Genomic DNA, 72089 nt, shown 5'->3' on the forward strand with positions numbered 1-72089 from the left:
TATTATATATTAAATACTATTATATAACTAAAGACTTTGTGAGTTCATAATGACAGAAGTAAACTGTTGTTGGCAACATCCCAACATTAACATTTGTCTCTCCTCACACAACTGAAGGAAGCAATTTCAGTCTATTTTTTCAGGGAAAAAATGAGGAAAAGAAAATGTCACTCTGATACTCAAAGGTATTTAAGAAAGCACAAGTGACATAACTTTAATTCCATTTTTTTTTCTTTTCTATGAAATCCAAGTATATTCATATCTCTAATGGACTCACAACGTGATCAAGGGTATAAGAAAAGTCTCTGGAATGGATTATTCGGTACAAAAGGGCATGGAATAGCTGGAAGGAGTGCAGCAAAGGAGTGCAAGCTGGAAGGAGTGCAAGCATCTCATATAAGGTGAATCTGTGACAGTTGCTTAGGCTAGAACAGAGAAGACTTGTGGCAGAGGGGAATCTTTTATCTGATGAAGGGGATGTGAAGAAAATCAGGTAATCCTCAGTGGCAACCAGTATGGGATGAGAAGTAATAGAAAAAAAAAATCATTTACAGGATATAAGTAGATGTTTAAATATAAGTACATGAGGCCTTCTAGTGACAGCTAGAAGCAGCCTCATGCTCACAGGCCTTTTCCTTGTGAGTGGCTTTAACCACCTCAATATCTGCTTGAGGACAACATACTATTACCTCAGTTTGAAAAAGAAAATTCATCTTCATTGGAGACAGAAGGTCAATATAGATGACAGCTGATATCCTAGCTTGCATGTATTTCTTAATGTATTGTAGACTCTTCAATGTTTTTAATTTAAAAAAAAATTAGCTTGGTAAGAGATATTGCTTCAAATAAATCATTTGAATAAAAGTTCAATAAGCAATCTGCATTTATTGTAGAAGAGACTAAAAAACTGTGAACTGTTTTTATATTTCCTGAAGTTCTATCACCGCTGTGGATAAGATTGTGCCATAATTTTATTTCATGATAGATTTTATTCACCAAAGATTTAGAGATGCAATACTGAGGAGTGTCATCTTCACAATATTTCTCAATGGATCTTTTACCTCTCTTATATTGAAATTCATACATATTACACATATATATTGCATATAATCTCTATCTCTTTATATATATTTATGTATAGGTATGTATGTATATACATACAACATGTTTGTAACAGACACAAAGTCCTTCTCTTCTGGTATGAGTTTAAGCTCTTCCAGCATTAGGTTTAATGCTATGTCTTTTCTTCAATACTCAGAGTGTGGGAAGTCAAAACAGTAAAAAAAAAAAAAAAAGTTCTTATGAGATTTGTTCTTTTAGGACTATTAATAACTAGTCAAATATTATGAAGTTTATTTCACAGGACGTAATTATTTCTGGGAATTGTGTAGGCAGGGAGCTGCCAGATTTCCAGTGCTGTTCCAGAAGAGTTCTCTCCTGCAACTAGGGAAAAAATAAAACCCTATACATTAAAGTTCCACAGATTTCCTGTTACTGTGAGTGCGAGGGAACACTGAAAGTGCTTTAGAGATGCTGGCTCTGGTTACGACGGGTTTCCTTAGGTAGCAACACTTATGGACGGTTTACCAAATGTTCTGTCAATACTGGAGACTTTCACTTACTCCTCGGTGAGTTTGAACTCTTTAATAGGATTTTGTTTTGTGCCACATTATTAATTCTTGTAATTCAGCTGGTTGCCCTCTTAGCAACATACACTGCCAAGCAAATCTGCTTCGCAGGGTCAAACGGAACACAGATTGTTGTGTACCAGTCAGAAATGACAAAAAAATAAAAAGTACTAATTCCAGTTCCTATGCATCTAAGAAAAAATAAATCACTGTACATAAATATTACCTCTCCATTAATGCAAAGTGTATTAGCTGCAATATATTTTCAAGTTAAAGAAAAAAAGGCATCTGCCTTTTTGCTTGGAATGTTAAATGCCTTGCTTTCTCCTGCTCCATTGGGATGAACACTGCATTGGAGGTAAGCCCTAGTGTTGCTTTATGACAAGACACACAACTTTTATTAGGAATCTCTTGACTGTCACATATGATCACAACAAATAGGAATTTGATTTTCTCTAATACGTGTGGGTGTTTGATAAGCTGTTGCCAGCACCCACCAGTTTACTAACAGGTGCCTGTTTTGCATCCTGTAACACTGAGTGCAAAATCATGAAATTATTATTAGTGTGGGAGAGAGACAAGGGGTAGGAAAACATTTCTATTTTAGAAAGACTATTAATTTCAATGTTAAAAAAAATCACTGCTTGCATTAATCACTCTGTATACCAAAGATTATTTTTACTGTTATTCTGCAATGTCTGTCTGTGCACGGATAGTTTTAAATTTAAATTTAAATTTAAATAGGAAAGTTTTCTCAGCATTTTCATGACTATTCTTTTTGCAGCATTCAAGATTTCAGACTTTATCAATTTCTTCTTTCTCTATTTCATGCATGAAGTCTACTCATACCTTTAGTCCTGAACACAAGGAATTCATCCCAATACTTGCTAAAGCATAGCATACAACAAATTTTCTCATTTCCAGATAAACTATTTACTTTTTTTTCTGTAAATAAAGTAACCTGAGGAAAAATAATCTCGTGAAAGATAATTTATTATTACACCATAAAATAGAACTGATTTTTTCCAAAGATGTACAATTATCAAAGCAGAAAAAAACAGTTCTCAGAAAGTTGATGACCTAGTTTCATACCCATTATGCAAACACACTTTAAAAATGTGATTCAGTTTTAGGCAAAGAAAAGTAAGATGAGAAACCAAACTTTTATTTGTATTCTATTAAAGTTAAGATTTTGTAACTTTTTTTTAACTTTTCTGGAATTTTAGTAGATAGATATAGACCTTATATTAATAATATTAAGAGACAAAGAATGTATCTTTTGATTTTGATCCTACAAATTATTCTAGAGCTTTCTAAAGCTCTTTAGAGAGATCTTAGCCTGCAGCTCATAGACAATTAGTGACCAATTAAGATTAATATTTAAGATACTTTTCATGAACTAATAAATAAAACACAGGAAAACTACAAGATGTGAGCAAAGACTGGGGATAAAGTTCTGCTCTTCTTGTTTCCTGTTGGGAAACAAATTCTCTTTGCACCTGTCGATGACACTTGAAATATGGCTTTGCAAGATATGGTAAGAAATGCTTATTCTGAAAGGCAGAAGCTGACAGGAAAATGGAGAAGTCTCTGTACTAAAAATGAATTGCTTCAATTTCTATTTTCATTAAAACTTTGAAGTGCCTTACATGCTAATAATTCTTATGTCATAAATATTTCAAAGATCTTTCTTCCTCTATGAGAAGAAAACACATGAAAATGCAATTATATGATCAGTTTTGACCGGCTGATCTCAGGTCTTAAATTACCACTCAGAATCATTCCTAATATGATTTACTTTTTGGAGTGAGAATGTCACTTGTTTGTAGCTGTAAACGACCTGTAGAGTTTGAAAGTTGTTACTGTCCAATAATTATGAAAAGATTATCTGAAATAGCTTATGATCTATGTGGCTATCTATCTTGCATTCTTACAGGACGTAAGAAAGTATTTATACAAAGTAGATATAGGCATTAATTTGTCTAGAACACACATTATTTTTTGTCCAAGATAGGGATCTTCTTTCAGATCTTGGATGTCTAATTGCCACTTTACGCTCACACACATATTAAGAGGTCAGAACAGCAGCTTTGAATTTTCAGGGCTAGTAGATTGTATTTTTTTCCACAAACATTAAATGGGAAACAATCCTGACAAGATAGTGCAGACTTTCCATAAGCTATTTGTATTGCCAGCAACAGCTAGAGTTACCAGAATGAGTCAGCTTTTCATTGTTTTCAGATTAAACAGGCATGATCTTAGTGTAAAGTCATTTAGAAAATGAAGAAAAGCGCACAAAATGGAACACTGCTGATAAAAGAGATGAAATTTAATGTGACTGTGTCTATCATTTATGCGGAATGTTGTTGAGATCAATCATACATTCATAAATAAAACCTGCAGTTCTAGTTTATGCTTTCTTCTATGTTTTAAAAGACTGCATCTCTGATGGACTTTCATGCAGCAAAAAAAAGTTTAACTTAATTGAACTAATCAGTTCAGGAGTGAAAACATCACTCAAAAGCAAAGCTAACTACATATCTGCGCATTTAACAGATTATATTTGTTAAGAAAATAAAAAGTACTTGAAAATGTTAAAGACATTTTGGGCTAAGAGCAGATAGATCACTCTCTCTCTCTCTCTCTCTCTCTCTATATATATATATAAGACAAGAGCTATAGCCAAGAAAAAATCTTGAAGAAAGATTTTTTTCTAGTCTTGTTTCTAGTGTAGCAGATGGCAAAAGTGTTAACTAAGAACCAAAAAGCTCAACAAAAATAGTTGAAAGAACTTGTAAGAAACATACCTTCACCAAGAAATGCAGCATATATCCTAAAAGAACTGCAATTATAAAGATATAATGCAGGAGCAACTAGGCCACTGACCTAAGGTTTTGCTTCCTCACAAACACTTTTAGGCTTCCCAACTCAGCTTTCTCTGGCAATTATTTAAGTTACACTTTCAACCTATCATCATAATAAAGAAGAAATGCATGGCTGAAGCCTTGATAAGGCAAAAGGACTCATCTGGAATATACGTTTTACAGGAGAGAAGAGAAAGTATACATGAGAAGAAATATTAAGACCTTGTGGTTAATTAACATTCATAGTAGCATGGGAAAATGAGGCATTAAAGTTTTGGGTTTTTTTTAATTTAGAGGTCTAATTTTAGATTGTAGGGATCTTAATTTGAAAAGCTAATTGTAATTTTTTAGACTTCTTGAAGTGTGAGTGTGTGGGGAGGAGAGGCCAGAATGCCAATTCAGAAATGTGCTTAACAGCAAACATAAAATTATCTACTCTGCTTCTTTAAATAAAACATGAAAACGATAAATAGTTTCTGTGCTACAGCACGAAAATTTCAGAAAAAGGATTCCTGATTCCTGTGAAGCCTTTTGAGAATGTGAAACAAGCACTTAACATCGGTAGAATGCTTTGACAAAATATTTTCCAARAGATGTTTCAAAAATGTTGACAAATGCAGGAATGTGCTTCGGTTTCTATCTTACTTTGCTATTGTGTGGAATGTGAGACTTAGAGGTCATAATACTTTCTGCAGTCACAGAAAAGGAATTGGATTCAGTAATTCATGGATATTATCTGGAAAAAAAAAAAAAAAAAAAAAAAAAAGACATGAAAGTATAACTTCTCTCTCACCACCTAACCTCTCACTCCTGTAACTGAGATGCAGGAAACAAAACTGTCTTCTCCTCCATCAGTCTAGAAACTGCAGCAGAAGGTATCAGATGGTAGCAATCCCAGTTATAGCAATTTCTAATTAATGCCAGGAATAAAACCAGGCATCACAGTGTTTCATCTTAGATGCTCAAAGAAGTTTCTCAACTTCCTGAAGGAAAAATAAAGTGACATTATTTTAGAACAAATGTTTCTTAAAAATTCATAATGCCAATTAGTTGGGGGCTTAGGGAGGGGACAGATAGCTTTTTACTTATTTATTTTTCTAGCTTACTCAAATTAGCCAACTGTCTTTTTACCCAGACAGTTTCAAAATTCTTTCTGAGCATAAAAACAACAATATTTAGAGCACAACAAACTACTATTCCAAATGTATGTCCCTAGAATGTCCCATCACATTAATTTGTTCACTTGAGTTAGCAAGTGAAGCAAGTTGCTCTGGCGTTCTCACTGTCTTTAAGAAAACAGCAATAGGAGCTTAATATTTGCCAAACCTAAATATCCCATTAAAAAAAATAAGCATAGTAAAGCTATATGAAAAAATACATATTTTTTTCTTAGTCATCTCTTTAAACTTATTAAAATTACAGGTATCCTTAGGAAATTAAGGAATATAAATGAAAAGAAGGGTTAAAGCAACTTTAATGCGTATATCTTACAATGAAATATAATATCATAATTATGACATGACATGACATGACATGAGATACAATATCATTAAAGTATCATTCAAATTTAAATGTCTGTCTATTTCAGAGGCATTTCTATACTTTGAACACTCAATACAATTTCCTATTACAAATACATATTGAACCTACATGTATAACACATGATGTATTATGCATCAGTAAGTTAGAATTCCATCAGGAATTGTTTGCATATATTGTTTCCAGGTTTGTTTTAAGTGAGTTTACTAAAGAGGTGAAGAAAGACAGATACAGCTAGTACATAAAGAAGTGTGGCCTGTTTGATGTGGTGATTAACATAGGAAAACGGCAGCCTTTTAGATCACTTCCTTCTCTTTTATCAAAACAATGGGCACTGACGCAGRAATGGAAAGAAATTCAGAAGGAATAAACAACAAGCAACCTCGTCCACAGACTAAAAGCTTAATTGTTGCAAGGCTTAACAGAATACACAGGTATTTCACACCAGCAATAGTGACTGATCAAAGAAACTGTGAATCAGCAAAAAATCTAGCAGATTCAAAACATCATTAACTGAGCCATTTACATACGCTTGATTGGTTACCAGGAGTGCATTTTTCCTCTCTGTTCTTATATAAATAATACTGGATAAAATAGGCATCATTATCTCAACTCATCCATTTTTTTTCACTTAAAACATCAAGCAGTTAAATATTATTGGAATTATTAATCAGTGAAATAAGATAATTGAGAAGAACTTTTTTCTCTTTTGTGTTACAGAGCAGATGTTGCCAGATTTCTCTCTTTTTTTAAAAAAAGAAAAAATCTTAGATTACATTGAGCAGCCACTAAAAAGATCTTATGATGTCAGAGTTGCTATTTTTTCCCACAGAGAATCATCTGAAAACAAAGACATATGAAGGTCGCCTTTCTGCCTGTAAGAACAACACAGACTGGTTTATTGTTCTTGCAGAAAAAGATTGATAACTGTGATTACTGATATTGACTACTTCTCAGGATTTCCTCTAGGTGGAAGAACTCTGTTGGGAAAGTTGTTCTAGCACAAACTTCTGAATTTATAAACCTATTCTTCTGAAGGAATACTGAATCATCCTTAATCTCAATTCATAATCTATGCAGCATATCTGAGATTTCAAATGGAAAACAAAAAAACACAAACAAAATACTTTTGCAATAAAAAGAGATCCCAGGATACTGGTTTTCTACCTGCTTTCAACTGATTTACAATACTATGAGCAAGGCACTGCACATAAAATCTACACTATATTTCTTTTGTATTAGTATTTCAAAAGTCATTGAAGCATAATGAAACTATGGCTGTGTTTTCAGTAATAAAAGCTGTAAAATAAAACATAAGCTAGAGTAAAACACAGGTTATTGAATATGTACATTTATGCATTCAGAAAGTCCAGACACACCGTTATGTAACGTAACTTACATTATCTGCAATGTAATCAAGACATAATTACCTGCAAGGTATCAAGACATCTTTCTTTTCCCTTAACATGGGATATTCTACTCCCTTAGTGGGACATTCTGCTCTTTTTGCATCAGAGGGAAAAGCTCATCCAAATTTAATTAGTGAGTTGCAGCCTGTTCTCCCAGTCAGGTCAAGACTAGGACACTTCAACAAAATGTTGAAGCAAAGGAACAATGTAGCAGGCTTTAAATAAATCCTGAAGAATATGGAGAAATTATTTTAAGTAAAAAAATAAACATTTTCCTAATTCAAATTTCTTCCTATAGAGATTTAAAATTCAGAGTTTCAGTTAGAGCCTTATTTGGAAGAAAAGAAAAGCCCAATATACTGATTTCTGCTATTAGAGATGAAGTGAAACAAGGATATTAGAGATTAAGAACAACACTGGATGAACTGAAAGCTCACTGACTTCAGCAGACACTAAGAGAAAAGTGTCTCATTGGACACTTGCTAGATAGAAAACAACACATTGCCGTGAACAGGATACATATCTTTACTCCAAAGTAAAGATTTACTCCAACCCTTATTCTTTTTAAGTAGCATTCACATATGCCACAACTTTGTCATGAATGCATGAGTATAATCTTGCATTAGTTAGAAAATTCTCTGTAACTTTTACACCAGGGAAACTCCTTTATGCTAATATATCCTTTTCACAGCCAGAAAAACACCAAGAAGCGTAAGCAAAAGTACCTCCACAAGGCACTTTTTAAGCACGAAGTAACTGACAACAAGAAATCTTAGTAATATCACTTTCCAGAATAATGGCAGACAAAAGAAAAGAAATTCAGTGTACATACAGTTATATTTTAAGCCTGAAGCATCCATTTTCTTCTGGGAACATTTAATATTAGAACACAACTGGAATGTTGGTGTCAATGAGATGGTAGGAATTTAAACCATGAAAATACACAGTATAGTATAGTTAATTAGAGTATTTATTTAGTTTCTTCCACTCAAGTTTCTTCCAATTAGCATGCTTAAAAACATAATCACATTAAAAAAACTCTTTAAGTCAAAGGTTACGACTTAAATAAAGTCTTTATTTAAGACTCCATTCTTTAAATACTTTATTTAAGTCGTAACCTTTGACTTAAAAATAAATAATAAATAAAAATTTAAGACTTATTCATATATTCAGGCAAAAACAGGAAAGACAAGTGATAGAAATTACACACTAAACTGAAATAGCTAAAAATAATTGGTCCTTTTCACATGTTCCATGGAGTGATGGATAATTCTCTGCATTAATTGGCCAAATTTATCTCTAATGAAACTTCTCTAACTTCTGGCAAAGACGAGTTACTGCTTTGGTGCTTCTACCTGTGTTATAGAGATAGTAAAATACTGTTCTTCTTTTTCAAATGAAGAAATTATATCCATTAGAGTGCTCATGGTTTCCTTTAAGTAGAACAGTAAACAAAAGCAGCAGTAAACTGAAATAATGACACTGTTAATTTTTAAACTTACATATCTGTCTTTAATACAGATGATAATAAGAGGAGGACTTGAAACAGAAACTACAGAAAGTCTGAACAGATGGTTGTGCAATTTTTAGCTCAGTGTCAGGCTCATTGTGGAGAAGCAGATTTTCAAATAACAGTATCCCAACAACTTTTTAAGACTGTAGATCAGTTGCTCTGAAATTGACAGCTACAGCAAGTAAAATCTTAGTACCTAAGAACACATACATGTCTAAGGAAAGGAATGTAGCTTAACATAAATGAACACTGAAAATCCAGAATTAATTTTATTTAAGAAGGTGAGGAGAGGTTGTGGTAGTATCCAATACTGTATGTTTACCTCAAACACTATTTTGACGTAAGTCATAATTGCTGATAAAGATAGCAATTTTCTAGAGACATCAACTCAATGAGACGTTTTAAAGATAGGATATGATGGTGTAAAACTGTTCTGTATGTAAGGACATACTGCACAGTCACTTTGACAGAGCTGCTTAAAGGCGTTTCGGAATTAAAAGAGACACTTACAGAATTCAAAATAAGCACAGACTGGAAAAGTATTATTAATTTCTTATTCACCAGAGTATATTATACTGAAATTTAGTTTTTATTCTGTATGGCTTCTTAGGTGAATTATAGATTAAAAGGGATTGTTTTATTGTTCTCTTTTATCTTTTCTCTAAAGATAACTATTCAGAATTTTCACTTCTAGCATTCAGCTCCATGGCACAAGACTGACAGAAAGAAATCCACTAGCTCTTGGGAGTAATATTCTGCTGTCTTTGGCTTTCTAGCATGAGAACAAAAGTAACTACTGGTCCAGTCTTGCAAAGGATAAATGCTGTCCATCAAATACTGCATTCATTTCCTCTTACACATGACACAAAGTTTTCAGAATAGTAAAACATATGAAGGTTAAAATACTTAAACCTGTCTTCCAAACAATTCTGAAAGATACTTGCAGTGGTAATCTCTTTTGAATAATAGAATTACAAACATTTTTTCCTTATCCTCTATGGATATCATCTGAGAATTTCTGGACAGTAGGAAGTTTGAAGGGGGACAGGTAGCAATACACAAGTAACCTAAAGCATAGTTAAAGAGGAAGAATCCTCTCACCATGTCTGAAACACGAATACAAAGTGGTGATGTTAAGGCAAGAGCTGGTATTAAATATGAGAATAAGTCTAAGCTCTGCAGTGAGAATTCTTTTTCCATTTCTAAACCACAAGAAGGAAAATGCATGCAGGGGCATGTAGGTTTTGCCTACATGCCATTGTAGACCTTTCCAAAATTAGTGAAAGAACTGGACACACAGCGGACTGGAGACAAAATGTCCATATCTGTATGCAGTGCAGGTAGGATTTGGGGGATTCAGTGAAAAGACGTGATCTGCTTTGAAAATATAGTTATGGTGATTAAGTTCATGAGGACAGGAGGTGAGTCTGAGTCAGAATAGGTGATACAATTGCCAAAAGCGCAACTGAGTGGACTTACCCTTTAGTTTGGAGAGCTCAGATGGTCCAAGTAAGTTCATATCAGATTAAAAGAAATCTTCTCCTAGAGGAATAAAGACATATTCCTTGTGTTTCTCTAGTGATAAGTTAATATTTTTGATATCTCTGTTCCAGTGACCACAGGGAAGAGAAACTAACCACTTTTTGAGGTGGTAAAAATCTTTCATTATTACTTCCTTCATTTTCATCATTACCATCTCATATACTTGAAAATTCAGTGCAATAGTCAAGCATTATTGATGAGGCACTGGAATAGTCAAAATAAGTTCCTTTAATGAGGAACATAGATTATCCATTTATAAGCAAAATTTATGTATATATATGCACACATGCATATAAAATAGCAGATCAGCTAGGACTAGAGTTGAAGGAAATTTATAGCTCTTGTAATGTATTTCTTTGCTGATATATTTCATATTCTAATAAATCCCTTAGGCCAGAAGGAATGCTTTACATTTTACCATGGCTTAGAAACCAATTTTGTCATCTGTATAAATTTGAAACTGTATCTGTTCAAATACTAATCTGAATCCTTCTTCCAAAAACTATCTAATAGTTTATCTATTATCTAAGATAAAATGACAGCTTGTTAGTGGTGCACTATCAGCTGAAGTATGTGTGTATGATATGCTAGTAGGTTTGGTTCCTCTTCTTGGAACTTAAGAGACTACCATCCATAACTGCTTCTAAATGGTTTTCCTCCAAAGAGGAAAGTGCACTGTGTAAAGTGCACTATTGTTTTTTTTTCTAGGGAAAAAATCAAAATCAAAATCAAAGCTAGGTCTCTAAAATAACAACTAACAAATTTTTTTGAATAAATACGTATTAAGTAAAAGCTTCTACACTTTAAAAATATTTTGAACATCTAGAAGAGTATTTTTAAACTTCAGGCAAATTTTTAGAAAAAAATAAGTCATTTAAATGAAACATATAGATATAGCTATAGATAGATGGGTATATATGGGTATATGGGTATTTATATTTATATCCTGCAGACATTCAGCTCATAATTTTTTTAGCATTTCAGTTTTCAGTTCTTAAAAGAATAAGCATCATTTGAGGGTACTATGAACACATATTGTAAATGAATACCTCTTATAAGTATTTGAAGACTTAGAAAAACGTTTCATGTGCTTGGAATAAAAATACTTTGATTCATGACAAAATTGTATAAGTTACTTCAGTGATAAAAGCTCAGAAAGAACATTTGTGATCTGGTAACATATAAGGAAGCTTTTTAATGAAGATTAACAAAAAAATAGAACATCAGGAATAGAAAATAAAAGCAGATGAGATGTTGCTAAAAATTAGATAAGATGAGGAATGGAAAAACTTTTATCATTTAAAATATTAATACAAACTTACCTGGTTGAGCCTGCTTATAGCTCACACCGAAACACAGTAGTAGGCAGTAGGGGTAGCAATTCATCCACCTCTAAACAAAGAGATAGTCTTCCTCTACTTCACTCTCCTAGACTGTGAATCTGAATAAAAATAAGTAAGGAAATAAATAAAAAGCAATGGAATTCAAATCTTTACATAAAGATCTAATTGATTGATCTAATTGATTCAGAAATATTTCAGATTAAAAATACAGTTAAAGTTATGTGAGAAGAATGTTTCATTCTCGTATTTGTTTGATGGACAGCACAGCACAATTTAGACTGCCCTTAAGCACTCGTTAAAATAAAAAAGTATAATCTTTAAATTATATGTCTCCCTAGTTTTGCTCTGCTTATAAATTTTAGTAGATAATGCTGAAAATTTTAGAATTGTTATAGTCTGAGGCAACCAGAGGTAAACCTGGGTGGGTGTGGATTTCAAGAACAGATGGAGTTTTAGATGTCTATGTTATTTAGTTTGTTTTATTAGTGAAAAGCAAAGCAAAGCAAAAGTCCATTCAAATTGTGAGTTTTCTTTAGGTAAGATGAACCAGACAATATTGGAAAGCCAAATTCAATCAACTAGTGAATGTTGAGTCAGTTAGTAAATACTCTTTCTTGATGTATAATCATCTATAGCATCACTCCTAAAGGCAGCAAAAAAAAAAAAGAAAAGCTAAAGTTTCAGATATATCATATTTTTTACCTGAGTTAGAATTTCTCCCACAAATAATGACTTATTACCAAGATTAAAAAAATAAAAATACTTGACTTGAAGAAGACTTGAAAGATCTTCTAACAGTTTGAATTTTAAAAAGCATTAAGATGAAAAAATCAATTTTATGAAAAATTACTATGTGCAGCTCACAAGTAACTTAAGAATATCTCAGGCAATATTTTCTTTCCTGAAACAGTCAGAAATGCTGCTCATCACATTAACCAAACAGGCTTATATAAATCATGGTTGATTTAATTTACAGATGTGTAGAAAAATTAAGAAGAAAGGCACCCTTGATTTATAAGTCTTCTTCCATAATTCTTAGGAAATCCTACAAGCTGAACCCAACAGAAGTTAGTATAATGTGAATACAAATAGAAGTAACACTACATGTTCACCCAATTAAACCTTTGACCTACAAACCACTAAGCTGAAGACTTGCTAAAATAAATAGGTTTAACTTAGGTGTCACAATACTCAGCTATCTGATGCCAATGATAAAGAACTTTCTGCAGAATCATTCAAAGACACAGAATAACTCTGGGAGAACGGGAATTTGGGAGGTTTGTAGGGGCTTCTCAGTTTTGAATTCATCTTCAATGATTTTTTTTTGTCTTTCTTTTTCTTTCCCTTCACATCATTGCTATTTCAAATGTAATCTGAATTCAAACAAAGAAGAGGAAACATACAGCAGTCTCAATCTTGCAGTGCAATAGAGGTTCCCGTCTATTTTTAGATAGCGCTGCTTTTATACCTGGATATAATGACTCAGTGTAAATTTGATCCGGTCCAATTTATTTGAAGTGAGGAAAAGCTTTTTTTGATAAACATTTTTGAAGCCAGCAAAAGAGCCATTTCATTCATATTATAAGGATTGATATTTATTAGGTCAGTGAATAATCTGATGTTTTATAAAATGAGCTTCTGTTTTAAATAAAAATTACTCAGGAAGTATCAAGCTTGAGAAAACGAATTCTGTATTGTTTCATCACTGTTTCTGGAGAATACTGTATCACTGGCATGAATAAAGGATATTATAAGTAAGTAATCTAAGTCTATTATTTTACAAAAGATGTATTATAATGACTTATGCTGTATGACATATGACACATTACTTTGCATATTCTATTGTTACCTTTTATTATATTTCATACAGCATGCCCCACACTGAGTTTACACAGCGCAGATATAACCTTTTTTTCGGTGCAATTGACAGAGTATGATTGTTTGGAAAAAATGAGAGACATCTTCACATCTATATTCTTGTTGTCAGTAAAGAAGTAGGATGGCATCATTTATTAATTCTGGAAATATACCAGTAAAAGATTAGCAAATTTACCCCACTAAAATATCTGGTGACCCCACCTTAATGGCAGTAACAAATATTCCCTTCAAAGTCATCTCTTTTTAAACAGATACCTTAACAGAAAGAGAACCACTGGGATAAGATGAAAAATGTTTAATAGGGATGGAATGCCTCTAGTCTGACTTGTCACCAAGGATTAGCTCCTTGAGTTTAAAGGAACATAACTAATTTATCTAAGAGGTGCTGAAGTGAAGAGATGGAGTAAGAAAGATAAGAATTTGTGTTATCTCACATTTCTTTTACTGCTTATTTGGAACCATTTTGTAGTTTGATGCTATGTATGTTTTTCAGATATTTCAGATTTTATTTGTAAACTTGGGAATAAATGAAAAAGAGGCCAAGTTKCTCAGTTTTCAGTTCTTCCTTTTGGGATATGCAACCCATTTTCTGAGCAATTCCATTTTTTTCACGCTAAAGTTCTGTGGTGAAATTACATTTTCTGACTTGAAACAAACTGCTAATAAACATCTGGCTACTCTCACTTCATTATCAGCATGTCACTTTGCCAGTAAAGGAGGTAAGCAATTTAAGCAATTTCTGTGGAGGAATTCCTTGACTAGATCTCTCTTTGCTCCATTTTTCTTTTTCAATATACAGAAGCTTTTTTTTTTTTTTTTTTTAATTTTGTAAATAAATACTTTTTCAATTGTCTTCTTGAATCTCAATTCAGATTAAATTAAAGACTTCAGAGGCTTGGGACAGCTCTAGCCAAATCATGACAATGTCCATTCATGCTTCCTCTTTTTGTATCTGGCCCAGTCATTTCTCCATAAATTCTCCTTGTTAACCTCTTGCTAATAGATGGCTCTGTGTACCTATTTTGATTATCCAGCTTCACTGCTCTTTTTAAGAAAGAGAAGAAAGAAAGTGTAGTGAACTTTTCATGTCTTAGAAAGAGTTATATTTGGCTTTGATCCATASTAGTYCACATTTTGCTCATTAGGATGTAACAGTTTTACACAGCAAGTACACAAAATCAGTCTTTTAATGTTGACTRGGTGCATTTGGCCCAAACCGAAAGYACTTTCTCTCTTTTCCTCAGTTGACTGGGCATTCTGATATGCACTTTATTTTAATGAGGGAAATTAATTGTTGTCTGGCTTTTATCTTATGAACACAGTCTAAATAGAAGAATATGATATAYTGAAATGAAAAAGTAATGTGAATCATTCTAGGGAGTATTCATTGGAACTGCTTCTTTGGGGGATTGGTCTGTCTAATAAATAAATAATGCTGAATGAATTTGTGTAACTCAGTTTGAAAAGAAGCCTCTCATGTTTTTACCCATGGTATCATATTTTTAACAGGTGTCTCTGCACTTCCATTTTTTAAAACAACTCACCTTCTAGAAATATGCAATTTCTATGAAATAAATTCAAACCTCAGTTTCCTGAAGTATAACAGCAATCACAGSTTTATGTAATTAATGGCATTAATTAATTTTAGTTCAATAACTCAGCAGGAATTTTCAGCTAAGGAAAATATCTTCTTAATTTACGAATTAGATAATTATATTTAAAAGGTTCAGATGAAGGTGAAAAAAAAAAAGAATTTAATGGCCTTGGAGGCATAACCCATACAAACCCAGACTGGATGAATTCTAATTTTTGTAGCTATTTTTAAGGACTGGAGGGCAAGACAAAAATGACTGTTTTTAAGATAATATTTTTAAGATAAATCCTAGTCATCTTACTCCAGTTTTAAGCTTTCTCTTTATATTTTGAAGGAATTCTGAAGGAATATTTTAAAGGAATTTAGTGATATTAACAAAACTTTTAAACTTTGATATTTTTTCTTATTAAARACACAAATTTTGGCCAGTCCTCTTACCAGAAATTAGTCTCGTGATTATTCACTTGTCTGTTATGTTAAGATCCCTTAATGTCAACGCAATAATGTTCTTGGTAAATATGAGCATACTAGTCCACTCTTTTACAGTTCTAAACAGCTTCAACTTATTGTGTGTTAAATATTAAATAGCCCAAGCAGTATTTTTACTGTAGGTCTCTCTTGCATTAAACCTTTTTGTGTGGTTTGATTTCCAGTTTCATCCTTTTATYATTTACCTTTATTTCCTATAGTAAGTTGGTGTTAATAAAGAAATGTTAAACTCTCAAAGAACATATGAACAAACTAGAGACCAACTAAAAGAGAAACAAGAATGATTTTAGATTTATAAAACATGACATACAGTTAAGGATTTAGACAATTTAGTCTCTTCCATGAAACACTAGATCGTGGTAGGGCATAGCATTCTTGAAATACATAAAAGCTTGGTAGAAAGCTTAGGATAAGAGGAAATGGTGTCAAGTTGCATCAGGATTAGATATTAGGAAATATTTCTATATGGAAAGAGTAGTCAAGCTTTGGAACAGGTTGTCCAGGGAGGTGGTGGAGTCATCATYCCTGGCAGTGTTTAAGGAAGGTGTAGATGAGGCTCCTGGGGACATGGTTTAGCAAGCATGCTGTTGAGGGACTCACATTGGGACTCAATCATCTTGAAGATCTTTTCCAACCATAATGATTCTATGATTCTCTGAAGAGAATAATGATTGCTATCAAGATACAGTAAAATGCATAAGAAATGTTGGTAGCTGTCATCTACACAGATCTAAGAAAACCAATCACTTGGGATCTAGAATGTAGAAGAAAATATTATTCAAAAAGTCCACAGAATTTTAAACAAAACATGAAATGATTAAAAGAAAATCTGGTAAAATAAATGTGTGCCAAGACCGCATTGCTTTAATTCGGTAAGTTTGCACATGATAAACAAAATACTGAAGCTACTATTGCTTTTGTAGTTTATGTTCTGTTCTTTTACCTCCATGATTCTTGAGATCTGCTCTGTTTAGGGTCTTGGATAACCACTTAGTTTGAATTTCTTGAAAGATGATTTACTGTCTCAGTTCAGCAACCTAAAATCTACACATCTAAAGAAAATTCCTGTATCAAAACCAAATCACATTGCTACAAACAAGGCTCAAAAGTTTTGATGATTTGTTGCTCATCCTCTCAGAACGGTGCAGTGACTTTTTAAATTCCTACAAGAAGTAAGTACCAGAAAATCCTAAGGCTCAGGTTCAAGTATAAGGGTTGGCAGACTGGGCTTGGGATTTCAAAATCCCAAAAGTAGTAGTAGTACTTCAAAAAACTAGTGCCTAACTCATATAAGACTAATGAAGGAGAGGCTTTCTGAGTATGGAAGTAGTGCCTGGAAACCTTAGCAGCCTCTAGAAAGGCAAAAGAAACCCAAAATGTTCCACAGGTCCACAGTGCTGATGAACAGTCTTAAGTATGACAAATTATTGCTGACAACTGGCTTTTCTGAAGTCCAAAATGTAGTTTGCATTGGTTAATTAAATAAATAACTCCAGCACTACAAAATCAGATTGTTCTATACAACTCAACCAGGCAACAGAACAGAAAAAAAATCCATAATGCACAAGGACAGCTTTTTGGAGCCATAAAAATGTACATTCAAGAGAGTTGTTTAAAGCGAAACTAGTCATAAGGTAGCATAAGATATTGAGACATGAAAGAAAGACAAAGATGCTTTCCTAATAGGTCCTATGAAGATAACAAAGGSCAATGACAATCAAAAACTCTGACTCAATTATATTGTTTTCAAACATTTAATAGCCTAATATTAGTATTTACCCCCTGAAAAATGCATCAGTAAAAACAAAAAGAATTTTCATWTTATGTTGTAATATATACAAATTTATACTACTATGGTAGGTTGTTACTTCTAGCTAATATTAAAGATATTAGCTAGCAGTATATACTGATAGATATTACCTAGATATTAGCTAGCAGATATTACCCACTCCAAAAATCTGGGCTCATTAAAAATCACAGTGGCTTACTTCTTTGCAGAGTCACCAAAATAGCCAGTTAGTTCAAAGATTCAAAAACATATTACAAAACCACATAATATATGCATATAAATTTTAAATCACATAAAATACTTTAATAAATGTTTTTAACCTTTTTCAGTCTGTGAAGCTGCAGAAATAAATCTTTGTTAAATCAATAAAATAATGTTGCTATATCATAGGAAGGCACAGGAAGGCAGGAAGAAACATAAAAAATGTGACTCACAGATTGTGAGGACATTGGACCCATAAGATTTCAAGTCTAGTGCAGCTTGCTTACAAAATTTAAAATCAGAGGTTTCTGCTAGCTCCCTTCCAGAGCAAAGACACAAATTTCAGAGAAAATACCTACATTTCAGAACTCCTTTCTCATAGTACTTTATAGTGCAGTGTAGATACTTTTGGAATTATTCCCAATTTCCAACTATACACAGGAGGCAGAGAATCTGACTCTTCCASTTCGGTACACTGCACTTGAAATCCTGAAGTCCTTTATGAATCTGCTTTTAATGAGTCCAGATGCATCAAAAGTCTCATGGTAATGCACTCATATGGATAAGTTACTGGCAGGGAAGTTGCCACAGATGTTATTGATACAATGTTGGCAGAGCAGTTGCTGCAGATATTTTAAATTACAGACGTCATAGATTTTTATTTGAATGGTTAAAAATTGGCTTTTCAGTGAAACTTAGTTAAAGACTTTGCATTTCTATCAGTGGAGTACCATATAGTACTTACTCTTAAAAAAGTGCTGTGGCTCACAGATTTACGAAAAACAGTGATATTTTATTTTATTTTATTTTATTTTATTTTATTTTATTTTATTTTATTTTATTTTATTTTATTTTATTTTATTTTATTTTATTTTATTATTTTATTTTATAAGCAGCACTTGAGAATTGCAGCTTTTGCTACAGCATGGCAAAATTTTTTTACACCTAATCTGGCAATTCTTCATTCTCGGGTCCCCCACCGATTGAAATGGATGCTACTAAAATATTTTTTGCTTTGTTTTGTTTTGTTCTATATAAGTTCCCGAATGAATTAATTGCTTGGACTGAAAGCATGTTCATTACTTRAGATAATGTGTGTGCAGGTTGAAATAATACCTGGGAATAGCGAAATATGCTCACCACACTTTTAACATTGAAATGAAAGAATAACAGCATCTTACAAGCTTCTAGACATACAAATGAATCTGCTACAACTTCCTTAAAAAAATCTGCTAGAGATACTCAAAATCCAAAGGGAACTCCTTCATGCACCATTGCTTGTCCATTCTTAAGCTATAGGTATGAAATTAAAACAATGGACAGTAATATACCTCCCATAACAGCACACAGATATCAGGGAAAAAGAAAGAGACACTACTGATTTCCCTGTAAAAAAAANAAAAAAAAAAAAAAAAAGTGTTTTTGCAATGACAGATAATACTTAGTAGTCACTCAGTAGAATATTATGGAGTGAAAATAAAATAGGTACAACAGAAGATACTAAACATCAGCTCTAAATCTAATAGGCTCTTTTTTATGTAATTGCAAAGAATCTATATCTACTGATTTTCTTTAATCAATAAAACTTCCAAAGATTTATTAGTTGGAATGAAAAGAAAAAGAGTAGCAAAGAAATTTAAATATCTTTCAGTATTTCAGTATTTACTGAATTCTTTCTCATTTAGTCCTGTAGAATCAAAATTTGCATGAAAAAAAAAAAAAAAAAAGGAGCATTTCAGTTTGATGATCATCAAAAAGTGAGGACAGGAGGTAAAAGGAGAAAAAGAAAATTTTACCAGTCAGCTTTTAAAAATATTGCAGTAACAGTGTTGATTGGTTTTAGTAGTCTGCCTGTTCTAGATCAGTAGGACCACGATGAGATAACGTCTTGGCCTTAAGCAGGATGTCAGAAAGGATGAGACACACAAACACTAATAACTGAACACACTCAGAGGCAGACCCAAGCAGGTAAGTCAGCCTATCTTGYCAAATGTCAATCTGCAGTATTCCCACAAATATGGAATATTTGCAATTGCACAAATAAAAGTTGCCTTAATATTTTTTATATAAACTTCACTTTGTAAGTCTGATGTTTATGGGCAAGTTTTGAAAAACTCAGAAGAGATGCAAGCTGCATGGCAACTTCTGCATGGCATTTGTGATCATACGTAGTTATTGCCTTTTCGAATAGATTCACCCTTTTTTACCATTTTTGCACAAAATACTGAAAAGTCTTCTATGCCATTCTTCCAATATATACCTATCGCACACTGGTCTGTATTTCAGTATATAATGTGCACAAATATTACAATAGGTTTGCAAAATTTGTCTCTGTATTAGAAGTCCATTCCTTTAGAAATGGAAATTTTCTTCAAATTTTCAACTCCAAATTTTCATGTTGGTAAGTGCAAATTTGCAATCCTTATGACCTCAAATTTAATGATGGGAGAATCACAAAATAACTTACTGGTCACCACTTGAGTTTTCGTAAGGCTCTTTAAAAATCATTTGATCTGAGAATGTTTCTTAAAACAGCAGGAAAGAGATACAATCTAATATGAATAGAAGTATAAGAGGATTTAATATTTGGTAAATAGCTGGAAATAAAACTTAAACCAGTTTTTATTTTTCATTCAGAGTCTGTTCAACCAGAGGAGAAAAAAAAAAGAAAGAAAAAAAMMCCCTAAGATATAAGATATATAGCAATTCCAGAGAGATTCCTCGGAGGATGTTATTGACATTYTTTTCTACTATCATACCATACCAAGATGCAAAGAACAACAAGTAAATTAAATATATTTTTGTTCTTAGATAAGAAYCTGGATGTTACACAGTGTTATGTTACCAAGGATGAGAAAGACAGAATTGACAGAGACTCATTCAGTGACAGAACTATTTTCATACCAACATACCAAAATTTTTTGACAGTAGCCATTACGCATAGCGAAAGCAACGTCTTGAGGTAATAGCAGTCATAAAAGAGAGTACCAAAAAGTCATAAAAGTGTATGTAGTTAATCTCACCATCTGTCTAAATGTCTCATTCCTTAATATCTTAATTTTCTGTCTCCTATATAGACTTTATCTGTCAGACATATTTTTTAATCCTTTATAACAACTACTCATTTTGAACTACTGGCGACAGAAGAGGAATCAACAGGAAATAGATTAATACATTACTTTCACTTTCTTGCCATCTAGATCACTGTACTGCCAAATTGCTCATTCTGACTTGTGCTTTTTTTATGTCAGATACTATAGTATGCTGGTTAAACTACACCTTCTTTTACAAACATTTTATTAAGTCCCTGCCTTTAAGTCCCTTCCTAGGTTTGTCTTTCTCTTTTTGCTTTCTAGTTGTTGTAACTTTGTTATCTCTCGGGTGATGTACAGCTGATATTGTATACAGCTGATGATGTATATTATCAGATATCACAGAATGGTTGAGGTTGGAAGGGACCTCTAGAGATCATCTAGCAGGGACACCCAGAGCACGGGGCACCCAGTCACATCCAGGCGGGTTTGAAGACTTTCAGAGAAGGACCTCCCTGGGCAGCCTGTTCCACGGCTTTGGCACCCTCACAGTAAGCTCTTCCTCACATGGAGATGGAACTGCCTGGGTTTCAGCTTATACCCGTTGCCCCTTTTTGTATCACTGGCCACTGGCCACTGGGAAGAGTTTGGCCCTTTCCTCCCTACATTCACCCTTCAGATATTTATGCATATTGATCAGATCTCTCAACCTTCTCTTCTCCAAGCTAAACAGGTCCAGCTCACTCAGTCTTCCTCACAAGACAGATGCTCCAGTGCCTACATCATCTGTGTTGCTCTGGTCTGGACCCTCTCTAGAAGCTCCACAGCTCCACTGGGGAGCCCAGAACTGCTCACAGTATTCCAGATGATGCATATCGTATAATCTGTACATCGTATAATCTGTACATCGTATAATCTGTGCAGACCTCCCATAGAATGGAAGAAAGGTTCAAGCTCACAATCTCAGACTATACAGCCAGAATATGAACATCTTTTCAGTGCTAGAGCAGTGTTCTACTAGCTGACTTATTGACCTATAGGTAGTTTCTCTCAGTYTTTCATAAAGCAAACACACAATTAAAACACCACTACATTCCTCTATCTTCTATTATAGTAGGAGAGAAGCACTGCTGTGCTCATAGAGGATGGCAGTATTACAGGATTTTCAACTCCCCTACTGAAATTTCAGCACAGCAAACCATTGAGCTACCTGGGGTCATACCACTAACTCTCAACTCTCATATTTTCTTTTAATATTCTTAAAAATGCCATACTATTGTCGATAATGCTTTAAATAGACAATTTTGCTGAATCACTTAAAAAAAAAAAGTTTTACCATCCCTAGGTCACAAGGTCCATTCACCAGTATTATTTATAACAAATACAATATTTTAATTCCTTCAACTCAATTTCAGCTTCTACATAAGAGAATACTTGTAGTTATTTTAAAGAGTGATGCATAAGTTCTCAATTTATTATCAACATATGAAGACAAAAAATCGAGTAGGAGTTTTCTTCAGGTCCTTTATGGCAGATGCTCCACTTTTCTAGTGCCATTCAGTAATGCTCAAGAACAGAGTAATAAAAATATAAAGATATAAGGACAAAAAAAAATGTAGTTGAAAGTACTATTTATGTTTCTAAAGAATAAAATTTTCAAGTAACTCCCAAAGTTAATTGAAGGTGGCTTCACAATTTGCTGTAAGCAAGAAAGATCAAATGCTTATTCAGAAAAACTGAAGAACCTTTATTTATTTATTTATTTATTTACAATGTAGCTAGTATGATATGTCCTAAATATAGACTCTAATTTGAACATGGGCTGCCATGCTGTGACCACAACAGTATCTTGCATCCCTAGTTATAAGAAGCTGAACATTCAGAAAGGAGCAAAACAAAAATGTCAAAATACAGTTACAATTAATTTCACCAAAATGAAGTAAAATTTCAGTCAATAGATTAGTTAATGTAATATTAATTAGTTGAATATCCATTAAAGCTTAGTTAAATCTCTTCATCAGCAATTTAGTGTTACTCAAAATTATTCTGTTTATCTTAACTGTTCTAAAATTTAACTTACATGCTGAATATCTAAACAGATATATATATATATAWAATATAATCTTACTAAAGCACACCAAATAGCACCTGTAACCAGATCTAAAAATTGCATATTTTTAGTTTCATATTTCATAAAATGTAAACTTTATTACAGATAATGAGTTCTCCATTCAATTGGAGGGAAGAAATATTTTGAAGGCAATTGTTTAATTCTCCATGCCTTTATTTCTTCTAGTATTCAAGATGCAAGCAAGTTTAATAGAAGTTGACATGACTTTTCCTTCCAGAATAAGACAAAACTAAGCAAAATGGATGCCAGGAGTTGCCCACTGCATGGATTTTGCATTGTGTTTTGTTGGGCAAAGGAGTTGCCAACTCCTTTGGCATTTTTTTTCTTCCTAAGATTAAAAATAGTCAAAAGAAAACAATGAAAATATGACTTGGACCTTTAAAATTGAATATACTATTTTAGCAAAAGGGGCATGCTATAGCAGAGTCAGGAGCATAACTTCTGGATCAAACTCAGTATACAGAAACAGATCACAACATGCCAACATTGCCCCTGCTACCATATGCTGTCTCAGTATCCTAATATACAAAACTACATTGCTGAAGACCTTTCTGTACACTTCCACAAAGTGCAATGTCTTCCTTCCTAGGTGTGCAAAATACTGATGATGTGATTTAGCGTGACCAAGGAGGTCTCAGTATGTAATTTGAGCAGTGAAAGATTTACATGGATGTCCTGTTCAACAGGATTCACTTTAAAAATGCTATACAATGACTTATGGCATAAAGCACTGCACAATATGGAATCTCTGTTTTTATTTATCTTATTATTTCTAACAGTCTAGTAATTGTTAGGCCATCAAGAACATCCTGATCATCATTCAATTTCTGTAAGATAAAGGATATGTAAACATACTTATCAGTCCAAGGTACAAGCAGGTTATAATTTTCTGGTGGGACCTGAGAACAGTATACTGCAGTGCTCTTTTTACCTCCCCCCAATCTTGGAAAATATAGCCATGATAATTTTGCATACTTGATGGCTAAATATCTGAGGAATCTGAGTTCTTTAAACATAACAGTTTTAATAGCTTAAATATCTCAGTTTTTAAAGATAGTCTTTTTTAAATCCACTCTGAAGGTATAAGAAGAATTAATTACACGGAAGGATAACTCTTCTGCCTCAAAATTGACCTTTGATAGAACTCACAGATCAAATGAATGAAACAGGGCCTCCTGAATGATACAAGGCCAGAGAAAACCATAAGGAAATTCARTGCAGGTATACATATTCCAACAAARCCATTATGATTAGCATCACTAAGCAAAAAATGAGACACTGGCCACTCATCTTTTACGGTTTCACTTTCACAGTTTTTAGTGAAATTGCTTAGCAAACATATTTCCGTATCCAAAAGCAAAGCTGCATGAAAAGTACAGCATTAAGAAGCAGTTTACTTCCAATTAAATACCATAATTTCACCTGTATATTTAGATTTACTCAATTTTTTTAATACTTTTGCAGAAGGAGGTTTTATCGTCCTATGAACTGCACAAAGATGGATCTATAGCTGAGAGATGGATTTCACTCCACATCTTCTAAGGTGAAACACAAAAAATACACTTTTGTGACTTCTTTTTCCTCCCATTGTCTCCTCTCTTCTAACTCAGTATAGCTCAAAGAACCACTGTTCCACTCATATGTACAGGAGAGTCACCAAGTCTCACCTTGGTTGCCTTTTTTTCATCTGCAATCCATACTCAGTGAAATCGCCTTCTCTCTTCTACTGGAAAGGACTATGTGAAGTTGATATGTATATTTTCAAGGAGTTCATTTTATGAACATAGCCCTTAATAGTATTTCAAAAATCATGTATTTCTTAGGCAATTTAGTAAAAAAAAAAAAAAAGTTTTTTTTTGAGAAGATCATATAAACACTCTATTCTGAAACACAGAATTTATTTAAAATTATGTGTTTGCAGTCAAATTCTATTAAGAGAATGAATCTTTCCTTGAGATATTAAATGTAGTTAATAGTCAGCTTTTTGTATATAGGGTAGAATAAATAAATAATGTTTAATCTTTTAGAGCTCATTTTTATTTCTATTTTTCCTGTTAAACTCTTCCATTATTAATAATTTTTTCTTTCCTACCCATTAAAATGACTCCATGAATGAAAAACTCCTCAAATAAACAGGAATCTTCTAAAAGAACTTATTCTATATGTTCACTAGCCTAATATGAAGATATTTGCTTTGGCTAAACCTGACTAACCCCAAATCTGTGTAATAAATCAAATTCAGATTTGGGTAATGATTCACTGTTCCTGCAGCATTACGCTTGGAAGACAATAGGGGTTCCTGTGTATATATTTGCATTACTTTAGTACAAAATACTTCAAATACAGCATTAGCTGAGGACATTTACAACTGAATGAGCTCCCTTGAAACAGAGCTGAGCATCCTGGCAGCTCTCTCTAAATTTCATCATATGAAGCACATTTATTAAGAAGTTATTTACTTACTGCAGTCTTTGGCAGCATTTGCTCAAGAAAAGTTTTCTTTTTTTCTTTTTCTCCTTTATCTTTTCAATGGGTTAAAACAAGAAACACGGAAATGCCCATATCCTATTGAACCTTAAGTTTCTTTAAAAAAATGAAGAAAGTATCATTCAAGCAGAATTTTTACAATGGAACTACAAAGGAATTCTTTTGGCAAAGGAATTAAATGGAGATATTGATACAGAAGATGTTTGTACAACATTCTCTCAAAAATGGCTGTTGATTCACATCCAAATGTATTTTTGCCAGAGAAGGAACAGCTCTGTGCTTGTTAATACTGAATGGAGAATAGCACTCGGAAGGAGATAAATAAGTTTCAAGTGCTTTTGTCATTCAGTGGTAGCCTTTCCTTTGTATGAGAAGAACCAAGGAGAATGACTGTATGTGTGCCTGTTCTGGAAACTCTGGTATGTATACTGGGAAGTTATGAAAATAGATATGTCGTGCTTTCCTGCCTGTTCCTCTACTGAAGAGTTGAGGTCAGATGCAAAAAATAAATAAATAAATATATATATATATATATATATACACACACACACACATATATAAAAAGTGACAAATGACTATACAGACCAGATAAGTGGGTCTTCAGTTTTATGAATAAGCTTTGACACAAGCTGCAACTAGTCCTAAACTAGCCTTGGACTTTAGGTACTCACAGTGTTAGTCCATGATGGTCCTTTGTTGAGATTCACCATTCCTATCAAATACAGGCTGARATTGCTGCAAGGACACTTCTTTAATGGAAACAGAAAGGTGTGTCAAGCCTGTGATGTTGTAAATCATTTCCCGAGCTATCATATGGATAGTTTTGTTACGTCCTACCACTTTCTGACAATCTTTGTGAACACTGACAGACATTTAAAGTTATATGTATAAGACAACAACTTCTAAAATACAGATCAGGAGGGTCACTAGCGGGTTCCTTTTCTTTGTTCCACATGCAATGTTTCTTGAGTGCTTTTTATGGGAAAATATTTGGACCACTCAGTTTGTGATGAAAAGCACTGACTTTAAAGATTTCTTTTTCGTTCAGAATTTCTCTATAACCTCCTCACGCTGAGCAGGTGAGACATTTTCTTGCAGATGATTCCAGTATGTGTTATGGTGTCTAGCAGGACACCAAGGATAGTTTTCCAACTCTCTGCTCCCCACCTTCCAGGACAGCATCTGCACTGTGGGTAAATACAATAGCTGCAGATCCTTAAGGGATGGGTAGGAGGCAGAAAGCAGTAATCATGTCAAGGCACCCAAACAAGGGCAATTCTGTGTCCGTCTGCATTAAAACTAGCTAGCAGGTGTCCTCTGATGATTGTAATTGATTCATTGGTAAAAACCCATGCACCTGTACAGGATAGGGGCTGACCTTCTGGAAAGAAACTCTGTGGAGAAGGATACTGGTGGACAAAGTGCCACCTGGCTTCAGGAAGAGCTAAGAAGGTCCTCCCTACAAAGACTCTGTTACACTGGCCCAGGTTTTCCTCTCAAAGTGCCAGAGATTTGAGGAAAACCATTGCCTTCACAGTCCAGTCTCAAAATTATAAGTGGAACTGCAATTTCTGGCTTCTTTTGGAAGGAAAAACAACAACAACAACAACCATCAATTAAAAAGCTATTCAGTGGCAGTTTTTAGGCACAGAGGGACTGTGATGTATGATGCCACATAGCACAAAAAGGCACCATACTGAGTCACACACACCAGTAGGCCACAGACTTTCACACTGTGAATTGTGTGAGAAATAATAATCCTATACTGAGGACCACCTACCCCTGCTCAGTTTTATGACATCTAATTTCGAATCAACCTCCATGCGATTAGTGGAAAAAAAAAATGAAAAAAAAATGAAAAAAAAAAAAAAGAAATAGTTTGGTACATCTACAGCTTCATCACAATGTATAAATGAAACTTGGCCCCATGCAAGGTTAGGAAAAAAAACTCAATGGGAGGCAGTTCCAGTAGTGTAAGTTGATAATCTTTAGAACTTATCCTAGTCATGTTTATGGGAATAACAGTATGCATGAAACCATCAACAGGTGCAAGACTTTGAATAYCCTTCTACTGAAATAGGCAAAGAAGAAAGCTAATAACAGAAAACTAAGTTGCTGCCAGCCACATTACACATTATCGCTCAAGAGTTTTTTCTTTTTGGCCTTTTGCTCATTAGCAACACTCTAGCCATTTTTTTTTCTTGTACAATAGCAAATAAACTATATATCCTCAGAAAATTTGCCTGCACTGCAGGTCTGTTCTTCCATTTGAAGAGAAAAGTGAAGGTCTCTGAGTATGAGCACATGCTGATAAGAAATAGACGGATAAAGATGTAATTTGGGTATGAAATAAGCTGCATTTAAGTATGGTATTACAGACTGGGGTACTATTGCAATTGAATGTCCATATAAATGAGACAAAGAATGTACAATGAAATTTTGAGTATCAAAGACCTTCTCATCAAATTCCTAAACTAAACTAGCACACAGAGCAGCTCGTCAGTTCACACCCTGCTGCTTATCTATTACAGGCTCTGTGATTTAAAGCAATGCAATTTTATAGTCCTTTTAAGCACTGGATGATGTCTTCCTATTGTGAAATAGCTGCAGTGTTTCCAGCTCAGATGATTTTCTTCTGCTGGTGGGTGTTTAAAGTTTCAGTTGCTTTGTTTTACGTGAGAATCTTAGCCTCTACACAAAGAAAAAAGAATTTTGTCCTCCTGTCCGCAAAGGAAAACTATGTGACCCTTTTGAGCACTGAGTGCACCAGCAAAGTAGTCAGACAAGAATTTTGTCTATGTGCATATGGATTTTTTTTTTTTGAATATTCAGTTCAGAATAGGTTGATATTCATCCTTGTTTAGCCAATCAGTCAGTCCAGGCTTTGCAACTCTGAACAAAGAAAGTAGTTCAGAAATATTCATTTTTAGTGGACCTTCTTTGAAAGAAATGTTATGTTAATGCCTTAAAAATAGCAATACATAATCAGTCACTCAGATGAAAGAGCCTCAAAGGTTATACCAACTGCAAAAGGAACATGAATGAATGAATGAATGAATGAATGAATGAATGAATGAATGAATGAATGAAAGGAGTCTTCTGTAGACTTTTGAGAATTCCTGCTACTTGTGAAAACCCATGTGGATTTATTAGCTGAACATGCTGTTAAATTTGATTATGTTATGTTCAAAAGGTGAGTATTGAATAGAGTGACTAGAATTTTGCACTCTGGCACAACTTGTATAGAAAAACAACCACCCTTCAGCTGCAAAAATTGCCTTCATTTTTATCAAGGTAAACAAAAAGACTGATAACAAAAGTCTTTYGACTTTTTCTCTAAGGTAAGGCATAAAAATAGATTATTTTGAAGTAACTGATTATATTTCTAAATGTGAATGAGTCTGGAACTGACAGCCATATCTGAAACATTAAAATGCTTTGCAAGAGGCACTTTACTTATCTTCACCTCATACGCAACTTACCTTGGGCCCAAAGGATCTCCCTGCCTGTTGTTCAAAAGCTTCTCAGACTGCTCCAAATCCATCATCTGAGCCTTCATGCATAAAAGCAGGCTCAGCCTTAGCCTATTTTGAYCCATCATGGCACACTAGCCACGGGAAAGCTTTCAAGAAAAACCTGACCTGCAGCCCTGACTAAAAGAACCATGCAGCACTTTTTCTCCACCAGTAGTACATTTAGTATGGAAATTACTGACAGGGGACTACTTCTCAGGCTCTGCAAGCATGGGCTCAGCATCCTATAAGCTCAGCACAGTGCCAGGACAGAGAGTTGCTCTGTGGATCCCAGTCTCGATGTGTGGCCTCTCTCACTGTTCTCAAATGCCCCTATAAAATCTCACACTCTTTCCTGCTCTAGGTGAAAGAGGTGGGAATAGTGTCCCCTTCCTAACACTTCCATTATTTTCAAAGCTAGAAAGCATCGTTCTGACCTGTGTCCATTTAACATGGCATTATTTCTTTGAAGAATATCTTCTTGAACATCACATGTAGTCTGAAGGCTACCTTCTTGTCAAGAGAAGTGATAGATATAGAGAGGTAACTGAAACTTCATGAGGTTTCTCACTGCCCTGTTGTCCAGTCTGTCTAGGTCCCTCTGGATGGCGGCGCAGCCCTCTAACATAAATTCCACTGGTCATAATAACTTGGAAATAATATTAAGCCTTGGAAACACTTGCTGACAATACCCATAAATTATCACAGTACGCATAAGAGGACCTAAAACTTTCAATTGAACATATTTATTTCAGATCTTTGTTTTTGACTTCTATTTACTACTGTAAACAGAAACTGGTTGTGCCAATCTCAGTCACTATGTGATTAAAAGAAATTCTATTACTCATGTTTTGCTGTTTGACACAGGAAGGACGGATTGTTATTTTTATTTAATTACCAAATAAAATATTCAAAATTTTGATTGTTTTAATAGCATATATAAAAAGTAATACTTTCCTGAATTAATTTTAATTTTGAATTAAATAAGAGGACTTAATAGGAGGACTTTCATCTGAAAAGCAGGTACATGACTATTCAATAGCTTGCAAGTTCATTGATTGGGTAAATTATTTAGAAAATATGTACTGCTTGTGTTAATCTTCCATCTGTTTTGCTTGTTTGTTTGTTTTGCCAGAAATGTACAGAATGGGGACACTGCATGTCAAATAAGCAAAGTGGCGTATACAGCAAAATGAGAAACAGAAAGGAAAGAAACTCTGGGGCCTGCAGAATGGACCTCTGTGGCTTAGCACAGTGATTCTAGTCTAAGAACCCAGTCTCTCATGACTCTTCTAATCTATACAAGACTCCTTTTCTATTTGGAAGATATTCTAATGGCCTCCTATTTCTCTTTTCTTTCTAATCATGCAAGAGTACATCACTATCCCTCTTAAGGAGATCTCAAATTATTTTTTTTTCCTATTTTGCACTAGGGATGAAAATATAAACGGAGTGGGGTCAGGTTGGGTGTTGTTTTATGTGCTTTTGTATAGCACTGCAGTAGGAAGTCAGTGTTCTTACATAGCTTGGGAATTTAGCAGAGGAACTTAGAAACCTTCTGTTTCAGCCTTTTTGCTACATGCCTACGGTTTTCCAAACAATTCAAAGGAGATTTACACTGATGTAGAATAGGGGGAGATCACGTTTCCTGCTGTTTAACATTTGGTGCGTGCTGCCACAGATGTTAGTTTCTGTATTTTCAGCACAGCATCACAACATATCATTGCTGATGGTAACATCAGTTTTTAAGCATAAAGGAAAGTCAAAGTTTTAAAGGATGAAATTTAGTTTGGTAACCAGCTTTAAAATCACAGATGATTATAGCTCATAAGTTATTCTATGGGGAATCAGTATACACTTTAAAGACATTCTGTGCATCTTTAAAGGTTGATAATGATATTCTGTCATACTATAGTCACTTTCCTTGACACTTGTCATCTTTGTGGCATTTACCAATTTAAAGCTAACAGCGCAACAAATACAGCTAATAGTATTGCAGACGCAAGTATATGTCCAGAAGAATAAATTATAAATGTCACAGCAAACTGAAATTAACAGGAGAGAAGATAAGTGCTTCATAGTAAATAGGTTTAGTTACTTTAGGTGACTATCTATTCCAATACYAGGGCAAATTAACCCTCATCCTGAAGGGTAATTTCTTTCCTGGGAAGATACTATATCATACCCATCTGAATAAATAAATAAAATCTTTTCTGGCCTAAAAGTGGAYGGGTTACATAAGGCTAGCTCAGTTGAATTTCCTAGGTTTAAAATCTTCATGTTGGAATGTTAAAAAAAGATAACAGATTTCTCTTTCATGACTGCAGAGGGGATTAAGATTTTTATCTCTATATAGTTTGCTGAGAAAAGATGTCCTAACCACTTTATATCCTCTGAGTCAGAAAAAATATTCCTTTAACCATACTCCTTTTTCACTTGATCAATTTCTGTTCTACACTCTACTTGAGCTTAAATCCCCTTACAAAAGCAAGTATCCACTCTTAGCCTGTTTCTGACCATGCAAATCTTGTTTTCTCTCTTTTCTGTAAGCAATGTAATCAGTGGTCTGTGTAGTTCYGCTATACGCCCTTTCTTCTTGTGCCAGGAGGATACATCTTACTAATCTCAAGTGAAGTGGATTTCATTTGATAAAGGTGCTCCTGGTTAGTATCCAACCAGCAGAGCTGAGAACACTGCTGCTAATATGAAGTAAAAGAGGAGACTATATGAACTGGAACTTTTTTTTTTTCCTTAGTAAAAGCCTTATGCTTAAGAGTGTGGCCTGAGTGAGTGACTCCAAAGGAACTGGACATTAAAACAACTCCCTCACCTAGCAAGGCTGTCAGAGAAACACCGTGGTGAGCTCATGTCACTATTTCTGCACTCAGCTGAAATGAACGTCCTATACAGTATAAAATTTTCTTTTTCTTATCAATCATCTTGTCTGAAAAATGTCAATGGGCTTATGAGACCAGAGCTAAACATATGGTATCAGTAAGTAGGAATAAAACAGGCACAGAATAATAAAACAATAAAACTGTTAGCCTGAAGTCATGTCCTTGTGAATAATGATTTATTTCTACCCTATAGGAAACCAATGTCAAAGATATTTTTCCTGCTTAATAACCTTGTGTGAGAAAATTCCTCTAGAAAGGGGAAACTACAGGAAAACTAGGGCCTAAGAGAAGTTACAGCATTACAGAGACTTGCTTGAGCTGAGAGACAGCTACTGCTTCCATGGTGGTTGGTATGTATGGAATCTACTTCTCCATGATTCCCTCAGCAACACTGTCTACCTCCCAGCAGACTGTGAAAACAGTACTGCCAAGGTTGGGCCTATAGTTATCACAGTATTTGGTATCCCTGTTAGGAGATGAGTCCAGCTGCCTCCAGACCCTCTAACCTTTGAGGATCAGCTGGAAAGCAGGAGTCTCCTTCTTGGGAGAACTTCAAAGCCTGCCTGGATGTAACCCGGTGCCACATATCCCTCCTTCAGTAGGGGGTTTGGATTAGATGATCTCTAGAGGTCTCTTCCAAGCTCTACTGTTCTGTAATTCTCTGTGTTTCTTACCAAATTTGCCCCCACTTCAAACTCCAACACCTTGTCAGGCATCTCACAACATCAAAAAGCAAGCAGTAAAACAAATACTTGCAGAATATATGTGCATAGCAGAGCTAAATGACAAAACTGCTTAGATTAACTTTTCTGCTCTTCCATTTCTTCCATTTAACATTCTCTTTCCTTTGGTTCCTATTGCCAGGATCTTAACAGTCTAAGAATTCCCCAAAATTTATATATAAGAGAAGAACACAGAGGACAGGACGTTGTCGGCACTCACCAAGTGACATTGGCCTGACAAGATAGAGCATAGACCTCTTTCCAGACACAATAATAAGAGGAAGCCCATTTCAATTTACATATGTGGGGCAGGTGACAATGAACATCTTCCAGAGGCACTTACTTTGTTTCATTTATTTGTCCTCTGTCACTGCCATATTCTTCTCTGACTCACATATTCTTAAAAATCATGTGTGGAGAAAATAATGTAATTGTTTGTAATAAAGAAACAAACAAACGAAAAATAAAAGGAAAAAAGAGAAATGTAATTAACGCTATGTTGGGATAGTGTTTGCAGAGAATGATGAAAAATACAAAAAGAACCTGTAAAGTTTGCTGAATAATCCTAGCAAATTATTCTATATTTTCATAGGGCTGCATAATCTAGCATATTCACTGGTTAGAATACTGTAAGGCAAAACATTTTGATTTTTCATTTTAAAATGGTATTTTTATTTCAAAAGAGATGCACAGTGACTATCTGGACAAAATTTACCAATTTCAAAACAGTAAAATAAAACTGTAAAACAGAAGATGATAACTCAAAAGAAATTTAGATTGATCTCTAAATAATAAATAACACTTAATGTACATCTTAAATATTGTATTGAATATAAATATGAAAATAATACTAGATATAAATAAACAGGATCAACAATCCACCAAGATAAGAGAGCAGATGTCATATTAAAACCTCACTAAAAACTCTGCAAATACTTATGCTTTTTATAGAACGGTTAAACAATTTCACTTYCATTGCAAATAACCATTTTATCATCAGGATAAAATACCTAGCCCATATTATAATTTGACCAAGTTTCACCACATTTTACATTAGTTAGAAAGGTAAATTACAAATGAATAATTAACCATAATTACAGTAATTTAAAATTATGTATGTGCTGTAAAATTTCAAAATCTGTGAGTCTGGATAAACAAGCTTGTAATAAATTAGAACCTTCAGTAATATCTTTGCTTTCCATGCGCCTCCCCCCCCGATTGCTATTCAGTTGAAAAACTTCCATAGGCTTCTAGTTGCAAAATGACAAAATTATAACAGAAGGTGTCTGCATCCTGTAATCTGTAACACACATTCAGTAACAATGTACAACACGTTCCTCCACTCTGTTGGGATTCTACCTGGCCCATCTGGATTTCTGAAAGAAGAGAATAAATAAGGGAAATGCAAACCTTCCATTCTGACTTGACTAGGCTAGTCCGGAAAAAAAGATGGAAAAGAAGAGCTGCACCCATAAAAAAAGTCACAAAGCCCACAAACAATCTATGATGACCAACACTGTATGTATTGTATTGTGTATGACAGACAATCTGTGATGACTTATGATTTCCTCTCTTCCTCAAAAGCAGTGAATCCTGACAAAAACTTTACTGTCACAACTAAGACTGAAGTATCACCCTGTCTGAAGTATAATCGCGCAGGGTAATTTTCAAATTATGTCTACAAAATGATATCTAGATCTGACTGTCAAACCCATGGAGGATTTATCTATTCACTTAGAGGATGCTCTACGTAAAGCAGAATTCCAATTCTATGGTGGGCTAAACAGGAGATGTAGAATAAATTAAGAGATATAAACAAATATAAAATAAACAAAAGATGACCAGTTTGCAGGCAATGAACAATTAGTCTACAGAGCTCTTTTCAAGACTGTTTTGAGAGAAAATATTCAGAATTATTTGTTGTGACCTGTAATATAWCATTTTGTTGTCTAATGGCATAAACATCTCATTTAGGCTAGGAAGGCTAGGAAGAGATTTGTAAAGGGATAATGCTGAATAGCCGTCCCAATAAGAAACTGAAGAAAATATTCAAGCAGTGTTTCTGTGACAAAGGTGGCCYGGAATTTCATGGTCTCCAAGAAATTTAGCTTTCATATTGTTTATTTTCCTGGAATAAAGCCAAAGGTAGACATATTTCCTTCTGTACAAGTATCATTACAAACACTGAATATCACAGAACTACATACAAGCAAATAAGCTGCTTTCATTAGGGAAAACTGGGATTTTTGTATGGGTAAGTAGACAAGAACTGACTGCGAGGTACTACGAGAACTGACAGTTTGCCCTATTCCATTCTTTCCAAATCAGAGAACACTAGAAATGACTGGAGTATTGGGGGCAGTTCTGGGCACCCCAGTATAAGAGGCACATGTAGCTATTGGAAAGGGTCCAGCAGAAGACAACAAAGATGATTAAGGGAGTGGAACAAAATGCTGGCACAGGCTGCCCAGGGAGGCTGTGGAGTCTCCGTCTCTGGAGGGCTTCAAACCCCACCTGGATGCCACCCTGTGCCCCGTGCTCTGTGAATGTCCCTGATGGAGCAGGAAGGTTGGACTAGATGATCTCTAGAGGTCCCTTCCAACCTCAASCATTCTGTGATTCTGTGATTAGGTCATCCTTTTCACCTTGTGGATAGAATTGCAGAATTCTGTTCTCCAAATATGATTTAGCAATATAATATGTCAGCAGACCTTGTATTCTGGTAAGATACTCAAAGGTAATTTTTAAAAAAATGTTCTGTACAGACACTCTGTGATGTTCACCATAATGTTCACCTCCTCTGCTTTGAGCAAACAGACATAAGGAATATTTCACCATAATCCTTTCTGTCTCCTCTACTGTAAGTTAAAATGCTGACATTGTTCAATRGAATTCACTTTTGGGGGATAACATATATGATCCTAATTGTGTGATTCATCATCTTATCACACTTCACATGAACTGTAAGTGTTAAGCACTTCTGTGAGATGCTGCTAGCAACATTTTAGTGTCTTGCATAATTTGATTGCCTGATCTCTCCTCTCTACATTTACAGCAGACTGTAAAAACATTTTTTTTCATCATTTGCTATTGAAAACTTCTCTAAAGCAGACTTCTAGGCCTCTTATGGAACAAGTTTTAGAGGATATGTTTTTTTCTGTATGTGCTGTGTCGCTAGTAAGCTGCACAGGAGATGCTCAGTGGGAGATATATGATGAGATGTSCAATGCTGAGCTAGCAAGGATGGCAAATCACTCCTTTCGTATGAACTTTGTTTTAACTTTGCTCACTAAAAGCTCATTACAATGCCAAAACACACCTCCATCCCACAAGTTACCTACCTGCAAGGAGCAACCACTCCTCACTGAGCATGCGCTCTAGATTTGCAATTGACTAGACCTTTAAATGAAAGCAAAAGACTTTTTTACCAATCAATAACAAAAATGAGTATGATTAAAACCACTCAATTTCCCCTTAAATGTCAAAAAAAAANAAAAAAAAAAAAAAAAAAAAAAAAAAAAAAAAAAAAAAAAAAAAAAGGAGGAAAGAAGGAGAAGGGAAGATTCCATTGGAACTTCTGGATCAATCAACAGGCTGAGCTGCTTCCCTCCCTTTGGGTTGGGATGCTGCCAGAGGAGACTGACAGCTCTCTCTCATCTTCCTGGGTTAGTGATAATTGCACATTTGTACATCAGAGCTAGCTAAAAATTCCAATCCCATTCCAGAGAATTTCCTGTACAGCCATTCAAAACCTGCTTTGTAATTGTTGCATTTGAATAAACCATGATATTCATAAACTCAATTTGCTGTTTTGAAGGTGATCAGCCCTACAGTCAATAGACTGTTCATGAATATGATACTGCCAGAGTTGGGCCTATAGCTACCGTGGTATTTAATATCTCCTCCCCAGCCTCACATCAAGCTTCAACAACTGCAGCAACAGTAGCAATGGAAATACTACTACTATGTCTAGCATCTAACTTTTGCTAGGGAGAGTCATTTGTGTTTGTCTTTTAGGATTTTTTTTTAAGGAAATAGTACCTTTTCCTTTTTGAGACCTCATCTTCATCGTTTTGGGTAGTGGATTACATGCATTGTACTCATGTGGGTTGCTTTTAGAAGTGTGGGTTTTGTTTCACTATGATTTATGAAGCTCATGATGAAACTTAATCTGAAGAGCAAAGAATATCTCCAAAATGTGATTATTTAATTCCATTGAGCACAGCTCTGTGTAGTAACTTCTCTTTAATGTAATATTTATTATACATATTTCTGTCAATGAAAATGCTCCAACACTCCAACATCTAAGCATTTTTTTTCATTCCACATCAAAAACAAAGCAAAAGTGTTTAGATTTCTAAAGGTACAAATAAGGAAATATAGTTGCCTATAGTTGCTAACATACCAAAAGACAGGATATCAGTATGCAATTGAGATGATTTTTCTAGTAAATAGATTACAGTCTTTTACTAGTTTTCTTTAGTCTCCATTTCAAAGACGGAATTAAATATCCAATTTCCTAGGAAAATGACTACATGACTAAAGCACTATTTTTTTTCTCTTTTTGATATTGCAATAACAGAAGAAATCCAACAGCACTCAGTGATTCTTCAACAGCACTCAGTTCCTGTGATTGTTTTCATGCTATAGACTTGTATAATTGTAATTATACAATAATTGTAATTAGTTTTCTTTGCAATCTTATTAGTACTTCAAAAATTGCAGTGGGGCTTATGTAAAATACACTTCACCAGTCTCAAACTGCATTAAGTGTCTACTTCTAATTTCAAATTGCTCTCTATGTGCCCAGTTCTTTAAATAGTCTTTGTATTGATGCAACCATGCTGGCCAAGGAGCATTATTATTATTACTACTGATGATATTTTATTGTTTTGCTGTATTATTTAAAGTGATTTGCTGTCTGGTAGTGTTACTTATGTACAGCTACATCTTAACTACAATAAATTCCAGATCATTTTTCTCAAGTCCATCTCTGATCATAGGTTCTGTCAATACTACTCTAAGGATACCTTCCTTATAACACTGTGACTTAACAGTTGTTGATTCCACCACACAGTGGCAAAGGTGGCTATGATTAGCTGACATTTTCAGAAATAATTTTATTTGATACTAAGGTACCAATCCTACAGGATTTGTTAATACAATTGTTCAAGGTGATTGTATATTCACTAAATATTTATTATACCTGAGAGACCTATCCAACTCCTTTTTTCTCATCATACAATCTTTTTATCTTCATACTTTACCAACATGAAAAGCCAAAATTATGGTCAGTGGAGCCTGGAAAACATATCCATTTATACTCCATTTAGCCATTTCCTCCACAAAGAAAAAGGCACTAATACAAGCATGACTGAGGAGTAATATCTTGTAAAGAAAAGAAGGCTGTCAGCTAGTCATAGCCACCTTTGTCACTGCTGTGTAAGCTAGAACTGCTAAATCACAGTGAAATTAGGAAGGCATTCTTAATTCTTCCTACATAAAAACATCTATAAGATTTTCTTACATACATACTCCTGAGGCCAACATCCTTGTAGTTCACAATATAAAACACTTTCTTGATCCTTACATTTAGGTCACATTGTTGTGCAGTGGTCAATAACAAAAGGAAGCCTGGAAAGGAAGCAGCTATAAAGGTTATTATCTACAGTTATCTGTATCTACATGCTACAGTTATCTCCGTTTAGTCCAGGCTTCAGCCTGTACAAGTTGCTTTAGAACTGAAAATAATGACAGGCAGTTATGTGATGCAATAATGTTTCTTTCAGAGAAAGTAAGGGCCTCTCCTCTTTTCGCACAGCTCAAGTAGTAATAAAAAAAGCAATCCTGTGTTTTTGTTCACACTCTATACCCCCTTCAGCAAGCACTTGGTTGAAAACTTAACTTGTATCTACACTTTCATGTATGTTCACAATCTCAGGGCATGCCTCGTGCTTTTCTCTTTTATTCTTGAGCAGGGATGGAGGTGGCAGGGAATCACACCGCCTACAGGTACTTTAATCAAAGGTACTTTACCTTTGATCTGAGTGGTTCTTGCAGATTTTTTTCCCCTTTTTGTTTTGACTCAGTAAGAGAGTAAGAATGTTTGGCTGGTTAGTCCAGCTTAGCAGAGCCACTGTGTTCTTTAGTCGTCTGCAAAAACTGAACTGTCACAGCTTCTCTTAGAAGTTACAATGGAAGGGCGAAATAGCTCTTGATGCATTTTTTTTTTGTAGCCTACTCGCACTACTGGAGGTAAAAGCAGGAAAAGTAGCACAGTGAAATGGTAATCCATCATAACCCATTTGATCCCCTATCCCAAACTGAACTCATTTTTTTTAAGGTACTCATTCAGAAAATACACATCACACAACTTTTTTTTTTTTTTTTTTTTTTTTTTTTCCCCAAATTCTTAAACTGATTTTGGCAATCATGTCTTTTTCTCTATTTATTTGTTTGTTAAGGTATTATTTTTGATTTCCAGAGGGACAGCACAGACTCGGTCTTCAACTTGTAGGACAAGAGATTTCTTTTTATATCCTCTCTTCTGTTTAAAATGAAAAAATATATATACTGACACATTATACACATATATGTATATACAAGGTCAGCCTGCAGTATAAATTGTGGTTTTGCCTATAACTTTCCCCTTGAGAAGTGAACTTGAGATGGTGAACATCTTCCTCAAGATATTTCTTGTAATACTTTCCTAGAAGGAGATTTGTGATTGTTGGAAGTCTCCTCTGGGATGGCTCCAGTTCAATTCCCCACTCAAAACCAGAGCCATCCAGAGGGCCATATTGATTACTCCTTTCATTGCAGTACCATAAAAATGGTTAGCTGATTGACAGAGAACTCCACTTTTGTCTGTGGTCCACATAGACTGTGTTACGCCACAACATAAGCAATCAATTCTGACAGCGTATGGGCAGGAAACCAAGTGAAGATTACTTCCCCTTCACTTCTGTTCCTGGCATAAAAGTAGAGAATAGGAGGAGTTTGGAAGGGGGTTCACACTAAATGATGATGGTTGAAGGTTACAGAGAAAAAAAAGATCCCAGTGATCTAGGAAGAAGATGAGGAAAAAAAACCAATTAATTAAAAAAACTCCAAGAATTTATCTTCTTTTATCTCTACACCACTTCAAAATCCACATTTAGACATGTGTACTTCACATATGATCCAGAAGTACTTTGCCAACAAATATACATCTGAAGCTGGACACTTAACTTTACACATCCTTTTAGAAACAAGATATCAGAAACTGAGGAAGGAGAAGGGATCTCCAGTCATATCCACGGTTTGAGTTGAGAACCACCTTTGATCTCAAAAATATTTCTTGTAAACTGAGATCTAGACAAGTGTCTTTTTGAGCTTAACAAAATATTTCACAATTAAAGTTTCTTCTCATGTTTATTGACTGTTATAGTGCCTATATTTATTTCAACTCTTAACTAAAGCAATTTTCCACAAACTATGTAAAAATTCATTAGGCAAACACAGAAAGCTGCAACAAGATATTTTTTCTTTATACTGCACATGCAGTACATTCCTTGGAGATATCCATGATAGCAGGATAAGCCAGCGCTGCTTTCTTTTTTTATTGCTTTTGGATGTTCTTCACCTCCATATTTATAGCTGCTTAGTTTATAATTGATCTCAAGAGGTAGTAGTGCACTACATCACAGTGTGGTACCGTGATGGCCTCAAAGCTACACAAATAAAACTCTGTCCCCTAAAGACTATGGCTTTGTGTAATAAAGCTACTGAATAATTCAATATGGTTAACAGGCTTTACATTAAACAAACAAACAAATAAATAAATAAAAGTTCTGAACTCTGAAAGTTCCCCTTTAGCTATTTCTTAACTTTTCAATTTCAATCCAAGGACAATACAGTTATTCTTTTGAGTATCTATCTAGAGGAAGCTTGGAAGCTTTCTAGTAGTTTTTTGAGTTGTATTAGAAAGAATGGAAAACACCAGCCCGGAGTGGGTTTTACTGAGGCCAGGGTGGGGAACAGGAACTACCTCCCTTTGTTTCAGAAGCAACGTTGACAATTGTGTTCTCTTCATAAGTCCCACATACATGAAACCAACAGATACCTATCTTGAAACATGACCTGAATTCACTAGCTGTGAATGAGACAGAATCAACCTGGAGAACCCGAGTGAAGTCTTAAGAAACTCATGCAAACATTGATGGCCTCAGATCAAAGTTGTGAGGAAACAAAGCTGTTTCTGGGTTCATTTAAATCTAAAACTCAAGAGGATGGAACATATGTGAAATGAAACAGACCAAATAATTTAATTAACCCCTTTGGGAACTGCAGCAGAACTTCACACAGCTCCGCAAGTAGAGACACAAAATATCCATAACGGATGGCTCAGACTACCAAGTTCAGAAAACAATGTTAATTACTCTATACCTTCAAGGATATTCAGATTAGATAGTTCAAATCTATTTACATTGTGCATGAGAACTTGCATATATCTGCAATTGCAAACCTTACTACCATGTTCTTATTTTCACACCTTGTAAATATCCTTACTGAATCAAACTAAAATTACTGTGTTTAGAATTACCCAGTTGATTGTGTGGTACAAATACAAGAAAGAGAGCATTACAGGGTTTGCTTTACTTATAGCAAAGCTAATTCCAGATCATAAAAATCTGTATTTGATGGTAAGACATCTTGAACGCTTGCTATAATAATCTACATCAAGTTCCTAAACTGAGATATACTCTTTTATGGATATTAAGAAGTATATGAATAATCTCAAAGTATAGGTTTATTATAATCATCTGGCAAAAGGTAATTAAGGATGTCCTTTATCTTCCACACATTGTTAGGAAAGGTTTGCCAAGATTTTACAAAGTTTTCAGCATATTGATATAGACAGTAGGCAAGGTAAATAAGATGGTGATGGCAGCTCATGTTCACATGATATATGGGAAGAAGCAGTGGAATGCATTAAATAGCCCACTCATCAATGAAGCACATTGCTACTTTCTGAAGTTCTCATTCATGAGAGAAGTAACTTGATGGAAGAGGTTAGACTAGCAAATGATAGCACTATAGTCCTWGTGTTTCACCACTGATGGTCATTTACTTCAGCCACAGACTTTCCCAATGTGTTATCAATCTACTAAACAATTTTGATATCTCTTTCTTTTGCCTTCAATTTAGGATACACTAAAGATATTCCCTAGCCAAGAAAAAACAAATAAACAAATAAAAAACTCCCTGCTAAACTGAAAAGACCTTCAGAGTCCGGAGCCTTTTATCTTTCATAAAGCATTAGTTTGAAAAGGCATGATGCTATTAGTGTAGCTGGACATTCTTGAAGTCTAATCTTCAAATTTTCATAATGTGCTTCTAACAGTGCAATTTGAGAAAACAAATGACAATTTACAAAAAAAAGAATGTAGTACATTACGATTTTGTTAAAATCAAGAATCTGCTCAAGAGAAGAAAGAAAGGAGAAAAGAAAAACACAGATGGCAACCTACTCTCACAATAACTTTAGTATGACTACTGAAGCGAGTTCATGGCAAAACAGTTTCCCTTTGGACTTGTGCCAGAGAAAGAAACTCATTCAGACAATTTTAGAACAAGATTATGATAAACCTAGGCAGTCATTCTAGGTATCTCAATGCTATTCAGATGTTAGTACTCAGAGATAACTGCTCAAGTTTCAGTTATTTAATGACCAATGGAAATTTATAATAAATAAAATGATATTTCTATTGACTTCAGTGCAGTGATATACCTACTGACTTTTTCGAGCAAAAAGAAAAGTGTGTGGGAGGCAATCTTAGTTTTTCAGCACATATATTCCAAAATTTCTAATAAATACATTCCTTGCAGGGAGAAGGATTATTTTTTATATATAAAATGAATTAATCTTTGTCATAGTAATAGCAAGGATTAAAATAATTGCATCTGGTTTCCTACAGTGTATTACTATAAATGTAATATCTAACATTGAATTTCCTCCTTATTTATCAGCAGTAAATAGTATTTCTTATCTCTTCCCTTCTATCTACTAACTTTCTCAGATTTTTAAGTTAAATTCACTGCAGCATCAAGCTGATCATGATTCCAGATCACACTGGCAGGGAGTTTGGTTAATAGCATTGTATGGTCTGCCTAAAGCGAATCAGCCACATACTCTTTCTCAGTCTGTACATAAATACTACATTTTATTCATGTAATGATTGCTGATGGTGGATTAAAAGACCATTTTATCTGCTTTCCCTTATTATACCTGTTGTCTTTTAGAACACGACAGAAAGGAAATACATTTCTCTTTGATTTATATGAAGATTTATTCCTCATGTGTAAAATCCAATATAAGATATTCATGTAGTGGGAATATTAATAAAAGCAAAGAAAAGGAGTCAATGTCATGTTACTTTTGGCTAAATATCAATGAATTTTATGGCCTTTTAGTTTGGTTTTTCTCCTTAAACATTAAGCAGAAGATACGTAAGTACAATTTTCAAAGGGGATAGGGATGTTAGGGAAAGATAAGCTTTTATTTTTTATTCAGGTTTAGACTGCCCTACTGCACAGGTTGTTCTCAGTGTGCAGACAAATTGTGTGTTCTCCTCTGGTGTTAACAAGTGCTGTCAATATAGATTTGCACTTTCACTTAAACTACAATATTAGATGCAACAGCCTCTTGCCAACCATAACCAATGTGCTTACCTTAGAAATACAATCCCCAGGGAAACTTACATAACTTTTTATTAATATGTTTCTGTGAGAAATATATTAAAGTGTTATAAAATTTAATAAAATAACACTTATAATAAAGATATATATACACATAAATAAATAAAACTAAGAATAAAAGCCATAAAACTCTCTCACTCTTCCATCTCTCTTTCTCTCTCTCTCTTTTGTTTTCTGTTATTGAAGACTTCCTACTGTTATGTGTCAAAGTAACTGCTCCTGATTCAGCATAACTGAAAAAGAGTCAGATGTCTGGCTTTGGGGGAGCTTTGCAACTCCTACCTAACAGGACAAAAAAGTGCAAGAAACATCTGGAAAATGCTGTTGTATTCCCCCAAATCTTACCAGTGTTGGGTAGATAATTCTAATTGTGCTGCAGTGCTTGGAAACAAAATTGTCAAGTATGCTACAACTAGAATACTTSCATTTTGGCCAAACAAATGTAGTATCCTTATCAGATATTTCAGATAAGAACATATTTCAGATATACATATATATATATGTGTGTGTGTGTACACATATGCACAGATACATATTTTTATATTATATATATATATTTCTTTTATATATATATATGTATGTTGAGTTATATGTCAAGCTTTTAATGAGATAACTAAGTGTATTTTCATCACCCTACAGGCAGTATAAGTAGTTCCTTGAGATATCTGTGAACAGAATCCTCTGACCACCACTGCTTCCTGCACACATTCAGCATAAACAGTAAACAATTCCTCAAGACAGGCATTGCCCAGCATAGTACACTTTTTCTGACACCTCTGTTAACTGCATCAGATTTCAAAACAAACTCAGTTGCACTGAGTTAAGAGATGTGGTCATCTACTTTTCATGGTATAAATGCATCAAATAAATGAATGATGATAGAAATCTCAATACTGTACAATTTGAATAAGGGTAAATATGTCTTCTTTAATAGTCTTCTGCATGGTCATCTGAAGAGTTTTAAATTATACTGAATATTGCTATCTTTCACAACATTACACCAATAATATGTATTAAAAAAATCCTAGGCGTTTAGTTGTGAGAGCGTATGATGTGCAACCGTGTAAAGAAAAATAACCAAGTGCAGTCTGTTTGCTTTTCTTAAGAATGGAACAATAATATAGAATTTAAGAGGAATTTCAATGGTTAGTTTCAGAATCTATCTTATGTGTTTAATACAGAAGTCTGAGCTGTCAGCTATCATTTAGGTTGACATCTCAAAAGAACAACTGGTTGCTATGTGAGGATCACCTTCTGCAAGTTCAGGGTAACTCAAAGAGCAAGAATTTCAGCAAAGAAGGAAGGAGACCTGCATGTTTGAAACATGAGGTCCTGGCAAAATACAAAAAGAAGAAAAATGGAATACTTTCATACGGAAGACGGAGACAGGGCAGGCCACTTGGGAGGAATGCAGGGTATGAACGTAGGAGTCATCCAAGTGTGCAGGGATGGAGCTTGGAAGGTCTGGAAGGCCAAAGCCCATCAGGAGTTTGAGCCTGGCATGTCAAGGACAACAAGAAGTGTTTTTTAAAAACTGCAGCAACAAAATGAAGATTAGGGAAAATGAGAGCCCACTACCTGAATGAGGCAGGGACTCTGGGGAAAAAAGTTTCAGGTAACAGTGAGATACATAGTGACTTTTCTCCTCAGTCTTTTCTGGTGAGACTGGTCCTCACCTCAGGATTCCAGATCCTGGAGATAAGAAGGCAAGCTTGGAGAATGGAAGACTTTTCCTTACAAGAGGAGGACTGGGTTAGGCATCACTTTGGCCAAGCTGACCTCCACAAGATCATTGACTCTACTGGGATAAATCCGTTAGTGCTGACGAATCTGGGGACTATAATTGTGAGACCACTCTCAAACATCTTAGAGAGGCCAGGGCAATCAGGAGAGGTTCCTAAGGACTAGGAGAAAGCAAATGCCAGACTAGTTTTCAAAAGGGGCAAGAAGGAGGATCTAGAGAACTACAGACAGATCAGCCATTCCCTGAAAGGTCCTGGTYTACATTTCCAAGCACCAGAAAGACAAGGTGGTGATTGGGAGCAGTCAGCATGGTTTCACAAAGGAAAATCATGCTTGACCAACCACATGATTTTCTATGATGCAATGGCTACTGGGTAAAAGACAGGAGAGCCACAGACTTTGTCCATCTTTACTTCAGCAAGGCTTTCAACAGCTTTCCCCCATAACATTCTCACTAGGCAAGTTCCAGAAGGCTGGACTAGAAAAATGTGTGAGTGAGATGCAGTGACAACTGGCTGAAAGGCAGAGCTCAGAGAGCTGTCATCAGCAGTACAGAGTCTTGTTGGAGGTCGATAGTTAGCAGTCTCTCCACGGGTCAGCCTTGGGTATGGTCTTGTTCAACTTCAATCAGTGACCTGGATGAAGGGACACAGTGAACCCTCAGCAAGTTTGCTGACGACACAAAATGAGTAGAAGTGGCTGATGGACCTGAGAGCTGTGCATCAATTGAGAGAGGTTTGGACAGATTGGAGAGCTGGGCAGAGATGAACCTCCTGACATTCAACAAAGGCAAGAGCTGGTTCTTGCACTTAGGGAAGAATAGCTCATGAAGAGGCTTGGGGTCGACCTGCTGGAGAGCAGCTTTGCAGAACAGGAAACACAGAAACTTCTACCTACATGAAAAATCTTTTTAACTGTGAAGGTGAAAGAGCACTGGAAAAAGTTGTCCAGGGAGGTTGCAGTGTGGAGATATTCAAAACCTGTCTTGGCACTATCCTATACAACACAATCTAGGTGATCCTGCTTATGCAAGGAGTTTGGACTAGATAATTTCCAGAAATCTGTTCCAACCGCAATCATTCTGTGTGATTCTCTTATTCTGTGGTTATTTTTATACTGGAATTTTAAAAACTCTCAAGTTTAAAGCTGATATTTTGATTTTGATTTGTATGTCATAATTTTGATCAAGCAATACAAAAAAATCTTAAGGGAGTAGGTAAATTACTTCTTCAAGTGTAACTTTGACTGGATATGATAGCATTTTGGAGTGGACAGAGGGATTGTCTTTTGTAGTCTAGGTTATTTTCCCCCTAGAAATCTTCCCATTAGAGTTTAGGCAAAAGTTCTCACTGWTTCTGACTTAGATTAGAAACAGACACTCACTGCTTGGTTTAAAGAAATATCTACTGTACTAAATATGAAATTGCACCCATATCACCATCCCACACTCTTGAGAGCAGAGAAAATATTGCATTTTTATTACTTAGTGCTCCAGAGGCATATATAACCAGCTTTCTTAGCTTTTTTCAGGTTTACTTGCATGTAAGTTTACTTGTTTACTTGTTTACATGTAATTTACTAATGTCCATGCAAAATAAGCTATTAGCTTACCTGAAGTTATTCCAGGATATTTTCCAACTAACTATAGCATTTCCTAAACCTTGGTTATTCAAGCTATATTTCCATTTCTAAAACACCCAGGCTGGCTGCCTAAGTTTATGAATAAGTAAATAAGTAATAATAATAATAATAAAACCTAGAAAAGAGAACAAAAGAAGTTAAAATTAATTGAGACAATTCAGCTTTCTGCACATAAGGCATCTTTCCAAAAGATAATTGTTTCCTTTCTTTTTCTTTCACCTCACTTAAATAACAGCTGTGTATCTTCACTATTGCAGTGATCTTTTTTTTTCTTTCTGAAAACCGAAAATGAATGTCCTGAAATCAAAAGCAAATTTGATCTACTTCTTCATCTCTCAGCAATTTGTTTAGTTATTTTTAGGAAAAAGCATAACTATTTCAAGACCCAACACCAACGAGTACAGATAACCATGTCACAAAATTAAATATATGAATAAAAACTGATGTGGAAACCCCAAAAGTTTTCAGATTGAAGTTATGCCCAAATTGTATGTCTCTCTGCCTTGAGCTACATCTGACCCATTTCATTTTTAGCAAGATAAGTTTAAAGTGATGCCTTTCATGGTGACAAGGGATAATCTAAGAATGCCTTTCCTCCTAAGCCCCTGAAGCAACTGGCCACCACGCTGCCATAAAGAGTTACTGGAATAGCACAGCAATACAGCAACACAATCACTGCACTTTCATGCACAGACACAAATTATCCAGGCCACAACTCCCCTTTATATCCGGACTGGTGCATCTAAGTTACTCTTCCCCATGAAGCTGTTGTGGTTTTGAAATGCAGTATTGGATATTTAATTAAGTTATTGCAATAGCTAAGTATGTAAACATCTCCTTGCCTTTATATTCTGTTCTTCCTGACTTGTCTATATAGTGATGGTTAAAGAAATGATGAGTATGCAAGTTGTTCAAAACCAAAATGATACTCACTTATCTATTTTAAATGTGGATTTTTTTGTATTTGTGTTTCCAACAACTACTGCTGCATGGACTTAAGATCCAAGAATTATCTCAAAAGCAAGGCAAAATAAATGTAAAATAAAATGCATTCAAAAGTACAATGTACTTATTTTAAAAAGAGCAAAGAGCTCTGTAAAAGCATTATTTTCTACGTAAGTCATCTTTCCTGTCACGAATTCAATCAAACTTCAACGCCATGCTAAACTTATTAATTGAAACTATCACAGAAATTTCCTTTTGATTCATTTTTTTTTCTCATCACAATGACTTTTTTGAGTGAGTATAAAAATTACAGCATTTTTATCTAAAATATAGTATTAGATGATTGTGCAAGGTTGTTCTGTATGAATTATGACACCAGAAACTGTTCTAAACTAAGAATGTACAGTAACTCATAGGTAACTGAACATAGATGGGTTTTACTTTGAAGTACCTAGCCTATTTCTTAATGTACTAACCTGCAGAGAAAAACACCATTTTGAAAATGAAAGCTTCATCTTATTGAAAAGGAAGAATCTACCCCAAATAGTGAGTTAAGATTTTAACTAGGTTGATTTTCTTTTCAGTCCTTGCAGTAAGTTTTTAGAGCAAGTGTGAAACAATCTATATGGATAAACTTATTTTTGGAATTGGCATTCATATTTATGTGACAGTTATTTGCTTACAGATGCATCAATTTTTATTTCTGAACTGAAGGACAGGCCAAATCAAGGATGATAGAAAAGGTTATCTCTCCTAGCATTCTCTTTGCCTCTCCCCAATCTCCAGCAAGCACACACACTGTATTCTGCAAGACTGTCTGGTAACTAAAGGAAACACTAATTCTAGGTAAAAGCTGGAATACAGACGGCAGGTGAAATTCGGCAGTGTTGAATAGCCTAGGTTTTGGTCAGGTCATAACTAAAGAAAAAAAACCTTCCCTTACTACTTAAAACTTATGGTTAGAGGGATGAATGCAGTTTTAATTTCGCAAACTAGAATTTCCAAGTCATTATCACTGTAAATCTTCCAACATGCAATTTTACTTCACTCTAAGTGAGAGAGAGAAGCATTCTCTGAGCCAGAAAATATGTTATTCTCTGTAGGATGCAATTCTGCTAACCATTACCACTTACCTGCTGCTACGCACAAATCATATGTTTTGCTGACTGAAGCAACAATAGCTCTATATCTGTACATCCAACTCCTGTAATTAAGACACTCAGCAGAGCTGAGAATTTCTATAATATAGTTGAATGAAGCTGGAATATTATCACATTACATAATTTACAGAATATAAGAACCTTATATCTAGGTTCTTATCACAGCTGCACAGTCCAAAGAATTAGTTGCAGTATTATGAGAAGTCAGAATCAGCATCTTAATTCAGATGGGTCAAGGGCATTAATTGGAATAGTTTCCACATAAAGTTAAAAACTGTTGTTTGTTATTGAAGCTTTACTCCTCCCTTGTTCTGAGCTCGGTGTTCATCATTTGTCTTTTTGGTCAGTTTCCTTAGAACTTATGTATACTGGAAACTCAGTGCGATACCTCATTTATATTACAATATAAATTGTAATAATTGCTAATTCCGCAGCCCATCAGTATCAACTTCGCTTTCAAAAGCTTGACTTCTTTCACAGTTATTGGCATGATTTTGACTTTCAGAGATGCCATGAAGCTTAAACAACCTTCTTTAGCAACTGGGATGTGCAATTGTAACAGTCATGATCTCATTCATTGTTTTTTTTCAGTTTCACCTCATATTACCTTTGTATTTCAAACATCCATGCTACTACTGTACGCTAAGAATCCAATTGCTGTTTTAGATATCATAGGCTTCTTGAAAAACCTTGAACAAAACTATAAGAATCTCATTTGTAACCAGTTGGTTTTCTCAAGGATACTGGTCTCTGGGAAGCTTAATATATCATACTACTGACTATGACAGCTACTGTCCATGATTTCAGAGCTACCAGGGCACTATGGTATTAAGAGGATTTAGTCATCTAAATTGACTGACTTGATGACTGACTGACTGACTAAAATGATATATTCAGTATGAACATATTAATATTTAAATCACACCTCCACATTTTTAAAATCTATTCTAAGAGTTGTAAAAGAAACCTTAGAATGCAGATCCTTACCTTTCATCAGTGCATTCAAATTTAAGACTCTTCCATGAGTATGAAGATATTTCCTTAATTTGGTTGGAGGATTTTTTTTCATTTTTTGAGGAAAAATTTGAATACAATTTTGAAAAAAAAAAGAAAATGTTATTCTTTTTTTTTTATAATTGTGTCTAAGACATGTTCCCAGTTAGAAGGAAACACTCTCAAATGATTCCAAAAAGACTGCAAATTTATGCAACAACTTAAACAAGAAAAAAACATGTAAAAAAAAGGACAATTTTTGCACATACAGAATTCATTAAGAGACTTCAAATAATGGCCTTTGAAGATGCAGCAGCATTCTCCAGAGAAAAAATACCAAACTCAGCACAAAGGCTTTCCCTAAACAAAGTGAGGAATCCAAGAGCATCTTGATGAGTCTCTGACAAATTCAGAAGAACATTACTTTTTTAGCAGCATGCTGCTTCTCTGCTTACAGAATCACACAGAATGCTTGAGGTTAGAAGGAGCCTCTGGAGATCACCTAGTTCAACCCCCTCTACACRAGCAGAGTCACCTAGAGCACGTTGCACAGCATTGCATGCAAGAGGATTTTGAGTGTGTCCAGAGATACTGTCCTATTACTATCCACCATGGAAAAGAGCTCAGCCCCATCCTCTTGACACCATCCTCTTGACCTTAATACATTGGTATACACTGATAAAACCCTCTCTTAAGTCTTGCCTTTTATAGACTAAACAGCCTCTCAGTCTTTCCTCAGAAGAGAGATGCTCCTGTAGCCTCATTTTCTTTATAGTCCTATGTTGGACTCTGCAAGTAGGACCATGTCTTCTCTGTAAAGCAAAGTCCAAAACTGGACAGAGTACTCCAGGGGTGACCTCACCAGGGCTGAGTAGAGGGGGAGGACCACCTCTCTTGATGTTCTGGATACATTCTTCCTAATGCCCTCGAGGATATATTGGTCTTGGTGGTGCACTCATGTGTATAAGTTCAAGCTTGGGGGTGCACACATGACTCATGCTTAAACGGTTGGGCACCAGAATTTAAATTGTTGGACACCAAATCCTCCTCTGCAGAGATGCTCTCCAGAAGGGCAACCTTCATCCTATACTGGCGTCCAGGGTTATTCCTCCCCAGATGTAGGACCTTGAACATGCCTTTGTTGAACTTCAGGTGGCCCCTCCCTACTCATTTCTCCAGTTTGTCCAGGCGCCTCTGAACAGCAGCACAGACCTCTGGTGTGTCAGCTGTTCCACCCAATTTTGTTTCATCTGCAGACTTGCTGAGGGGGCACTCTGGCCTTTAATTCACGCTGTTGATGAATAAATTGAATAGCACCAAAATCGAATAGCACCCAATACTAATCCTTGGGGGACACCACTAGCCACAGGCCTCCAGYTAGATTCAGCATCGTTTACCACAGCTCCCTGAGCTTTGACATTTGGTCTCTTCTCAGTCCACCTTACTGTTCACTCATCTATCCTGCACTTCTTGACCTTAGCTTGGAGGACATTAGGGGAGTCAAAAGCCAAAAGACAACATCCATTGCTCTCTCCTCATGTTTCCAGTCTTATGCTTCCAGCCCCTCCTCATGTTTCCATTATAGAAGGTTATCAGATTCATAAAGCTGTATTTACACCTAAATCTATTTCTGAATGTATAAATAAAATCTTCTTATATTGAATGACACTGTTAGTATTTACACCAATAACAACTTCTTCTGAGAACTACCTGTAGAAAATGTAGAAAAGAAAAAAAATCTACTTTTTTGCTAGCATTATCTCTTTTTCAGAATTTCGGGAGAGAATTGCATACTCTAATGTATTCTTCTTCACTTCAGTGCCTTCTTCTGCCATGTCAAATTATATTACTTCAAGTGGCCTGTAGTTATTTTATTCCTTGCCATGTAGTTGGCCACCTCTCATAATATGCCCGAGGAATATGAAGAACACTTCTTTAACAGTTAACAGTACATGCATCAATCTCCTCAGTCACATTCATCACATCTCAAACAGAACTAAGTAAGATAACAGCACTGCTTCTCAGCATGGAGAAATCTCTATTCCTAGAAGAGGTGTGCAATGCTTCCAACAGCATTCCTATAGGATTGTCACATGAGACTGTTTCCATACCATTAGCAAGCACAGACTTGTTCTGGTTCTCTCATTAACACGGTTGGGAAACTTACTCTTGCTTGGCCGGTCAAGGGCTTTTAATTTAAAACAAGGTTCTCAGAGAGAATTGGATGGGCTTTTCATCACTAGCACTTAAATAGTATGCATGTAAACATCCTGTACTACCAAGCCTTTCAGGTSTGGAGTCTAACTTGCTTTGACAACCCCTAGCTGTCAGAAAAAGATTCTGTCCAGAAGAGTAAAATGTGTCAGAAAACACCATCATAAATGATTAAACCTAAATCCATACCAGGTCTGAGCAGAATCTTCTAGTCTAACTATAATTTWATTTATAGTGAGGCAGTAAACCTGCTTGGAATAGAGCTCAGTAAGTTATTATTCAAGAACAAAGCTGTGAAGCTTGCGTCAAAAACATGTTTTTAATTTCTACTAATAGGTACATATTTTACCAGAAATCTGAGCTGTACTAAATATACTTTTTTTTAATTTTTTAAATGAAAGCTTCTGTTTACCTAGAAAAAAATAATGTATTTATTAGCCATCTGTGTATCAGTGGGCTACTATTATGTAATGGGTTTTTAATGTTCTGGTTTTTTGTCAGACTGAAGCTGAAAACCCTGATTTACATTATTTTTAATCATGTAAATCAAAATAAACAGGCATACTTTGGGAGAGTACAAACATTATTTTGATAAGGTCTCTTTTTAACTTTTATTGTAACTGCAGTTCAAATGTCACCCTTTTCATAGTAAGTATATTTAAAGTTATGTGGTTTTTTTCCTGCTCATATATTTTTCAACTTATGGAAGTTAAGCATGATATTGTACCAAGCTGAATTTTGATTGCAAAATTCTATCCCAAAGACAGGACTATCTTACATTAGTATTTAATAATTGTTTGAGTGCTACAGACAGACACATTCATGAGATTCTTATAAATTTTTGTTTGTTTCTGTTAGCACTCCAATATCACATCAACAGTACAGAGACGACTTTCTCAGTACCAGTTTATAGCAATCCACATCCTATGTATTCCATATTCACAAGAAAAAAAAGAAAATAAAGATGGGTATGTGATAATAATTTAAAATATACATTGATTTTAGTATTTTTTTTAAAGTAGAAAGACAAAAGGATAGAAGGAGAGGAAATTCTGTTCACAGTAACTCCCAAATCTGTCTTAATATTAATCAAATCACAACTCTAAAGCTTGCCTTTCAGCTGATCGAAAATATCTTACTATCCCTCACATCAGGTGATCATCCTAAGGCATATTATTGAAAGGTGAAAGACAATAAAAACAACACTCTTCTTCAGTATTTACAAATGGCTTTCATCTTTAGAATGTCTAAAATGTTGCTACGTTCCTCTTTTTCAGTCACCACCCACATATTGTGGCACAGTTTCATGCACAGCAGAGTTCCCACCCACTTCAACTTTTTCTTCTCTTTACTAAAGAAATGCAATTGATTGAAATGCACAGCCCTTGGATTCCACTTATTAAATAAATGCATCAGAGCTGAATGTTCTCTCCTCCATCTTAGCTGCTGTAAAGGCTGCTGATTTTCTTGTTTGGAAGAGCCAATTTTCACCGRGAATATATAGCTCATGGTAGCCCTTGTGTCAAGAGGATAATTCTTCTGCTTAGCTCTATATTTAAAAAGTATGAATTTGGAGTAGCTTTTGCTTGTTCTATTCTTTTTAAAATGTAACAAAATAGGAAAGCTTTTGAAAGTCCTTTTTTCAACATGTGTAAAAGGACTAGCTTCAGTAGCAGCAAAATTCAGAGTAATATTCTCTCCTACAGCTAAAATAACTTCAAAGATAGAACTGGTGGTGGAATAACATCTACAAGGGAAGAGAATAACATTAACTATAACTCTAACTTATCCACAGTGGAGGAAGATATTAAGGGAGATATTTCTATTGATAAAACCAGTTCTACTCATGGTAACAAAAATAATTATCAAAGCAAGTTATTTTTCCCTAGGCATTTTAAAACTCTACATAATTAAATGTTTCAAATATTTAACATGACTATTTCCAGAACATTACTATTAGAAAACTATTACTATTAGAAAACTATTAAGTACTATTAAGAGCAGGCATCAAAATATTTTTAAATTTAAAACCTATAAAGCAATAGGATTGTCAAGCATAGATGGACACATCTGGACAAGTGTGTTTAGCCTCTCTACCTATAAAATCTCTAATAAACTCAGAATGTATATACACAGAGAAGCAATCCTTCAATAACAAATGCATTAATTTTCAAATTAAAATGTTAAGGTTTAGCTTAACTCTTCTTCCACTCAGACTAATGGAAATATACTGGAAGTGCAGTTGAGGAACTCACAGATCTTGTTAACATTTTCCTTCCTTTCTGAGAGGGTTTACACTTCTTAATGCATTCAAAGCAAGACATAACACTTGTAGCATATGAATATTTAATATAACTCAATGTTGAAAATTGAAAAAAAAACACTGTAAATTGAAAAAAAATGCAGACAGTTAAAATGGAACAATTACCTTGTAAAATCCAGGATCCATAAATAAAAGCGCAATAGACAAAGAGTTCACTGCCAAGTTTTCCAGCTCTGTTGATTGCTTACTAGAAAAAAGAAGAAACCCACATTAGAATTCTTAGTACTGAGATCTTTGAAAAAGTWTTTTTTTTTTTTTTTTGTGAAATTCCATAGATTGGTTGGAATCATATTTAGCGATTTCCCAAAGAGGAAACACAGAGYGAAGAGGATTGTCAAAGCTATAAACATTTCCGCTGATGTAAAGAGGCAAGTGAACATTTCAAATAATTCCAAATAATATTGTGTAGTCGCTGGCACTCTAGGGGAGGCAGAGTATTGTGCTGCTTACAGCAGCTTAGATAATACTTTACTAACGGCTCTAAAGCTGAAACAGACTAAGCACTAAACATAAGATGGAGACAACACGATATAAAAGAGTCTTTTCAGCAGCAGGTTTATCTTGTTCTTTTAGCTTACAATGGCATTCAGCACTGCAAATTCCACTGCCAAGTGTGTTCTATCCATGCCTCCCATTCTGCAGGAAGCAAAGAGCATTTCAGAACTGTCACCTCCCTCTTGCCATATAGAATTTTCCTCTTATTTTAATGAGACACAAGACAAAAATGTGCCGAAGAACTATGGCAGAGGGAGAAATGAAAATTCTGACTAGTATATTTCTCTGCACCTGAATAAACCATTTTAGAGATTTATAGATTATACAATAACCAAATATTATATAGAGGAAAACTAAAATTATTTTGCCTCCATCCTTTCAAAAATAATATAACAAATTTGACACACTCTTTTGATCTACTTATCTCACATAATCCTCTCATAATCAGGAATATAGAACTAGATAACAAAATTATTTGACTGTTGTACCAAGAAGATATRTATCCAGGAAGATACAGAAAAATCCAAGACCTTCCAGAGTGTAAATTACACTTTAAAGACCTTGGCTGAAAAAGGGCACACATCCACAAAAAATGGCTATCATCTGATAGAAAATATTTGAAAATCTACATTTTGAAAAAAGAAAGAACAAAATTGTTTCAAATAYGTTGTGAAATTTGAATAAAATATTTTTAGGATGTTATAGAAGAATACTATTAGAATCATGTGAATTTTAAGTAAATATAAATTTCATTGTGAAATCACAGAATGACAAAATCCCAGAATGATTGTGGTCGGAAGGGACCTCTAGAAATCATCCAGTCCAACCTCCTGCTCCAGCAGGGACACCCAGAGCACGGGGCACCTGGTCGCATCCAGGTGGGTTGGGAAGATCTCCAGAGAAGGAGACTCCACAGCCTCCCTGGGCAGCCTGTGCCAGGGCCCTGTCATCCTTATAGTTCTTTCTCATACACAAATGAAACTTCCTGTGTTTCAGTTTGTTGCCATGACTCCTTGTTCTGTCACTGGCCACCTGGCTACCACCACCAAGACTTTGGCCCCATCCTCTTTACATTCTCCCCTCACTATTTTAAGTAATTCTTCTTCAACTAGCAGTAAAGCAGTATCCAAAACCATGTTAAAAATATATGAGTTAATTCCATCCTCCAGTTGTTTCATCATGAGACAAACTGAACAGCAGCTGCATGGTTCTGACCTTTCTGGAGAATGCACATATTGCAATAAAGAAATTCTCCTTATAATAAAGCTTGATCATTGCCTCTAACAAACTGTGATCCTAAGTATGAATTTTTAGTCATAAAGTACTGATATTCAGTAATCAGGAAGACTTAGAAGAGTATTCTTTTTTTTWAAATCCTTTCACAATTCCATTAGAATGGAATCTAGATGAAAATATTTTTACAACTTTTTATGTCTCATATACGCACAAGGCACTTACACATTCATTGATGCTTTTGGTGCATGTAAAAAGAACAGATATCAAATAATTATACAAAAACATAATTAAAATTATCTATCATTTCTTTATTTTGCTTTGTCACATAATTCTCAGAATACATACTTACTGTTTAATATTTCACTCATGGAAGTACTATGGACAAAAGTCCTAGGAAGAAGCTTAGGGCCTTCATAAAATCACTGCACAAAGCCCTTTTTATATATTTTTTTGATATGGCTCTTGAAAATTCATTCGTTTTTCAAGAAAAGTCACTCTTTCCAATAACATCAACATGCAAAGAAAATATGATATTAAAATTACCAAGAAATGAAATTGAACAGCCATGAAGAAACACAAATAATGGAAGTTAGGATAAATGCAAAAGTATATATTGGTGAAATCATAATAACCTGTCTCTCCCCTTTCTGTATTTATTTTTTGTCATCAACTGTATTCTTCCACAAAAAATATACACTTTAATATCTCTGCAAACTGCTGAAATGCAGTAAGTCAGAGCGAGAGCCAAAATTAATTAGTTTTCCTGCTTGGACTACAGACATGTATCTCCCATACATATTTACTAAATCCATTGTATTCTGAAAATAAAGGTAACTAATACCCTTTTTCACTATGCATCCTCCTCTTGACTTTCCACTGCCATCAACAATAGTTGATGTTATTCAGTATGTTGCACAAAAGCTATAAGCAATTGCCTAATTACAGACAAACATCTGAACATTTCTTGAAAGGATTCACTTGATCAACTAACTYTGGATAATCTGTGATAATAATACATCTATTGGACAGGCTCTCTTGAAGCTGTGAAATACCTCGCAGAATAAAAGTTTTCTAGGAACCACTCCAGATTTAACTTTGTTTAAAATTCTGAAGACATCTAGGAATGCTTATGATAGCTCAGAACTAATTTTACAGCAACCCATGCTATCATGGTAATTAGAAATATATGTAATATTTTATGAACCTAAAATCTAACAAAATGCATTTCATCTACCCCAATTATTCTTCCTAWTCAATGTAAAAAGAGTTAGAGACATGCCCATGCCTTAAATTTATCACACTGATCTGGAAACTCTACATGAACATCTAGATTTTCCACTATGTTTTCACAATTCAACATCATTCATCATTATTAATTAGAGTTTTCATTAATATACAGTTTGACAACCAGCTTTATTCTGCTCCATAACCAGTTCAAAGAGTCACTGTTCAACAGGGGGRAAAAAAAAGTTAACAATTAAATTAAATGTCCTGGTTCAGTGTATTTTACAATCTTTCCTCACCAGCTGAGCATATAGGATCCGCCCTATGAAAAAATGAAGGAATAGGACCTTTATTTAAGAAAGCTTCCCATCTCAATAAATCAGATACATGCTAAGGCTGGAGATGGGAATTTAGCAGAATGGGAATTCAAAAGACATAGATCTGAAATAATCTGGTAGTGCTGTAGTATTTTCTGATAATTACAGTGTTTAAGGAGGCTTCCATCACAGTGGTCTGTATGCCTTTATTATTTACAGTAGCACCGATGCATTTGATGACATAATGGTGAATTTCTTGTATAAGAATGCATATTTATATMTTTTCCATTTCAAAAACATGATAAATTACTGCAGTAATTAAAAACAGATTCAGGCTGAAATGGCAAAAAGAAGTGGTATATATAATTTCAGCAACACCAAAACGTCATCCCAGTACTGAACTAGTTCAATGTATGCCTGGGCAAACCCAAAAGTTAAGCTTCTATTTGTTGGCTTGTACATGTATTTGTAAAGATTGTCTGTTTGTAAAGATTGTCTGTCATGTAAAGATTGTCTGTTACTCCGACAAGGCCTGTTCTCTTCCAGGTCACAGAAAGTAAAAATGTTTGTCATGCTTTTCATGGATGCTATTAATTTTAGATATTGATACTCAGATTTCACTGCCAAGAGTATGTCTAAAAGACATCATAAAATGACATTTAAAGTGCTGGAATTACCAAACAATTTCTAAACACTTACTAAACTTCTGTGAAATAAGCAAATTTGAGCTGCCTCTGAAATTTTCCTTTTTCTTTTCTACCCTCATGACTTCTCCTTATTCATACTGATCACAAATCAATGGCTGAGTTAAAATAGATATACGTGAAAACTAAGACAGCTCTCCAGCACCCAAATCTAAGATATTACTGATTTTGCAGTTGTAATATACCTCTAATACAGCTGATCGCATTTAGCAAAAAAAAAAAAAAAAAAAAAAAAAAAACCTCACAGAGGGTAGAGGAGGGTCATTATAAACTAGATCATCTTCTTACAAGTATTCTTATACTAAAGCAAATTGTTTGACCTTGCACTTGTGATAGACATTAGATGATTTAAGCAGAGGCCTGTGACATTATAGAGGGATCTGTTTATAAAACACATGGTATTTATGTTCAAATGGGGAAACCAAGCTCCTACTCCAAAGATTTGCAATAATCTTACCAAAATAATAGTCTGGAAGTGCAAAGCAACACATTTACTTTGTCTTACTTTTTGCCATAGTAACTTTAATGGAAAGAGCCCTAGCAGCAAATATATTCTGTTACACAGTCTGAACTTCATGCTGCTAGTGAAGCAAATCAAAACAGACTAAACTCCAGATGCTACATTTCATGAATTCATTCAAATGCAAAGCAAATTAGCATCTGGGCATACRAGGCAAAATAACAAAGACACATTAATACTAGTGTGTGTTTGTGTTTGTGAGTATGCTGAGTATAGTTTGTGAGCGTAGTCTAGCAATACCAGAACTACACTATTCTAAGAGTTTACATACTATGGATTAGCAATGTGTTCTGCCTTCATAGCAATGGGATATTGCTGTGAATTTGAGCTGAGATTTTGGTTGAATCCCCAACTTGCTTTCCTTCAGTTATAAATGCTCCAAGAACACCAAAAGCTGGACCCGGCATTATCAGTAGCATCTGATTTAGTTTTCTAATTATTTTTCTTTATTTCAGATATTCAGAAAATAAACTCAGACTACTCAAAGCTGTTATTATTTCACAGAAAGAACTAAAACTGCCCAACGATGTTGAACTCATTTCCTTGGGCAGCTTTTGCAAGCTCATTTTCTTATCTTCGTATACAAATTATAAGTTCATACTAAAATACATATACCAAACAGAGAATAAACTCTTTCAGTATCACTTCTGCATAAGAATACTTCAGCCTTCTAAAACCCTGATGTGCTGTCACACAGTTTTTAATGCCTGCTATGATGTTTTGGATTCATTGAAGCTAATGGAAAACAACATCTGCTGATTCCAAATAGTTTTACAAAACACAATTTATTTTGCTATAAAAAGGGTCTATATTGCAGAATGATTGGAGTTTGGAGCTAAAATCTACCACCTACCAGTGCCCTATTTGCTGTATTAGGAAAGGTAAAATGTCCAAAGACAGCTCATTATCTCTCCTGCACTTAAATTAATACAGTTCATGCTAATTCACTAACTGTTGTAACGTCAATACCTCTCACAGGATCAGGTGAATGTACCTGAGCTTTGCAGTGCATTTTGTTCACACTGAGCATACATACATTTATCATAAGGCAGTAAGTATTAACATGGGTCAGAATATGTGAAAGTATCTTTGATATATTTGTTTTGCCTGTGTAAGAGGGCAATAAATGTACTGACAATTAACTTTGAAAATCCCTCTCTGAAAATTAGGGACAGGTGAGGAGGAACTTCTTTACTGTTAGAGTGACAGAGCAGTGGAACAGGCTGCCCAGGGAGGCTGTGGAGTCTCCTTCTCTGGAGGTCTTCAAAACCCATCTGGATGCCACCCTGTGCCACATGCTGTAGGTGTGCCTGCTTGAGCAGGAAGGTTGGACTAGATGATCTCTAGAGGTCCCTTCCAACCTTGAATATTCTGTGATTCTGTGTGACAAAACACTTTAACTGGTATAGTCCTGCAGATGCATAAATCTGAAATATTATTAAATAGTTGCATTCCTTTGTCTGTATAAATTGTTATGCATCAAACAATGGAGGGTTTGTTTTTCAATAATGCTTGGAGAATTTGTATTCACACACACAAGTACAAGTAAAGTCCAAAAAGGAGTACGCCAATACTTAGAGATAAGGTCATCTTGGACTCCAGGGCCTGAGAAACAAAAGCCTCCTATTGCCTCAGGCGTAGTGTTAATCCCTGTGGTGTGGATTATCTTCCTCCCGTCAAGACCTTGACAGACAACACTGGCTTCACTGCAGGGGCAGTATTAATAACTGCGGGATGGAATTAACTCCTTACCCCAGCTATTGGATCTCTCCTTGGGAACAACACTGCAAGCACAAAGCAGACAACGCAGTAACTCAAACTCCTTTCTTCATTGCTGAGGAGCATTCAAGCAGCCAGCCTGACGCTGGGTGATTTGAGGGACCATATCTTGAGCTGATTGTTTCAAAGCTTGTTTGTCTTTCTGGTCAATTTGATGCAAGAACCAAGCTCAGCAGCTGTGAATGGATAAGGACTCAAAATAGTTTTCGGATGGGATTAACGAATGGCTGTACTGCTTTGGAGGATGTGTATCACCCCAAACTACCAAGGCAGGAATGTGGGAATGCTGTTGTCCAGGAAAGATCTTCCTGGATATTCTATAAAAAAATGGACAATCGAATAACAGATGACAATCTGGAGACCCTCCACCACGGACATGCATGAAAACTGTGGACCAACAGGATGCCATTGGATCCATGGTGAYGGCTATCTCTTGACCTTGCATTTGACCTCGTTTATGTTGTAATAGCACTTTGGGTATAACAAAGAATACTCCCAGCTTGGGTCTTCCCAGATCATAAGACGTGTTCAGTCAGCACCCACCCCATCACTGTGGGTGCAAATGTCATAACAAGGATGATGTTCTGAAAGCTGAACCCTGCAGCAGCTGAGCCAGCGAATGCAACAAAGTGAGGAGAACAGCAACTGGCCTCAATTCCTCCTTCCCCTGGACATACTAACAGGTTGGCCCTGGGGGCCCTCTTGGCTCTTCGTGAACAACACTGGCTCTGCCAGCTCACAGAGCCCCTCAGGACAGGGGCGTCTTCCTGACATTGCTTCCCTGGAATTGAGCATGAGTTGAGGGAACTCATGGTAAAATTGGTCAGAACTAGTTTACCTAATTCATTCATTTGGACAGTTGGAATAAATGAAATAACATTCTCACTTTACTAAGTAGCTACTGTTAGCATAACTTTTAGTATAATTAGAATAATTCTAAGAATTTAGAATAATTAGAAGGTAGATTAGAAGCAAGAAGGTAAATTAGAAGCAAAAACTTAGTTCTTGCTGAACTTTCTGTTACTTTGCACTGTTGTATAGTAAAATTTTTATTTTTGAGACAAGTTGCAGAGTTCTACAGTAGATTTCCTTCTCCCTCTCCTTCCCTTCCTCGTTGCACAAAATACCCACATGGTCCAGGGCTGTAAAAATAGTTGGAATCATGTGACCTTGCCTGTTAATTTCAGGAAAGTAATAGAATGAGATCAGGAACTGCATCTCTTACAAGGGATAGAAAATAATATACTGCATAATCTAGAAGTTTCAAAAGAAACTTTTAGGTGTTTCTAAGAGACAGGAGAGATAAGAAAAACAAAAGCAGTAATAGGCATTACATTAATGCAATTGCCAAAGAACAGCAGCAGCTACTGGCATTAAGACATATACTACACCATTTGTCTTCTTTTTATTTGCAAAAGCATGTATGTATTCAGTAAAGAATGTCAGTCTCTTTGTTATGTTCACCGCTCAAGATATGTCTGCAGATGCATTAAGGCACAATTTTAAGAGCAATATAAAAACATAAGTGAGCACAATTGAAATTCAGAACTATACAGTTCACCAAAAAACACTACTTCAGAAAGACATTGATGACTAATTTGATGATTTATATCATACTTTCTGCCTCTTTTGTTTACAGAGAGCCAATGGCTTTTCTTGAACACTTGAACTGGTTTTTTTCATATATGAATCTTTTGGGTCAAAATTTTCCTTCATGMAAGGTAACATGGAAGGCTGCCCAATTTTAATGATCAGCTGGATTGATAAGCAAAAAAGATGTCTTACCATGTTTAAAAAAAATCTTAGCATTAGTTTTCCAAAATATCATAACAGCACATCTTCCACAGGACATAAATGTGTTTTTATCAAATTCTAGTTTAAATAAATCAGAGTTTGTGATATATAGTGTGATATATCACAGATGATAATATATCACACTTTTTTGTGGTTCTGTAATATGTCATCATATGCGATATATTTTTGTTCTGTAATAAAGGTTATAATCTGTGATTGACTTTGTCACATGATCTGGTAGAATCATAAATGAAAASAAGTTCAATAGTGAATGCAACCTTGCGTTAAGAGTATCTTTAATTTGCTAAAAAAGTAGACCATTCTATTTCACATTTGCATCAACAGTGATAATGAAGTAAAACTATTAGGAAAGACACGACTGCCTTTTCAATTAAGACTGCATTTTTCAAAGCTACAGTCTAACTATATACAGCCTATTACAGACTATATACAGTCTACTATACAGTCTAATAGTCTAAGTATTTCAGCAGCTTATTTATGAACATACRAATGACTGACTTCCATGCACATGAAATTAAAACATCTGTACCCTTTCCTCTCTCCCTTCCCAGCYCTTCATAGGTATATTCATTTAATACAGAAAAAGTTTAAAATACTATGGAACAGAGAATCACTAACTTCTGTGAAGCCTTCATTATAATGTTCCATTATTTTCCATAATTAATTTACAATTGAATAGTGTCTCTAGCAGATCATGCAAATTAGAACTACAATGCTGTTTTGAATTCAGGTCATGCTTGATAGCCCACAGTATGCCAAAATAAAGAAAACATTACTGAAAACATTTCAATAGAAAACAAACAAACAAAAAGTTTAAAAAATACAATACAAATTATATGTGCTTATAAAAGATTTCAGAGTCTCCACTTATTTTCTATCATTTTTAAAACAAGCTGTTTCTAAATCAGTTCAAAAAATGCAACTCAGAAATCATTTCCTACAAAACATACTGGTCTACACAAAATTACTCCTATTCAGTGAAAGTGTTTCTGGATTAGAGCTGCAATATTTATTGAAGTGTCTAAAATAAATGTATTCAACATATGCCGAAATTGTAAGGAGTGATATGCTTGTCCCTTGGTACGCTATAGGATTCAAGAACATCAGGTGAAATTCAAAGTGATCAAGTTTTTATTCAAAATGTGTTGTTAGAAATCAGTGCCAGTACTACTTCCCAGGGCAGTACAGATAACCTGCTATAAATTTTAAGAATTTACCTAAATTCTACCTAGATTCTACCTAAAGTTACCTAAATTTACCTACATAAATCTACCTAAATTTACCTAAATTCTACCTAATCTACCTAAATTTAGGTAGAATTTACCAAAATTCTACCTAAACAAAGCAAGCTTCGTGCTAATTATGAAGGCCAATAGAGACAGCTGCACCCAAATTCCTTCCCATTTTCTCAATTATCCCCAAGGAGAGAGAAGTTCAAAAAAGGCAGTGGAAAAAAAAGCCAACAAACAGTCAAAAAAGCCAACAGACAGTATTCATATAGAACAGCTCAAATTAAATTGTATTTTAATAGCCAGCCAGATTCAATAATCTCAAGCTATGAGTAAAGACTATAGTAGAAGAGAAAGAAGCTTGCTGGACTAGCAGCTACATCTCTACAGCAAAGCACCATGAAATTGCTATTTGTATATCATATATTTTGTACAGTTAAGCCTGCAGCTTCAAATCTTTCTACTCTGTGTGTCTGCCTTGAGTGTTTGCTTTTCTGTTTCATTGAAGTATCACACATGTAGGGATCTCAGAATGTTTCCAGTTCAACACCCTGTCACAGGGTTGGATGAAAACGCTCATGGCTTTATCTTGTCAGGCCTTAAAAGGTCTCCAAGGGCTTGCTTTTTAATGACCTCTTCACTAGGGCAGCTGAGATGGCCACAGATTTACTTACTATCTGATCACGGTGCCAAAAACTGCAAAGTGCACAGCTGCAAATTCATAAGCAGCTCAGAACTGCTTATAAGAGGAAGGTTTCTCTTCCTCCTCTTCATTGCTCTCTCCTGCTTTCCATGCTCCTGACTGAGTCCTCCTACCACTGGCCTTGCTCCAGCTGCAGAGCTGGCTAAACTTTTAGTGAACAAACTCTATTCAGCAATCCAGCCGGATTATTTTTTTGAAACTTACATCATTCTATGGGAAAATATGATGAATAGTAGAGCCAGAAAAAAAAAAATAATAAAGTAAGCAATAGGAAGATGTCAAAAGTAAAGATCCAGAGCAGGTGGCTATTTTGGAGAAAGACTGGGGAGGAGATTGCATATCTCTCCAGCTCTGGGTTATTAAACTGGTTTACCTAACTTCACAGAAGTGCACGATCAGTGTTAGATACTTGTCATGTATCTTTCATATAAGGATATTGGAGCTCGTGAATATACCCAGGGCAAAAAGATAAAAGGAGAACAAAGAAGACTATCATAAACTATCACAGTTTATCACAGTTTTCAAAAGCTTCTTCAAATTAAGAATTATTTTTTTCTAATAATTAGGCTAACCCAGCTAACGCAATAATGATAAGGATTAGCACTAGCAATTACAGTCCTAGCTAATATTAGATCAATCAATCCTCCATTCTGCTAAGAAAAAAAAAAGCATACTACAGAAAGTCACAGGGAGCCAAGATTGAAAATTATTCAGTTATTATTATTCAGTTCCTTTCCAACAAGAGCCCTTTTYCCCCCCACCGATTTATACTGTCTTTCTGCAGATATTCTGCTGGCACACAGGAATGATGATCATCTTGACAGGGCTGCTATCCATCCAGCTATACTGACTGAAATGATGAAGATTTTCTGAAATGATTCATCTAAAACAAAAGATCTCAAAATCTGCCAATCCCATGGGAACAGCAAGACTTTACCGTGTTATTTACTGGTCTTCTTTGAAGCAGGAGATTTAACTAACAAATTGTCTGGCATCCAAAGAAATTAGAGATTTTAACAAAGTGGTGCATATCTAAATGTCATTAAAAAAACTTCTGAAASTCACACTTGCTAAAGACTCTAAGAATAAATATTTTGCCATAAAACTTTAGCCTTCAGCTTGGCTTTAGCCTTCAGCTTGATTTTAAACTGAAAGTTAACATTTGTTTAGGCAAACTCTGTATGTGACTTTATACGTAGAAAAAAATCATGGGTGCTATGGCAAGGACAAGTTAAACTATAAAACCTTGAAGGTAATACATGCGGGCTTAAATTCACTCATGACTTTTCTTTAATATGAATATGAAAGTATTCAGCTAAATGCATGCTCATGAAATATAGGCACTTAGCTATTTTTAAACAAAAAAGAAACCTAGAAGTAGAGGAAGTCCATGATAGAGAACATCCCAAATGCGAATATCTAAATAATAATCTTTCAGAAATATTCTTATATCAGATTGAAAGCCTTGGACAGTCATTTATTCTTTTCAACCTTGTCTAGTTCAGTGCTGGCATTAATTTTCCACATGGTATTAAACCCGTGAAATATCCTAAATATAATGTATGGACTATTGAACATGTTTCTAAATGCTATGCATATTCTGCAATATAAAATTCTGTAAACAAATTGCTAAATGTGTTTAATTGTATAACTAAGAAGTAGAAAAGCAGTTTTGACTGCATATATTTGTCCAACACAGAATAAAAAGGTAGCTCTTTAAGAGCCTATTGCCAGTTACTGCAAGCAAGTTTGCYTGACAGAGGTGAAGATTGAAAGAAAGTACAGGTAATTTTCATGCCTACACTGCTCCATTCAGTGGGTTGTCTGACAAGATCAGACAAAACACTGCTAGTTAACAACAAAGAGTACAGTACAAAAGTGTACCTTTCCACAGCATTTGAGACGTTTTGTATTTGTAGTTATATTTGCAAGCACCACAAATATTATAAATACTAACTAACAGTATAATATCTAGTAGAAAATGAGTCAAATCTTCTAATTTTATTCCTAGTCTGCTGTTAAAGTGTGATATTAATGTTGTATTTGTCTAATAGTGAAATGTGAAGATGGAAAACTAGTGAAATCTCCAAACAAAAGCACTAAAAAGGAGAAAACTGAATGTAATTCTTGGCACTTATTTGCACTCATTGCTTCCACTCATTTCTGAATTTCTGTTTTACAAATATTTTCATGTATAGCTGCACTTTGTAACATTCATATTATATTCAAAGCGAGGGTGAAAGATCCAAATGACTGCAGATATAAAGTCAAGAATATTTAGATGTATACATTATATATTTCTATTAATATATATACACATACAAAATGATTTGAATTCTTATGCAAATGTTGTTATTTGAAAAAAATAATTCCATATGAGTGGAAAGTTTTAGAATTAAAAATGCTTCCACAATGACTTTCATTTAAAAATGCTATACCATTCCTTCCTTTTAAAAAATAAAAAATGTTTACATTTAACAAAAATAAGCTTGAACATAACAAATACATAACTTCAAAAATAATAATCTATGCCAATCTTGTGAAAAGAAAAGAAGATTTCATGATTTTCATCACATGCAGACATATCTGAATCAGTGACCAAATGGTCAAATAAATAGTAATAAATGTCAAATATATCACAGCACATTTACTATTTCATTGTTCTGTTCTGTACAAACTATGTGTTAATCTTTACAAAGCTGGTATAAACCATGCTTGAATTAAATATGAATTTATACAATTTATATATACATACATGCATATTTATGCATATTTACAGCAATACAGAGTTATGACCCAGTAAAARGAACATGCAAATAATGTATTTTTAATTCTAAATAAATATTATATTTTATCAAAATCAACTATCCTTGGTGGAAAAAATGAATCAAACATTGTATAGAACACAATTCTGTTCTATACAAGAACATAAGTTCTGAAACTGAAAATTCTTGGGATCAGCAGATCTGCCAAGGATTCTTTAAGCTCGCATCACAAAATAGAAGAATGCCTGAAATTTATAAGCAATCACTTTTTAGGGCAAACGACAATTTTATTCAAGTTGTCTCATACTGAAATGAGAAAAATATTTAATATGACATAGCAGAGAGCTCAACTTTAAATTTGGAAAGAGTTCAAAGGGACAGATGCAAAATAGACAACGTATTCAAAGCTGAAGAAGGTGTTAAATTCAGCTGCAAACTATATGCCTCTCAACCAGCAGGCCACTATTTTAAAGATTCTGGCCACAAAAATTATTCATATAGACCATTTCAACTATCTACTCTGATCCAGTGTAAACAATCTAATCCATTTTTTTTCTAACTGAAGTTTTACCTAGTAATTCCTATAAAATACCTGGTAAACCCAGGAGCATTTTCATTTGTCAGGAAAGGTCTTCAGCTACCCGTTCCTTGTCACATAGAATCACGCAGTGMTGAAACAATTCTGCAGTAGTTCTAAAATTAAAATCTCTAGCATTCATAGTAGTTTTCTTCATTAGTTTTCTTAGTACAAAATGTTTTCCTTGAAAATATTCCCTGAAATATTTTTCCTTGAAATCRCCTTCAAAATGTTTCCATTTCATGCTGGAAGGAACAGTTTTGTCTTCACTGGTGCATCTAGTCTGCTTATAAGGACTTAATACTCATTAATTCTTGGGGTATGCTATGTGTGCGCCCAAACACAGTTTAGTTCCATTTCATTTAAAGTAAACCCATTTTCTGTTCTGTTCTAAGATTTATACACAATTGCAAATAAAAAGGTTCTCTTGATAGGGAGGTTCACTTCAAAGAGACTCCCTAAATACTAATGTAGATACTCTCTGAAAGGGCTTGTGATTGGTGGCATACAAATACATAATACAAAGTACTTAGCAGTTCAAAAAACTTTAAACTTGTGCTGAAAGTTTTGCAAAATTGAGCAAAAAATGAGCATATATACCTACAAGTTCAAAGAGAAATTTTAAAAACAAATGGAAATTGATTTCTTTTAAATATTTATTTCCCCATTGCCTAATTTTGAGCACTTCTTGAAGTCAAGATCATTTGTCCTTAAAAATAAACATGAATTCAAGAGCCTGACTCCTTTTATTTCTTTTCAGTTATTCTTTTATTTGAAAGGATGTCCCCAGATTGCTGCTGATATCTTGGTAATGTTAAACTTGCTATGAATGTCAAGCTCTGATAGGTACCATGATAGGTACCATCCTTCTCTTAGTCTACAGTCAAGGCAGACCTGATATAACTGATTTTGGCATAGAAGCACCTCCATGTAAAGTCCAGTTGGTTTATTTCATGCATATGGCAGGGTATTTGAATGTGGCTGTTCATTCTACTTTTAACATATTGTAARTGCAAAGCATCATATTTATTGATGTTCTTTCTTGTTTAGATTTTCTGTCTAAGACATGACTAGAACATGTCTAGAATGAAAAATGATAGGAATGATAGGAAAAATGATAAGAATAGGAAATGATAACTGTCTATAAACTGTTAAGAAGAGAAAATTATTTTACTATAGAAAGAAAGGAAAGAAAGGTAGTTTAGGCACATTATCAAAACTACTGTACACTAAAATCCTTTTAAGATATACTAATTTCAGTTTACATCAAATAAATCAGAACCAAGAAGAATCCATGGCACTGTATATATTCTGGCCTGTCCCTCCCTCCCCGCTCTCCCCCCCTCCCCMMAAAAAAGAAAAGCCTACCTATCAGGTCACATGCAATAACAACTCCAGCTATGGACATAGTTTCTTTCAAAAAAACAGATTTAAGTATTTCTGCATTAAACTGAGATTTCTGGACCTGTATAAAACCCAACCAACCAACCAAATGTACTTATCCATGCTATCAATGCATATGCCAAGTAAGTTTTCAAAAAGAAGCCAGAGTCAGACTGAACTTTTCCTCTTTTCAGCTTCAGAGAAGATGATATCTCCTTCACAAATTCTGGGGGAATAATCCAATAGTCTATGGTAATTAACTACTGATAACAATGGATAGCAATATTATTCACAGTAGCTATATTATAATTGACACTGTAAAATGAAGACAAAGTTAAAATGCCCAGACAAACAAGATCTTACATGGTTAAACAGAAGGACAACCAATAAATCTCAGTGAACTCTTTTATGAATCAGACCAGCCTTTGCTCTTAATACTGATCCTCTAGTTTCTCCACAAAAGAAGCAATAAATCTGATCTACACCGAGGACAGCAAAATTCATTCTTCGTCTCCATATCAGGGAAAGAATTTGCCTTAATGTTGCTGTATGCATTTTGGAATATAATATTCTACATCTTAGATCCTTATACCTTATCAAATTAGTACTTGAAAAAATTTGCTATAAAGGGGTATTCAGGAATCATTAAAGCTACTATAGCGAAATCTTAGCTAGATTGACAGATGTTGTTATAGACAAGCAATTATTTTTAATATGGTGTGAAAACAACCACAAATAGCAATTAGGAGGAACTGGACCTTGAGTAAAGAATCTGATTCATCATTGGTATTCATGTTATACTGTTGTGATTCTAGTAGTCATTCCAGTAGCTATTCTAATTCTACAACAATATATATTTAAATTCCATTTGTAAGACTGACCAGGTTAAAACTGAAACAAAGACCCTGCCTAAACAATGAAGCTAGAATAAGTTATATGCTAATGAGAAAATATATGGCAAATTTTTTTTGGCAATTTTACTTGCTTCTTCCCCTGTGTCCATGTATGATCTTATTTTACATGTAAAACTAGTACATTGCTACCCCACCTAGGTGATAATTGGATCAGCGAAACTTAGTACATGTTGGAACATGAGGAGAAGAGTCAGTGTTCCCTGTGCTGAAATCACTTTTTACAACTAAGCTGTTAGAAGAAAAGGTAGAGAGAGTCAGATAACAGGTCAAGACTAGAGTCCATTACTGTACATAATTCCACTCTTCCACAATTACTGTCAGTGACCATATCCATTACTTGACAGTTATTATGACACTTAGATTGTTAATTATAATAGAAAAAAAAGAAATCAGTAAAGAAGTATAAAATACACTACTATACAACATTGAAGCAAAGCTTTTCCCTTACAAGACAAGTTCTTTAATGATTATGTCCTCTCCAGTGAACAATAAATATATTTTTAGGTGCATTCTGATACCTCAGCCAATGCAACTGTGAGCTCTCTCTCTCCTCATCTTGTAACAACCTGACCCCAGAACTACAAGGATAAGTGCAGCTCCTGCTTCAGGTTACTGCATGAACTCACTCTGCAGATGCCCTGACCAGATGCTTTCTGCAAACTTTCTGCAGCTGTTTGACCTGACATGAGGTGAGGTAGACATAAGTACCTTCAGGCAAATGCAGTACTTCTACTCTGTTCCGTGTCATCCTGCAATTGCTCTATGTCAGATGATGTCAGATTGCCTCTTCTAACCCCTTCACGAGGCTTGAGGAGCCCAACTCACAGTGTTTTAACAACTTCAARTCCAGGTATTTGGCTGCATGAAACCAGTCATGTTGCTGTAGCTACACGGAAGTACAACATCTATGATTCAGCATTCAGAAATGCTGTGAAGTTTCAACTTTTTAAAAAATACWATATAGTTTACACAAAGAGGACAAAATAATTAAATAAAGCATTTCATTGGTTTTGCTGTTTCTGTAGTACGTTCCTATCTGCTCCCCTAAACAGAAATCAAGGAACAGGAAGTTAAGAATACAGAAAASTTTTTCTTTTAGGAAAACTTCATCTTGTTAGAAGCTAAAATTGTGAGATCCTCCTAACAGAATAAAAGAAACCAAGGAAAAAATTCAAGTTAAGTTTTCTGGTGATAAATGATTTATTCTGTCAGCTCAGTCACATGAAAGGGACTTCCAAAAACCTCCCCTCTGGATTCCACATGAACCAGCATTGTTTTTTTTCTAGCTTCCCTGATCAAGTCACTAAACTGAAAGAAGGCAACATACCTCTTTTGTCAGATTATGTTCTTGATAGTTTAGCAAGCTGAATCAGTCCTCGAGCAGTCAAATGAATGCCAAGATCACTGCAAAGGAAAAGAAACTATCGTGCCATTTGGTGTCAGAAGGCAAATGATGTGAGACATAAAAGAACCAAGAAGCCTTTTGACAGCAGTAGTTTGTTAGATCAGCATTTTCATCTTGTGAAGCCTCACCGCTACCTGGATCCAAATAAATAAATAAATAAATAAATAAATAGGCTTTTGTCTTTCCTTTTCCCTTTTGTCTTTCCATAGGTCATCTTGTAATTGTAAGCCCTGAGAGAGAAAACTTGAAAGAGAAAACAACGAAATTACATTCCTGGAATATAAATGGCTCCCACTGTGGCCTAGTCTGCTCTTTTAAGAGAATCAAAAGTCATTTCCAAAGGTATTGGAAATTTTTATTGCCTKTTTTTTTTTTGTTTCTGCTGTCCTCCTTTGATTTGTGTGTCAGTTATATTGCCTTATAGTCTGACATTATGGAAAGTGGTGTCKAAGTCCAAATCTTTAAGACAGGGAAAAATAAAAAAAATATACTAAAATGCTGAAAACACTTTAGGTCCTCCTTTTGCCTAATTGGCTTACAGCAATAGCTTATAGGTCAAGAAGAAATTTAAGATAATAGCAAAAATATTTTTTTTCGTGATACACAAAGCCATAGCTATGCTGTTATCCTAAATACTGTCTGGTGTTCTCTTAGCTGTCCAACTGTACAACTAGTTTTTGATCTTCTGAGAAGT

General features: G+C 34.8%; 1 long non-coding RNA gene across 1 annotated transcript; it reads right to left on the bottom strand.

The window, feature by feature from the left end:
• Positions 1 to 10350: 10350 nt before the first annotated feature.
• Positions 10351 to 54505, bottom strand: LOC112951053. Its single transcript, XR_003250130.1, has 3 exons — positions 54435 to 54505; positions 11818 to 11936; positions 10351 to 10495 (listed from the first exon to the last, which is right to left on the bottom strand). It is a non-coding gene; the product is annotated as an uncharacterized LOC112951053 (long non-coding RNA).
• Between the last annotated feature and the right edge of the window lie 17584 nt (positions 54506 to 72089).

Source organism: Nothoprocta perdicaria, unplaced genomic scaffold, assembly GCF_003342845.1.
Source record: "Nothoprocta perdicaria isolate Ctin4 unplaced genomic scaffold, notPer1 scaffold_335, whole genome shotgun sequence".
NCBI classification, from domain to species: Eukaryota; Metazoa; Chordata; class Aves; order Tinamiformes; family Tinamidae; genus Nothoprocta; species Nothoprocta perdicaria.